Source organism: Enhydra lutris, unplaced genomic scaffold, assembly GCF_002288905.1.
Source record: "Enhydra lutris kenyoni isolate GAN:26980312 unplaced genomic scaffold, ASM228890v2 scaffoldscaffold9, whole genome shotgun sequence".
Lineage (NCBI taxonomy): Eukaryota > Metazoa > Chordata > Mammalia > Carnivora > Mustelidae > Enhydra > Enhydra lutris.
The window spans coordinates 75,151,909-75,217,292 of record NW_019154093.1 but is presented as its reverse complement, the minus strand read 5'-3'; the positions used below and the strand labels follow the sequence as shown (position 1 = coordinate 75,217,292).

The 65,384-nt window shown below is 41.4% G+C and overlaps 3 protein-coding genes across 4 annotated transcripts in view; 1 reads left to right on the top strand and 2 right to left on the bottom strand.

Moving 5' to 3' along the window:
- LOC111142948 (pepsin B-like) overlaps positions 1-887 on the top strand; it is an 8,193-nt gene extending 7,306 nt beyond the window's left edge. The window contains 2 exon segments of the mRNA XM_022496304.1: positions 421-519; positions 735-887. Of these exon segments, the coding sequence (XP_022352012.1) occupies positions 421-519; positions 735-887 (252 nt within the window).
- A 5,751-nt stretch (positions 888-6,638) lies between these two features.
- LOC111143639 (primary cilia formation) lies at positions 6,639-11,838 on the bottom strand. Of its 2 annotated transcripts, XM_022497459.1 has the most exons (6): positions 11,820-11,838; positions 11,456-11,598; positions 10,719-10,817; positions 9,864-9,994; positions 7,907-8,024; positions 6,639-6,707 (listed from the first exon to the last, which is right to left on the bottom strand). In XM_022497459.1, exons 1-6 carry the CDS (start codon positions 11,836-11,838, stop codon positions 6,639-6,641), a joined length of 579 nt encoding a protein of 192 aa, XP_022353167.1. The 2 variants fall into 2 exon arrangements, with proteins under 2 accessions (XP_022353167.1, XP_022353168.1); XM_022497460.1 differs by lacking the exon at positions 10,719-10,817 and having other exon boundaries at positions 9,864-9,975; positions 11,434-11,598.
- An 11,916-nt stretch (positions 11,839-23,754) lies between these two features.
- On the bottom strand, positions 23,755-34,821 carry LOC111142947 (chitinase, acidic). Its single transcript, XM_022496303.1, is given in 12 exon segments — positions 23,755-24,008; positions 24,781-24,837; positions 24,840-24,906; positions 24,994-25,113; positions 25,590-25,775; positions 26,064-26,187; positions 26,359-26,483; positions 29,976-30,141; positions 30,795-30,875; positions 32,601-32,802; positions 33,339-33,368; positions 34,788-34,821. Coding segments are annotated over 12 exon segments (1,446 nt in total).
- Between the last annotated feature and the right edge of the window lie 30,563 nt (positions 34,822-65,384).

The window sequence follows — 65,384 nt, the reverse complement described above, 5'->3', positions numbered from 1 at the left end:
TGTGTGTGTGTGTGTGTGTGTGTGTGTGTGTGTGTGTGTGTGATTTGAGCACATGGATAGGTGCACACTACTGTGGATATGAATTGTGTGAGAGCGTGTTTCACACTGAATGTGCCCAGGCTTCTTCTCTGTAAGTGGGACTTTCTGGCAATAGAAATCTGTGTTCTGGAATGAGCCTGACTCCTTATGGCCATATCAGTACAACCAAAATCTCAGAGCTGAGATGTGTCCAAGGAGGCCCAGGAAAGCAAAAGCTTCTGGTCAGTGTTGTGCCTGGGAATCAGGCTTTGCCTTCCACACTCTCAACCAATCTCGCTGGAAGGTCAGGAAGAGAGTCTCACAGGAAATGGGAGACTTGGGCCCTTTGTCTGGGCCCCCAGCCCCCTGGCACTCTACAGCTCTGCTTCTCCTCTCTCTCAGTTTGTGGTCAACTGCAACTCCATACAGAGCTTGCCCACCATCACCTTCGTCATCAGCAGGACCCCATTACCTCTGCCTCCCTCTGCCTATGTCCTCAACGTACGTATGCACCCCAGGCTCCAGGGAAATGGGATTGGATGGGTCCAAACAGCTGCTCCATAGGTGAGCACCTATGGGGAGTCACCAGTGGCAGGGCTGAGGGTGAACAAGAAGCCAGAGACCCCACAGGTGTCATGGAATATAGAGTGGGACGTACCTGTGGGGAAAGGCCCCTCATGCACCTGATTATATCCTCATGTCCTTTGTCTCTGCAGAACAATGGCTACTGCACCCTTGGGATTGAAGTCACTTACCTGCCCTCCTCCAATGGACAGCCCCTGTGGATTCTGGGAAATGTCTTCCTCAGGGAATATTATACTGTCTTCGACTTGGCTGTCAACAGGGTGGGTTTTGCCCTTTCTAAGTAGACTAGCAAGAGGCAGCTGTTTCCTCCCTCCCAGCAAGACTCTGGGATTGCCCTATTGTCTCTCTGGGCTGACAGCAGCATTTTATTAGACTAGTTCGATCCCTCTGTGCACTAGAATCATACTCCCTCAAGTAATAAACTGAGAATCTCTAAACATCCTTACTGATCCTTCTAGATGTCTTCTTTGTATTCTGCTTGTATTAAATAATCCAGTCAAAAAATGGGCAGAAGACATGAGCTGACACTTCTCCAAAGAAGACATACAAAGGGCTAACAGACATCTGAAAAAACTGTTCAACATCACTGACCACCAGGGAAATACAAATCAAAACCACAGTGAGATACCACCTTACACCAGTTAGATAGAATGGCAAAAATTAACAAGACACAACAAATGTTGGTGAGGATGTGGAGAAAGGGTTCCCCTTGTACATTGTTGGTGGGAAAGCAAGCTGGTGCAGCCACTCTGGAAAACAGTGTGGAGATTCCTCAAGACGTTAAAAAATAGAGCTACCCTATGACCCAGCAATTGAACTACTGGGTATTTGCCCCAAAGATACAGATGTAGTGAAAAGAAGGGGCATATGCACCCCAACATTCATAGCAGCAAATGTCCACAATAGCCAAACTGTGGAAGGAGCCGAGATGCCCTTCAACAGATGAATGGATAAAGACGATATGGTTCATATATACAATGGAATATTCCTCAGCCATCAGAAAGGATGAATGCCCACCACTTGCATCAGTGTGGATGGAACTGGAGGGGGTTATACTTAGGGAAATGCATCAACCAGAAAAAGACAATTATCATATGGTTTCACTTATATGTGGAATATATGAAATATCATGGAGGATCATAGGGGAAGGGAGGGAAAATTGAAGGGGGAGAAATCAGAGAGGGAGACAAACTATGAGACTATGCACTGGGGGAAATAAACTGATGGTTTCAGACGTGGGGGTGAAAGGATGGGGTGGCTGGGTGATGGGCATTAAGGAGGGCACGTATTGTGATGAGCACTGGGTGTTCTATGCAACTAATTAATCATTGAACACTACATAAAAACTAATGATGTGGCTAAATGAACATTAAAAAAAGGTTTATTCTAAACTGAAAGTTAGCAACAATTCTTTGGGGGATCTGTGAATTGATCAATGGGTGAGAACACAGGGCAGAGCTCCCTGAGTGAGGACCCACAGCGCAGAGATTAAGGACACAGTAGCTCCTACATTCTGGTGGAGGTGACCAGCCCTCCCAGCACTATTCCTTCTAACACATTCTTCTCTCCATTCTTGAAAGTTAGAGAAGAAAGAGAAACCTTAGAGAACATTTCAAACTGGTGGTCTGAGGACAGCTCAGATGACAAAATGGTGGTTCTTTTTGAGACAGCATCACAGTTTTAATGAATTTTTTTCATTAAATGGGGTATTTTCACAGACCCCTTTCTTCCCTACTCACTATGGGAGCTCTCAGCCTGCTCACATATGAGTTTATCTACCTGGGGCTTAAAGCTTTTGAGTTTTGAAACCCAATCTCATTTTACAGTGGAAGAAAGTGAGGTGTGGGGAGCCTGGGTGGCTCAGTGGGTTAGGCCTCTGCCTTCGGCTCAGGTCATGATCTCAGGGTCCTGGGATCGAATCCCGCATCGGGCTCTCTACTTGGCAGGGAGTCCGCTTCCTCCCCTCTCTCTCTGCCTGCCTCTCTGCCTACTTGTGCTCTCTCTGTCAAATAAATAAATAAAATCTTAAAAAAAAAAAAGAAAGTGAGGTGTGGATGGGTAATCATACAATTACTGTTAAAAGATGGGATTGGGAGGGAGACAAACCATAAGTGACTCTCAATCTCACAAAACAAACTGAGGGTTGATGGGGGAAGGGGGGTTGGGAGAGTGGGGGTGGGATTATGGACATTGGGGAGGGTATGTGCTATGGTGAGTGATGTGAAGTGTGTAAACCTGGTGATCCACAGACCTGTACCCCTGGGGATAAAAATATATTATATGTATATAAAAAATAAAGTTAAAAAAATCGGATCCAGATCAATGTATTAAGTTTTTTTGTCGTGTTGCTATATGATAAAGTCTGCTCTGTGAATGGCACAGAGGCACATGATGACAAATAAGACATGGTGTTGGCTCACTAGGAATTTTCTATCAGCCTATTGCTCATGAGCATGTTTCCTGTCTGAAGCAAGCCCAGTGCCTGAACTTGCAATCCACAGTAGGTTATGAACAATCATCCGCAGTGGGTTCTTCTAATGCAGTAATGCCACCTTTAGGGAGGTAAAAACTGGAACTGCTCTGGGACCCAAAATTCTTGCAAGAAATGTAATTAGAAGGATGTACCTGGGAAGAAAGATGCAAAGAATTCACCATCTAGATGTGTGGGAGTGATAGTGGTGAATGGAGGAGTACATTTTCCTTCATCATTGCATCATTCCCCTCCACCAACACACAATGGAATTGATCTTATGGAGTTGGGTAATGTCTGAACTCTGGCCATTCCTTTCTCTTTCTGTTGTGTTTCTCTCGTGGGAAACACAGCCTTTTCTGTCAAAGGGAAGGGAACTCAGCTCAGCCCCAATTCACCTGCATCCTCATTCCTACCCCTTCAGCCATGGTTCCTGCCTCTGCCTCATTGTAGGACAGGGACAAGATTTATTGATATGGGAGTGTTCCCCACCTTGCAATATGTTACTCTGTCCCCACCACACTAGTAAAGATCTTGCCTGTCTGATTCTTGTGTCTTATGTGGTAGAAACTGAAGGTCTGTGGACAGAAACACACACACACACACACACACACACACACACACACACACACACACCACATGCGCGCACGCACAGAGGAAGAAGATGCTAGTGGGTCAAAAAATGTAAAAGGAATGAGGAGCAAACGAAATTTTAAAAAAGTCGGAAGGTAACAGGGAAGAGAGAAGGGGAAGAAACTGTGGATGGGAGAGGTGAAAATAGAGATTTGGAATTTGGAGTTTCTTGGGGGAAATGTTCCACAGCAACATCTTGGAGGGGAATGTAGGATGAAGATTTTGAGAAATGTTGCCTATGCTCACAAATCAGAGACTTTTTAATGTTCTGTAAGAGATATAAACATTGGAATTTCTCTTTGTTTTGGGCAGCTGTAACATGGTTTTTAAACATGAATTCATGCAGAAAGTGGTCACATGGAACCCAGTCTATATTTGGGTTCTACTTGTAAAACACGTTCTGAGTTTTCTTTCCATTTACTACTTGTGCCATCATCACTGATGAAATATCATTAATTTATTCATAAAGTATTTATTGAAATCTCTTTGTGTAAGTCAAATCTTCCCTGATCCCTGAATCTTTCTGCGTGTCCTCTGCCTACCCTCCCACCCACTATGAGAGGTCATTACTCCTCCTTCCCTCCCCCCACAGCACCTTCTACGTCTGACATTTCACTACACATCACACTGTACCCATGGCATGTCTCTCTCCCCAACTCATTATGATCAAAGGGAAGAGATTGTTCATTTTTCTCTTTAAGTCCCCAGATCTGACATGTCTTGTGATAACAAGTCCTTAGCAATGCCTGCTATACAACCAAATTCACGGTAATACAAGTGACATAGAGACTGTTACAGGGAAAAAGGTGCCTGAGAGCAGCAGGCGAGAGGAAGGTATCACAAAGGAAACCCTGTTAGATTTCACCCTGAAGCATGTGTAGGAACTCACTGGGTAGAGAAAGTTAGAAAAGGGATCTCATGCAGAAACTGGCCTAAGGACAAGCACAGAGGCTGGAGAGAGTTTGTGCAATTGTAGAGCAGCAGGAAATGCCAGCAGGTGGACACAAGGTACCTGGAGGGGATAGCAGGAGAGGAGGCAGCCAAGGTGGGCTGCGGTCAGATGGGCAGGACCTTGCGAAATGTCCAGATTTGATTCTTCTGTCAAGGGGACCCATATGGGTTTTTGTGGAGGAGAGACCAATGATCAGATATTTGAGGAAGAGGGCTCTGCTGGCAGGCTCCTCTGCTGTTCTCTAGCCTTCAACTGGGGTCCCCCACGTTCTAGCTTCCATGGAGACTCAATTTCAGATAGAGGCATATCCTTTGTTCCTGGTAGAGCTTCTGCTCTAGAACTCTGTCCATTTTCCTGGGCTCATAGTCATGGCTAAAAGACCTAAACAGAATGAAAGACCCCTTTGTATCTCACCCCTAAATCCAGAATTTAGAGCCAACCAGTAGTGGTGAGGTCTTGGCTTCCCCCTTTCTTAGTTCCACTTTGACCCAGCTCTTACTATGCAAACGTCACCAGAAATCTCAAAATCTGCTTTTTGGCCATGACGGTAGGAGTTTAAGGCCTGCCTGCTTCCGTGTGTCATTCGCCATCAAAGCCATGTGCAGAAGAATACTATCTTGTTGAGAAGATTTGATGTGTCATGAGTTCTCTGAACTTGGCCACAGCAAGTGGGGGCTCTGCCAAGAAAATAGGCTGGGCGGTTGGTGGGGAGATGGGGCTCAGGAATGGACAAATGTAGACCCGGAAGCAGGCTTTAGGCTGGATTTCTGGTACTCTGCCTTCTGCAGCTGTTCCCCTTTCACAGAGACACTAAGGTCCCTCTAGGCTCAGATCTTATGTAGAGGGCCTGGGGCCCCAAGCTTTGTGCTGGATGGCAGCCGAGATGGGATGGTGCTGCTTTGAGCTGCTAAGTCACACAGACCCTAGCTGTTTTGTCTCTCCAGCAAGGAGCAGGGAGCAGAGATCCAGCCCCCAGCTTCAATGGACCATGCCTCAGTTTGGATTTTTCCATACCATTTCTCTCTTGTCCTGGCTTGTCCCCTGACACCTCCCCTCCACACACAGGCCTTTAGACCTCTGGTTTTTCACACTGTTGCTTTCTCTCCCTTTTCCATGTGCTCAAGGTCCAGAATATAAAAGTGACGCTCCCTGTGGGTTTCTAGAAAGTGCTAAAGGAACCACATAGAGCATTTCCAGGGCCTAGAGGGTGTGTTCCAGCAAGTCAGACAGTCCCAGAATATGTCTACAGCAGGACATTGCTTCTGTGGCTTCCAGACCAGGAGATGAGGTTATTTTGATTCCTGCTACATTCCCAGTCCTTGCCACACTTCCTGACAGATGGTAGGAACTCAATTAATATGATGACTGACAAATGACATAGATGAGGTAATGGGAAGTGAGGAATTTCTGATCCAGTGAGTTTAATATCAGTCTGGGAAAGGGAACAAATTCTTGACCTGCCCATGCATGTCAGAAACTCAGAAACTCAGAAATCTGGACAGTTTTCTTAAAAATAAAGTTTTCTTAAAAATAAATGTTTACCCTGCCTGTCAGTACCCTCTGAGTATAGCAAGCCCATGAATAAGTCCAAGGTGGCCATCCAATCCAATCCAAACTGACCATCCAGTCAATGGTGAGGCCAACAGCCCCTGTCCCCAGGGCTCGTGGTAGAACACATAAGACTGGGAATTAGAGCGTGAGGACAGAGACCCATGAGTATTTCAGTAAAATGGAGCCACCACACTGAACATTGGGCAGGACCCCCCCAGGCCCATCTACATATGTACATGACAAACCAGCACATGGACACAGAATGCTCTGATGTAGTCTTTCTGTTCTCACATAGGAGTTGGGAGCCCCTTCCCTCCCTGGGTCCCATGCTGGCAGACAGCGAGCACAGCAGTGCAGGGGGGAAGAGCAGCCCTGTCCTCAGTCCTGGATCCGTGGTCAGAAGGGGCGCGTGAAGGTAGTCACAGCACCTCAATTGTAAAACAGGCTTAGGTAGGCCACACGGTTCCGGTGCTTTCTGAAGTCCTTGTCGGTGGACAACTGCAATGAAGGAATATTGTCTGGGTCAATATTCTGATGCGATACCTCTGCCTCTGGTCTTCCTGACTTGCAAAATAGAAGTGCACATCAGAGCTGAAGCCCACCCCATAGGAACCAAGTCTTAGGATTCTGTCAATGTACAGCTGCTCTCTGTCATCTCCCTGTGCGGTCATGCTAGGACTTGGTAAGTCTCCAAGTATTCCTGGTAAGCTTCTCAAAAACAAAGATATGCATTTGATTCCTGAATGTTACTCAGAGGTCTAGCGTGATGATGTTGATACATTAGGCGTTTAACAAATAGTTGTGGAATTAACCCAAATTTCCTCTTAAAAAATAGCACCTCTGAGGGGCACCTGGGTGGCTCAGTGGGTTAAGCCGCTGCCTTCGGCTCAGGTCATGATCTCAGGGTCCTGGGATCGAGTCACGCATCAGGCTCTCTGCTCAGCAGGGAGCCTGCTTCCCTCTCTCTCTCTCTCTGCCTGCCTCTCCGTCTACTTGTGATCTCTCTCTCTGTCAAATAAATAAATAAAATCTTTAAAAAAAATAGCACCTCTGAAATTATGATAGCTCACATGGGTTGAATATTTATTACGTTATATGTACTATGTTAAATGCTTTTCTACATTAGCTTGATCTTTAAAACCGTATCAAATTGATTCTATTATAATATCCATTTTTAAAGAAGGAAAACTGCGGCTTAGAAAACTTGCCTGAGATCACCCAGTCAGCAATATGGGAGCTAGTATTTGAACCCAGGCAGTCTGTCCCCTGAATCCATCTTCTTACCAGAATGCTCTACAGCCCCCTCATGATCTGATACTCTAGTGGTATATGGAAAGAGCACTGGCCTAGGAGTCACAAGATCTAGATTCAAGTTGTCAGCTTGCACAGATCACTTAATCCATCAGAGTCTGATTTCTCTCCTCCATCACCAAGATATAATTGTCCTGTTCCTGTACCAGAACATTATTTGAGGATTAAGTATGAAAATGCGACTTTCGTCGTTCATAGCCACCTATAAAAATCTAATGAAACTGGGTGACTCTCCAAAAGGATTCTCATATGCATATCTGCACAAAACCGCACAAACATATACTGTCAGGGGAGCAAGGACTTCCTGCAGCTCTTTCTGGATAAGAAGCCCTGATACATATGAAAGTACCAGAGAGAGGGCTCTACATAAATTCAAGTCTTCTTACCTCAGCTTTTAGGGTTCTTTTCTGTAGACATGGTACCTGAGCCCAGTCTGGAGATCCAAATTTCATTGGCCAAGTGATTTTGGGGGGTGGCTTCATCTCCGGGTTGTATGTGCCAGGACTAGAAATAAAAATTTAAGCATCATGTGTAATAACTTAGTGACCATATACGAACTCCATCAGTACCACAGCTATCCTTGAACTTGGCCTAATTCTTTGAGAAAAGTCAACAGGCCAATTATCTTTCTAATGTGGGGCAACTGTGGGGTTTTCTTGCCTCTTAATGTATTTCCGATTAGCTGTGAGTGTTACAGATATTTAGTCTTGGGACGCCTGGGTGGCTCAGTCAGTTAAGCTCTGCCTTTGGCTCACGTCATGATCCCAGGGTCCTGGGACTAAGCTCCACACTGGGTTCCTTGCTCAGAGAGGAACCTGCTTCTCTTTCTCCTTCTCCCCCTCTCCCTCTCCCACTCCCCTCCCTTTATCTATTTCTCTCAAATAAATAACATTTAAAAAATAAATATATCTAGTCTTGACATCCCAGTTAAGATTAAAATCGATTCTAGTTCGAAAAATATTTCTGCAACCCAGTATCCTTGGCTGAGATCCCAGGAGGGGTGGGTGAGGAAAGAGTCTACCACCATCGTGAGTAAGTACTGCCCGTGATTTGAAACTGGGAGTAAGAGAGTGATGATTATTCAATCTCAGGATAAGGAGGCAGAACCAGTTAAAGTTTGACTGAGGTGGCATTATATTATAGTTGCCTTTGTTCATAACACTTGGTCTTTGGTGTAGACTTTTTGCTGCGTTAGAAATAGTACTTAGGGGCACCTAGGTGGCTCAGTTGGTTAAGCGACTGCCTTCGGCTCAGGTCATGATCCCAGGGTCCTGGGATTGAGCCCCGCATTGGGCTCCGTGCTCAGTGGGGAGCTTGCTTCTCCCTCTCCCTCTTCTGCTCTGCCTGCTTGTGTCTCTTGCTCTCTCTGTCAAATAAATAAATAAATAAATCTTAAAAAAAAAGAAAGAAATAGTACTTAGAATCAGCACGGGGCCAATATTCAACACTTCCACTTCCTTAATGCAGCCTGGAGAAAGTTACACTCATTCACTGATCCCTGCATTTCTCATGAACCAAAAAAGACCTTGACTCTTTGCCCTGCAGTTCCACCCATGCTGAGTGGCTTCCTGAAACACTGGGTCTACAAGGGCCACGTGCTCAGCCTCCGCCCCCCTGCTCTGTCTTCAGTTCCTCTCTGCTCACACTCTAGCCACACCAGCCTCCCCCTTATTCCTCCCACCCATTCCTCCCCAGCTTACAGCCTTTGCACTTGTAGCTCCTCCTTCCTAGGAAGCCCTGGCCCAGATCTTCACAGGCTGGCTCAGTCTCGTCATTCAGACTTCAGGTCAAGTGTCATTTCCCCTAAAGACCTTCCTGGACATCCTTGCCAAAGTGGCGCCATCCATCCCATCACCACCACCTTGTTCACTGTCTTCACAGTGCATCACTGGGTCACCACACTGCCCAGTATGCCTGTGACAGTCCTAGCTCATGGCTACTGTCTTGCCATAATTAGTAAGCACACTTTCAGAAGGGTCACTGTCTGACTGCTAAATTATATGGTAACTGTCCTTATTACCACTGATTTTTTTTAAGTGTATTTGCTTCTCATCTGTCCAGATTTGGCAGTGTAATTTGCAAGGAATGAGGATCCTTGTGCGATGGGTTTAATACAAAACCTCTGGATCCCTTGGAAGTGCCTAGCACATTGATAACTATTGATTGACTGAACCACTAGGATTTAGAATTCTATAATGCCAGAGATCTGGAAGGTCAGAGGTTGGCTCTTTAAAGATGGGTGGGTGGTTTCTTATTCAGAGGCATGGTTTGGATGGAACCCCTCCTTTGTGCATCCTTTCCTATTGCTGTTTGATGAAATGCTCCAGAAGAGAGAAGACATACCCAGGATAAGAATTGTCCTTTGAGTATGTCTTAAATCGAGGCAACGAGGCATTGAATGGAGCAAAATTTTGTTTGTGTATTTGCTCCTGAGGATTTGCAGCCTGGTACATGCCTGGGTAAAGCATCGTGTCCTGTTTGTCAGAAAAAGAAAACATGTTAGAGGGTGAGATATACACTTATAAAGGCTCTAATTAAAGAAAACCGACTCATCCTCTTTCTGTTCATGTATCAGCTATAGTTTTACCACCCCAGCTATAGATATAAGGCTACAGTAGGGAGAAAACCAAGATAAACATGGGATTCAGCTATTGAAACACACATACGCTGAGGCTGTAGAAAGAGATCAGCAGGAGGTAAAGGACCAAAGTGACTTGTTGCAACTGCTGCCCCCTCCATCCTACTTGGAGACTCTTTAGAGCCAGTACCCCTCTCTCGGAGCTCCAGTGTCAGAAAAATATCCAACAACTGATTAGGATCCTGTACTGAAGACTTTTAGACTTGAAAACCAAAGGGTTCAAAAGTAGCAATTTGTTTTTTCAGTGGCAAGATAAAAGGATATATAGAAACTAAGCTTTGGTACTTGAACATAAACTGTGTCAGCCCCAAAGAAATGGTCTTGATACCATTTCTTTCAAGGACTGTTTTCTGTGCTCCCAGGACTCTCATACACGTTTGAGATGCTAACCCCTAAACGTTCCAGATAGATTTCTTCATAGTGTTCGTCTAAATATTTTTCTTGAATTTCAGGGCACATTTTTTGGTAACTTCCCACTCTCCCCGCTTTGCTTCCCAATGCAAATACATGTAGCAACATGGATCACACGAAAATCTAAGCACATTCAAGCCATTTCTAACCTTGTTGATCGCCTTAAACCTCTCAGCTGTTCTGGCACCAAAAGTATATCCTTTTCTACTGGTCGGGATCTTAGAGAGGTTGTATGCCAATCCATATACCTTCAGGTAGTATATTTAAAAAAAGAGAGAAAGAAAGGAAACACACAGAGAATATTAAAACATCAAAACAGAATGAACTCAAAATGTTCTTATCTGACTCTTTTGCAGAAGTTGCTCTTTCTTTTTTGACTCCTCTGAGTGAAGACCATAGCAACAATTCTATAAGGAAGTCTGGTATACCAGTCTGCAAAGAAATGTGGCTGCCTAGGCAGAGTAAATGACATTCCTGTGCATTCCAGTGAATCCCGTCCTGTAAGCCCCACAGAGCTGAATTTGCCATAATCCCATCCTCAGTCTGATGGCCTTCACAAACCGATCTAGCAGCACAGCAACATTCCCAGTTTGGACTAATGGGAGGCATTGGTTCGGAGGCTTCGGAAGGTGAGGATGGAGTGGGGACTATATAGAGGACTATATGAAGAAAGGCTAGAAAGGCTTGCGTTTGGAGGGTGTTGGAAGTGGGGAGCAAGGGTCTTTTAATTTCCGACATTTGCTCTGACAGCTGGGTGCTGAGGACCAGGACACCTTCTCATGTTGCCAGCCCAAAGATCACAAATCCCATCGAATTTTTCTTCCACGGAGCCTGGGTATTCGCAGACAGGACGCTGAGACCCACCCAAGGGGAGGTGTATACTCACATCTTCTGCTATGTAACATCCAGGCCCTCTGTGGGGCGCTCCTCGAAGAGGGAGAAACTTGTTCCCCAACAAGTTTTGGGGGTGGTAATGAGGAAAGAGCTTCCTTTGTTGACGTGTACCAAAGGGGTAGCTAACCAGCGACTCTGAGGATCAGAAAGAGCAGAAACTCCACGTGAGGAAGGCCCCTTCGTCTAAGTGAGCGCCCTTGGGGGCACGTAGGTTGTGGGGAGGCCGAGACAGGACTGGGCCCCAAGAACAAAAACCCGACCGAACCCCGTGGAAGGTACGACTCCCCCCGCCCTCCAGCCTCCCCACTCTTCCTCCTGCCCTCTACCCTTGATTCCTCCACCTCAGCCCCGCGCACCCGCTTTGCCGAAACACATCGCGCGCAAGGCCGGGCTAGCAATTGTGTACCGCGTTGCTAAGGGAACGCAGGGGAACACAAGGGGAGTGGCTCCGCGCGCGCCTGCAGTGGGAGGGGTCTCCGGCCCAGCTGAGTCCGCGGCGGAGAGCAGTGTGGCCTGTGGCTAGGAGCAGGTGGAGGGTTTGCTGGACCCGTGGCTACGGCGGCTTCGCGGGTGAGGGATTGAGCAGAAGGGCTTTGGAAGCTGGGCCACCGGGAATGCGCTGCTGAAGCGGGACACTGGGTTCAGAATGCCCCGAAATCTGGACTGCCAGGATCATGACCTAGGAAAACAGAGCGCCTGCAGTGGTGGCGGGTGGGGTGGGCTCCCAGGACAACGCCTGCAGCAGGGGAAATGGGGACTAAGTGGAGCTTAGCCCAGACAATTCCCTTATAAGGCACCTCTTAGACCAATTTTTCTGCAGGTTGCCCCCTTCTATCTCTAAACGTGGCACGCACGAGGCTTTTATTTATTTTTAATATTATACTGACGCGGAGGGCAAAAGCGGGGGGAGTAGCAGGGAGAGGGAGAAGCAGGCTCATCGAGGAGCCCGATGGGGGGCTCAATCCCAGGACTCTGGGATCATGACCTGAGCCAACACCTAAGGACTTAGCCACCCAGGCACCCCAGGCACAAGGCTTATTTATTTATTTTTATTTTATTTTATTTTTTTAATCATTTTTTAAAATTTATTTTCAGCATAACAGTATTAATTGTTTTTGTACCACACCAAGTGCTCCATGCAGTCCGTACCCTCTCTAATACCCACCACCTGGTTCCCCCAACCTTCCACCCCCCCACCTCTTCAAACCCTTCAGATTCTTTTTCAGAGTCCATAGTCTCTCAATTGTTCACCTCCCCTTCCAATTTCCCCCAACTGCCTTCTTCTAACTCCCCATGTCCTCCATGCTATTTGTTATGCTCCACAAATAAGTGAAACCATATGATAATTGACTCTCTCTGCTTGACTTATTTCACTCAGCATAATCTCTTCCAGTCCCGTCCATGTTGCTACAAAAGTTGGGTATTCATCCTTTCTGATGGAGGCATAATACTCCATAGTGTATATGGACCACATCTTCCTTATCCATTCATCCGTTGAAGGGCATCTTGGTTCTTTCCACAGTTTGGCAACCGTGGCCATTGCTGCTATAAACATTGGGGTACAGATGGCCCTTCTTTTCACTACATCTATATCTTTGGGGTAAACACCCAGTAGTGCAATTGCAGGGCTTATTTAAAAGAGTTGGAAGCCTTGAGTAGAGCAGGGACTGCAGAGGAATCACAGAAGTGCTTAATAGTTGTAAAAATCTTGGGCAGTCACTTAAATATTTAAGTCCCAGTTTCCTCATCTCCAAATTGGGAATAATAATTCCTCTTTATTGGGTAAGGGCAGGATTGAGAGAACATGAGAGCAATCAGGAAGGTGACAATTCCAAGTACTTTTTTTTTTTTAAGTGTGTGTCTACATGGGTTTTTATTCGTCTATTTTTAAAAAAATTTTATTAACATATAATGTATTATTAGCCCCAGGAGGCAAGTAGTTATTCTTAAGATGGTACTCAGCCTCCTCAGGAGCACTCCCATCCTAACCCAAGAAGAAAGGTCACGGTGTATGTTGACTTCTTTACCTTCTTTACATTTACCTGTCCTGGATATTAACACCAATCTGTTTTCTCTTGAGTTTTGGATGGCTTTAGGAGTTATCAGAGGTGGGAGGCAGCAGACCTACAGTGTGACTGGTCCATGTTACCCTTTGGGCTCTAAAGATGACCTTGGGATCCACACACACCTGGCTTAGAACTGTCCACAAGGATGATTTCATGCATTTAATGTAGGGTTTCCAAAAAAGGTGATACTGAGTCCTACAGGATATTTTGGAAACTTGAGGAAGCCTTTTGCTTGTTGAAAATTACTAAGTGGGGGACGCCTGGGTAGTTCAGTGGGTTAAGCCTCTGCCTTTGGCTTAGGTCATGATCTCGGGGTCCTGAGATCGAGCCCCACATCCGGCTCTCTGCTCAACAGGAAGCCTGCTCCCCCCCCCCCCCCCCGCCTAATTGTGATCTCTCTCTGTCAAATAAATAAATAAAATCTTTTAAAAAAATTACCAAGGGAATGCTCCTGGTGACTGCGCCAGGGAGGCCGGACACCTGCAGCTCATTGTCCCATCACACAGTGCATTGTCATGTGTCCTACATAACATTCAGATGTCCTGCTGGACTTTAAAAAAATAATTCGTTGTACCTGACTTATAGGTAATGACACCGAGAAAATTTTTTTACAAGAAATAACGCATAAAGCCTAGTAACATAGGAGAAGATTGTGTGAGAAACAAAGTTTATAAATGGAATAAGGATACGGTCTCAAAAGTATTGTATAATTTGCTCTAAGCATTCTGTCTACTCAAAATACTCAAAATATAATTGCAGTAAAACTGATGATAAAGAAAATATTAAAATACTGGTATTGATTTGACAATTTTCTCTTTCATTAATATTTCAGGTAATAGTAATATTTCTAGACACCCACTGTGTGTTTTGAAATTACTGTTTACATTATCAGTGACATGAAACACGTCTTGCAAAATACTTTGATATGATGGCACCTAATTTCCTCCATTGATGGGCTAGATTGCTTCAGACTAATCCTCCATCTGAGAAGAGCTAGAAAAGCTGGAAAAAATAAAATACGTATGTTTGGAGACATCAGAGATTTACCACGGAAGAAAGAATAGACAGGGCCAAGAATGCAGAGAGAGGGGAAGCCCAAAATTGTGAGCCACAGTGGGTGCTCCTGTTCTCTTTGAACATCTGCTAATCAAAGAGTGGCTGAGAAGCAGAGAATTTGTGTGGAACTTTGGACATGTGTGTCTCTGAAAACTGGAGATCAAAAATTAGGTTGGCCATGGAGGATGGGAGATTGGAAAACACCCTGGGTTTTTAATTGGGGCCCTAAAGGGATAAACTCTAGGAATAAGGGTAAATAAGAAATAAACTGACTCTCAAAAAAGAAAAAAAAATCCTGAAATCCACCTTTGTATCTACATAGTCTCCAACTGTATTAAATTGATCTGCTTCTACCCTTACTATACACCAGAAAAAAAAAAGTAAATAGTCTCTGAAGATAACATCATTCAAAGCTTCAACTAATTTTTACAGTTTTTCATGAAAAATATTTGGCATTTAATATAAAATAGCACTCACACCAAAAAAAAAAAAAAAAAAAGAATGGAAATAAACCCAAAGGAAATCTAGAGATTAGAGTTATTAAACATGGACTTTAAAGTAACTGTCCTTGGCTCCGATTTTGGAGGAAGCTTCCAGACTGCAGGGTAAACATGGGAAGCAAGAGAAAGCAAGGAATTTGTGGCCATCAAGCAAATCCTTGGCTTCTGAGGTAAGAGGCTAAAAGAAAAGATGATCAGACCCTAAAGACAAAGTCAGTAAAGGTCCCAGTGTATTAAAGAAAGAGAAATTTCCTCCATCAGTCTTCCTGTATATGTTACTAATATAACACACCACTGGGTCCACCAACATCCCAATTGATGCAAATTATCAACTTGTCATTAAAGCCAATCCAAACATACTACAAAGATGGACTGTCCGTATGCTACATGTATCTCTTGTATAAGCATTGTGTAATGGTGAAATTGAGGAGTTAAGGCAGAACCTTAGGCAGCTCTAAGGATTAGCAAGGTTTCGATGTCTGAATGATGCTCACACATAAAGGAAACTATGCAGATGATGGTCTAGTACCAGAGAATGTTTAGACAAAGTTTTATATTGGGGCCACTATTGATGAAGACCTGAAGAATTTTGCAGTTCCCATCATGTACATTTCTAACCATAGTTGTAACATCAGAAGGATGCCTGATATTTATGGAGATTGTTTTAGTTTTATGAGACAGTTTATCAGCTCTCCTCATTTGACTATGTATGGGGCCATTATAAGAATTATTTTTCTGGGGTCCCCTGGGTGGATCAGTTGGTTAGGTGTCTGTCTTTAGCTCAGGTCAAGATCCCAGGGTCTGGCTCCCTGTTCAGTGGAGAGTCTGCTTCTCCCTCTCCCTCTGCACACCCGCCCCCCACCTGTCTTGTGCTCTCTTCCTCATGCTCCCTCTCCAATAAATAAATAAAATCTTATGAAAAATAAAAAGAATTATCCTGGGAAACCACCCACTCTGTTGTAGTGGTCTAATGGAATGGGATAAATAGATTTTGTTTTTGACATCATGTTTTATATAGATTTTTGTCTCATTTAAAAATTTATTGAATTAAGTAATCACTTCAGCAAAGGGGAGAATGCTGGTAATTCAAGAAATTAAATGATAAGTTGGAAAACTTTAGAAACAATAAAAAGGAACCAAATAAAAATTGTGCAAATAAAAAGTGCCATCTCTGAAAGTAAGAACGCAAGGCATGAGTTTACCAGTAGGTTGTAAAAGCTGAAAAAGAGATTATGCTGAGTGAAATAAGTCAAGCAGAGAGAGTCAATTATCATATGGTTTCACTTATTTATGGGACATAACAAATAGCATGGAGGTCAAGGGGAGTTAGAGAGGAGAAAGGAGTTGGGGGAAATTGGAAGGGGAGGTGAACCATGAGAGACTATGGACTCTGAAAAACAATCTGAGGGGGTTGAAGGGGCGGGGGTGGGAGGTTGGGGGAACCAGGTGGTGGGTATTGGAGAGGACACGGATTGCATAGAGCACTGGGTGTGGTGCAAAAACAATGAATACTGTTACACTGAAAAGAAATTTAAAAAAATAAAAAAATAAAAATAAAAAAAAAGAGAAGGAATTGGGAACTGAATCAGAAGAAAATATTCAGACTTGAATCTTGGAGATGCAAAAGGACAGAGAATACAGGGTAAAAAGCACGAGAGACAGATGAGAAACAATGAAAATTTCCAATTACGTGCAGATTTTTTATAGTACAGCATTGTAAATCTATTTTCTCTTATGATTTTTTTTTTAAAGATTTTATTTATTTATTTGTCAGAGAGAGAGAGGGAGAGAGAGCAAGCACAGGCAGACAGAATGGCAGGCACAGGCAGAGGAAGAAGCAGGCTCCCTGATGAGCAAGGAGCCCGATGTGGGACTCGATCCCAGGACGCTGGGATCATGACCTGAGCCGAAGGCAGCTGCTTAACCAACTGAGCCACCCAGGCGTCCCTCTTATGATTTTCTTAATAACATTTTATTTTCTCTAGCTTGCCTTATGGTAAGAATACACTGTATAAGGCATATAACATACAAAATACATGTTAATCAGCACTTTGGGTTATTTGTAGGGTTTCTTATCAATAGTAGACTATTAGCTTTGGGGGAATCAAAAGTTATAGGTAGATTTTTAACCACGCAGGGAGTAATCACTCTTAACTTCATGTGTTCAAAGGTCAACTGGATGTGTGTGTGTGTGTGTGTGTGTGTGTGTGTGTGTGTGTGTGTAGAGAGAGAGAGAGAGAGGACAGAGAGAGAAGTAACATCTAACAAAGAATTAGGGTAAATAGGTAAGAGAATTCTTTGTACTGTTTTTACAACTTTTCTTTAGGCTTGAAAATATTTCAAAGTAATAATTATAAAAATAGATGCCATTAGAAAAGTGAGAAAGTAAGCCAAGTTGTTGTGGAAAACATAAGCACAAAAGCATCAAGACTTGCAGTGTCCATCCAATGCAAAAGCCACTGCCCATATTAACTCTTGGGCACTTGAAATGTGGTTAATCTATTTATTATTTATTTATTTATTTATTTGACAGAGAGGGAGAGAGCACAAGCAAGGGCAGCAGTAGTCAGAGGGAAAAGCAGGCTCCCCAGTGAGCAGGGAGCCTGATGTTAGACTCCATCCCAGGGGCCTGGGATCATTCCCTGAACTGAAGGCAGACGCTTAATCAACTGAGCCACCCAGGCATCCAGAAATGTGGTTAATTTAAATTGAGATTTGTATGAATGTAAAGTACACATCAGAATTTAAAGACTTAGAATGAAAAAAAAGAGTACAAAATATTGCATTAATAAATTTTATATTGGTTACATGTTGAAATGATAATATTTTGGATATATCAGATTAGATAAAACTAGTAAAATTAACTTCACATGTTTCTTTTTACCTTTTTAATGTGGTTGTTAGAAATTTAAAACTAAACACGTTGCTCACATATTGCTATTGGATAGTGTTGATCTAGGATATATAAAACAATTACAGATAAATAAGAAAAAACAATTTAATAAAAAACTGGTAAAATACTTGAATGGGAAACTCAAAAAGAAGAATATACAAATAACCAGTAAGCGTATAACAAGTGCTGAACTTCAGTAGTCATAAAAGAGTTAGAAATTTAAACCACAATGCGCTACCCACAAGATGGTTAAAATAATGACAGTTAACACTTGGTGCTGCTAGGATGTGAAACAGCTGGAAATCTTGAATGCGCTCCTAGTGTAAATGGAAACTGATGGATTCGCCTTGGAAAACTGTTTGGCAGTATTTACTAAAGCTGAAGTAGACATCCCTAGGATCTAATAATTCCAGCTCCTTGGTATTTAGTCAGCAGGAACTCATACAACTGTGCACAAAAAGGCATATATAAGAACATTAAATACAACGTGATCCATAACTGTCCCAAACTGAAACAACTAGATGCCCATTAATGGTAGAATGGAAAAACAAGTTGTGGAATACTCATACGAAGGAATATTATATAGCAATGAATAGGAAAAAATACTGCACATGCAACAATTTAGCTCAATCTCACAGTGTTGAATGAAATAATTTAGACATTTACATACTGCATGAGTACATTTACATATATCCAAAAATGGGCAAAACTAATTTATGTATTAGAAGTTGAGTGGGGATACTTTTTAAGGAGGGTGGAAACAGTAAAAGGGAAGGGACAGGAGAAGGGCTTTAGGAGAGATAGTGGTGTTCCATTTCTTGGACTGGGTATACTGCTTACCCTGAGGAGTTCACTTTGCATATTTCCTTAATCTGTTCAATTATGATTTGGGCCTTTTTTGGTGTGCATGGTAGACCAATAAAATATTTTTAAAACTCTGAGAATCCTAGAGGAAGCACATTAACATTTGAAAAATAACATAGGCATACTCCTTTTCCTTTTTTTTTTTTTTTTTTACTTTACTGGTTTATAATTAGTTGTGTATTATCCCTACTTTACCTAAAGCTATTCACCTCTTTTTGTTATCAGAAAACAGTAAGTCTGGAGTGTTATTAATTTTCTGAAACTGGTCTTTGTTCTGATGTCCACTTATAAGTCTGCTTTTTTTATTTTCCTAAACCACTTGTATGAGATGACATTTAGCCTTCTTAATGCTAGGCTTATTTATTGTTTATTATATGGTGCAAAAGCCTGACTATTTCCTTGTCTTATAAAGTAGTCCCATCTGGGCATTTATATGTTGAAATGCATATTATTTTATTAGAAATTACTTTTCTCCTTTACAAATGGCATTATTTATGAAATTATGCATGACAGGTTATGTTATCCATGAATTTAATTAGGATAATAAAAGGGACATTACCAAATAATGTGTTACTCAAAGTAGGACTTGGTTTTGGATTATTTTAGGATTCAGAACCTCTGATCTAGAGAATAGGGGTTCTGCTGGAGAATAGATGTGTCTTCAGAAGGTGGAAGAAGGAGAGGAACATAGACTTTCTAAATCCCACATTCCAGACTTAAGTACCAGCCTCTCTCGTCTGGTCGTAGAGGAATGAACACAGGCTTTGAAGGCCCTCAGAACTGGTTTCCAACAGGTACTGGTGTGTCATTTACTAGCTACATGACTTCGTGGAAGCTACTTAACCTTGATTCATCTATAGAAAGGCACTAATTATTTCCTGCCTCCTTAAGGCTGCCTTGGGAATTGAAAGAGGTAACACCAGACAAATCTTACACAGCAAATGACGAGCCTATATTGGCATTTAACAAAAGTTAATGCACTTCTGGTCTACCACCTCCATGCCCAGAGCCACAGGTAAATCCCAGAGCACCTCTGTGCAAAAAAAAAAAAAAAAAAATTGCCCTTTCATCTGTATGGGTGCTGTGCCACATCTTATCAAGGCTCAGGATTTGGTAAGAAGAGCAATTCCCCCTGCCCTGCCTGGATCAGGGCTTTTATGAAATCCTGAGCATACCCCCTCTCTTTCCAGTTAGACTCCCATGTGGAAGGAATGCGTTTTCATAGATGTACAGGAGTTTAAGAACATGATTACCTTCAACAAGCTTCCAAAGATCTGGATGGGTGATCCATGGCAGGATTTTGTCATTCATGTACTCAAATGGATCAGATGGCTTGGACTTTGAAGATCTCCAAGAAGCTTTGTACCCAATGTCCCCATTGGAGGGCCTTTGAACCGAGCTGTTTCCCTCATTTAACAATGGCTCCATGAGTCACCACTCTCATAAACAGACTTTAACCAAGAAGAAGAAGGGTGTAACTCAGACTGGCTGCTAAGCAGTAGCCCCACCCTTGAAGTCCTCCAGGTCATTGTGACATTGCTCTCTGAAGGGCAGCATTAGGGTGAGAAGGAAGCCAGAAAGCTCCCTCTTTGAAAATCAGTTCTAATTATCTACTGCATAATTTAGGGCAATGTTTTCTCACAAGATCTCAATTCCCTCACCTATAATGTGGGGATAATAGTCACCACACAGGAGATAGCCTATATAAAATAGTCTCATGCTTGGAATACTCTCCTTGTTAGTTCCTGTCTCCCTTCCTGCCCTAACCGATTTATTTATTTAACAAGTACGTATGAAACTCTTGTAATATGCTGGCACCACTCTAGGCAATGGGAACATAGCAGTAAACGGAAATCCTTATCCTCACAGAGGTTAATTCTACTGAAGGAGGCAGACAATAAAAATGGTAAATATGTAAATTGTATGATATGGCAGGTACCAAGAGAAAAGAAGCACAGGAAGGGCAGAAAGAATAAGGTTTCAATTTTAGGCTGTGCAGCCAGGAATGGCTTCACTGAGAAGTTGGCTTTGAGGAAGGGCCTGAAGAAAGTGAGGTCAAAAGTCAAATGGAAATCTGAGGAGAGTGTTGTAGCTTGTACAAAGGCCCTGAGGCAGTAACATGCCTGGACTATTTGATAAACAGAAAAGAGGCTAACATAGTTGAAGTGGAGGGAATGAGAAAAGTCAAAGGAGGTGACAAGAAAGCCTTCACGGATCTAGAGCTGGGTGGTGCCTGTCCACTTCTTGCATGTAGTAGATATGTAGTAAACATTCATTTGATTGGCTCATTAATATGGAAAAGTAGCTGGAAAAATGAGGGACACCATTTTTTTAAGCTACAGTAATTTCTGTATTCTAGAAATGGTGACAGAATCAATTTTTACGGGAAAATAATGATAACAGAAGAAGGTGTTAGTCTGGGAAACCACTTTGATTCAGCAGCTGGCCACTGTGTTGTTCAAAGATGCTTTTCCTCAGAGTCAATGGCCTCTTTCATGGCCTTCACCAAGTCCAGTTCCCCGCATCCTCATGCCCCCTCCTCAGTGTTATTTGCCATAGTAGTGACCTAAACAGAAACTTCTTCCAAAAAGTAAGCCCAAATTTCTATGCTCTTCTTACTCTAGGCTTTCTTGTTCTTTGGTTAGAAATGTAATTATATTAATAATAATACCGAATTTTAATGACCTTTGCTTTTACCTGCTTATTGAGGACACTCCCATATCTGTTTTTGATCTCTAAGATATGTCATGTGAGCTCTCAAAAATCAGTACATCAGCTACAATCATGAGTGCAATTTTCCCATGTTCTGTAACCCTATTCCAGCCCTGTCTTCTCCATGGTGAATTTAGATGTCACCACCTCTCCATCCCTGCTATAAACTTCTAATGGCTCCACAGCTCAATTGCAATAAAATACAAACTTGTAACCATGTTTCAAGACCTTGTGTCATCTGACCCCTCCTATTTCTTTCCTGTGTCCACTACCTCAGTGCAGCCCTGCTCTTTTTTGTTCTAATCTGCCATATTCATTTCCAGCTCAAGGACTCTGTTGTTGCTGCACCTGTGCCCAAAATGCCCTCTTCCCAAATCTCAAAATGACTGGTTCTTCTCGAATGTCAAGGCTCATCTCATTTGGGACCTCCCCACAGAGGATTTCCTTTTTTTTAAAAAAATTATTTATTTGCAGGGGGGGCGGCGAGGAGGGGCAGGGGGAGAGGTTGAGAGGATCTCAAGCAGACTCCAAGCCTGAAACAGGGCTTGATCTCATGACCTGAGCCAGAACCAAGAGTCGGACACTTGCCCGACTGCACAGAGGCCTTCCTGGCTGCCCAAACTAAAGTACATTCATCTCCTTGTCACTTGCTATCACTGTTACACTTTTTTTCATTTCTTTGTTTGCCTAACACTCTCACCATCAAAATATAACTACCAGAAGGGTGGAGTCTTTATCTTATCTACCACTATGCCTTTAGTACCAAGAATATTATCTGGCACATAATAATCCACTAAGTGCGGTGAATTCATGAATATGTTACCATTACCCAGAAAGCGGCCTGTGTCTTATCATTATCCCCAAAGTGGCCATCTGCTGTGTAAACATGGACGTCTGTATCAAGGGAGGTGACGAAGCATCGTAGTTAGGACTGTGAGCTCTGAAGCCAGCCTGCCTGGCTTGGGATCTGGCTCTGCCACTTATTAGCTGGGTGATCTTGGGCAGGTGACCTAATTCCTCTGTGCCTCAGTTTCCTGGAATCAATGTTATCTTCCTTACAAGGTTGCCAGGAGAATTAAATAATAAAATACATGTAAAACACCTAGAACAGAGTTTGACATACGCTAAGCCTGCCAGTTTTTAGGAGCCATTATATTAGTTAGGATTCTGCTAGTTGCAATAAAAGCAAACTTAAGCCAGCTGAAGCAGCAAAGAGGAATGTATTGTATAGGTATAGGTGTGTTTCACAGAGCCCAAATGCAGAAATGCATCTGGGTCTCAGGAAGGAGCTGGAATCTAATGGTGGACAGCTGTCAGTAAGTGTCCTCCGTCTCTTGTGGTGGCTTTTCTCTGTAGCTCCCCTTTGCTCTTCTTGCTCTGGATCCAGAGCAACTGCCCTTCTCCACAGTCTCACTACAGCTCTTGAGTTTAAATATCCCAGGGCAAGCCACTGTGGGGTATGACAGCCACTCCGTGTTGTCTGTTGCAGATTTCACGGCTTGATGATCTGATTAGCGCTCTTGAGTCTGACGTTCATCCTAGTCAATCAGCCAAGCCAGGGGAGGAGAAGATGCAGTAAGGCACGGCAGCCAGGGAACACAGCCATGGCTTCAAAGAAGAGGACAATCTCCTGATAGAGGAACACTGCTGGTCCACAGGCTGGGCGGACATCCCCAAAGGGGTCCACGGCACAGATCTTCACAGCACCTGCTCTAGGAGGCGCCGGACCAGCTTTGGGATCTCAGCAGATAGGGACAGAATGCCCTGGGCTGCTTCTTTTTGAGGAAGCCACACAGGCCTGTACCCATTCCGTGTACCACGGAATCACTCTGGCTCTTTCCTGAGGACAGTCACCAGGCTACAGACCTATCTTCTTCATGTCTTCATCCCATCCCAGCACCAAACATTCAAGCATCTCCTCCTGACAGCCTCTAACCCTCATGCAGAAGGCAAATGGATGCAACCTAGGCAAACAGAAGATGGCAGGCTTGCTGGCTCCCCCACTTCCTCACACACTCCCCCTTTGGCCACCCTCTGCCCCTGAGCAACTTGTATGTTCACATCTAGAAAGCTCCCCTCCTCCACCCCCCAGCAATCACTTACAACCAAAAAGACTCATGTTTAGACTGACGGCTTTTATTGTAGAACTGTAGGTAGGAGCAAGATGTACTAAATGAGGAGACTTGGGAATGCAGACAGGTCAGATTCGCCCCCAGTTGCAGCAATCACAGCTGGTGTCAAAGATGAGCCCAGCCTCAAAGTTCTGCTGGTACGTGACTCCATTCAGGCAGTGCTGGAAGGCATTTTTGTTATTCGCCACAGGGTAGAGGCCATTGGCCTTTCTGGCACAGAATCCACTGCCCCCAGAACTGCCCCCAGAGCTGCTGCTCCTGCTCCCACTTTCACTCCTGGGAGGAGTTATGGGCTCCATGGGCTGAGCAGGGGCAGTGCAACCTAAACCAGCACAGAACAGTAGAACAGACTTGTGGACCTGGAAGAGGTTCCCACCGTCGCCTGGAGGCGAGGAGACTAGTGGCCCTGAGGAGAACGTCTGGAGGTGGGGTGCTGTTAGCACTGGGTCCCTACAAGTGAGGAGATACAAGATTACTCCATACTCAGGAAAAGCTACAATTTCAAGCCATTCTAGTTTTAAATCTGAAAAGTTCTCTCTTCCCTTAAGATGTTAACATCATTAAAAAAAAATTACTGAGCACTACTATGTGCAAAATACTTGCCTAGGATCTGGGTATAAGTGGCAAGCCAATAAGCTTAGAGATTATTCCAGAGAAAAATCTGGAAAAAATTTAGGGATGTGGTATTTCCCCTGAACTACAGATTAGAAACATGTGAGCAGTCCTGAGGGTTTCTTGTTCAGTCTCCAGGTGGGCCGAAAAAGACTTTTAATGAGGGAGGAGTTCATAGAAAAGTAAATGCTTATATATTGAAGGTCAACTGAATTTCTTGGGGCTTTTCCACAGACTTTGAGACTTAGCTGACATGGAAAACTCACCCAGATAGGCCTGGTTTCTCATAAGCTCATAACATGCCTGACCTGGAAGTTCAAGGGTAGAGGAAGAATGGAGCCCGTGTGTCTCAGCTGGGCAAGAGCAGGGAGGTGAAATGGGAAGTGACTCCCAGGCCAGTGGGGGTGGACAGATGTTAGATTTGCCTTTTAAGCTGGAGAAGCAACAATTGTATACCCCTGGCATCCTTCTCTTTCACTTACCTGCACTCTGCAGCCCAAGTGTTTTCTTCAGGGTGTTGACCAGGGGGAGCTTGCCCTAGTGAAGTCATCCAGGTCAATGGCCCAGACCATGGCACCTCCAAAATTGTTCTCCTTAAGCGACTGAGCCTGTTCAAGGATAGAGGACACCAGAGGTCATTTTACTTCCCCAGACTCACGGCTGGGCCTGCAGCAGGTCAGAGGGGCTGACCTTACCTTGATACTGAAGCTCTTGACGTCATCATAGCCAACCCACTCATTGCCCTGATAGGCATAGGGCACAGCCTGAGGAGCATCCCATACCTCAGTAGTTTCATTTTTCAGGAAGCTACAGGTCTTTAAAAAGTCAAGAGATTCAAATCTTTTAAACAAGATTCCCATGAAAGGAGAAACAAACACTTGCCTATTTTATTTTTTTTTTCTTTTATGTCTCCAATTGGGATTTTCCTGTTTTCTAATTATGGGTTGTTATTTGAAGTAAACAGTACGAAGTTGCTTTTGAAATAGTCCTGTTAATCTTATCCTTAATGCTTGATTTTGGGAGACTACATTAATTTGAAAGATATCGTTCTTTTATTTCCTTACACGCTCATATAAATGACCTTAAATATGTAGTCTGTTGCTTGAAGGGATATGACACATTATAGGTGGCCTTCCTACTGGATTAGGTAAATGAATAGGTTACTTAAACTCTTGAAACATTTTAGAACGATAGCTGTATTTTAAATAGATAATTAGTGGACAGGATGAGCATTCATTCTGTTCAGCACAAGACATGGAATTCACAGATTTGTCCAGCCTCCTCTCCCTACCTCATAGTAGGCCCAGAACCCAGCCTGCCTGGTGTAGGGCCCCGCAGGACCAGCGCCAGAGGTGGGGACACCGATGCCAGTGTTGGAGGAGTCACTCAGGATGAAGGTGCGGCCATAGGTGGGGAAGCCAACGATGAGCTTCTCAGCTGGGGCCCCATTGTCCTGCCAGTAGTTCATGACGTAATCCTGCAATGGCTGCCCGTTAGCTAGGGGCTCCACCTCGCTGATGACCCCGTGCTTAGTTGTGTTAGTCCACTGTTCTAACAGACACAATTGTATGATGTTAATGACAGATAGATAGTAGTTTTTCAAAGCATTTTGGCGAAATTATAGTTAATGAGATAGGCCCAGCCGCTAGAAAGGATAGTTATCCAAATGAGACATTTGCAGAATTTTCATTTGTTTTGTCCGTGAATTTCCATGTGATGTATAGCCTTATCTCTGCTCTGCATCTGCATGTGTCCAAGGAACCACCACATTGAGGTCGGCATTGCTGCCCATGTCAGTTGGGTATTTGTATAGGGGGCTGTTCTCTCCAGTGTAGCCTTCCCAGGAGCCGTGAGTGTCATAGGTCATGACATGGATGTAGTCCAGGTACCTGAGCTGGTTAAAAAGATTTGTGATAGTCATTTCCCACACCTATGTAGGTGAAAGGTACCACTTCCAAAGCCTCCTAAAGGTGGTCCCTGAATAGCAAGACAGACTGAGGACAAGTCTACCTTGCAAAAGTGATAACTACAGGAGTTTGAGGATAGGGTGAATCACTCACTGGGCCAGCTGAGGGATCTCATAGCTGGACTGGATGTTGGAGATGCCAGCCGCTACCGCAGCAGTGATCATCAGCCTGGGCTTGTTGATCTGCTTGGCCTCCTGCTCAAAAGCTTCACGCATTTCCTATAGAATAATCAAGTACTGTAGGCCATCTGTGCCTCTGATTTCAGCTCCTTAAATAAGTAGGTTTGTATCATCCTTTTCTTTTTCAAAATGCTTTCATATATTTCATCTTACTTCAGTCTCTCAATATCACTATAAAGTAGATAGGACTGATGGTATCAGTCAATGTTATAGCTATCTAGTATGAACAGAAGCTAGACAATTTCACCAAAGTCCCACAGCAAGTTAGTAGCCAGGTCATGCCCAGAATGCAGGTCCCAGATGACCCGTCAGAGCTCCAATTATATCCCTATACTCTGAACTTAGAGTTGCTGTAGTAATCTATACCCAGGTTTTGACAATATACATGTTGCTTCCCTTCATCCAGTAAGTGAATTACTTTACAGGACTGACATCTCATCAAATGAAATGCTGAATTGGCCAATAAAGGAAGTGGTTACAGCCGGCGGATGGGTTCCCATTCAGCACTGGCAGCTTTATTCTGGGTGACTATAATCCCATTTGGAGGACTGGGTTCAGGGTTCAGGGTGTGCCGGGGTGTGTTCCAGTGAAGGGTCTGAAAATTGTCACGTGACACTGGCCAAAGGAACTAGGGTGTTTAAACTGGAAGAAGAGGAATTATAGACAGGATGTTATAACAGTCTGCAAATATTGAATGATAGATTACAAAAGGTGTTTTGTCCTTTGTTACTTTGGTGAGCAGAGCTAGCCCCCATGACCGGAAGTTATAAATTATGACTGGAGGTATGTTTTGGCTAAGGACAGAGATGTTCTTTCTTTTTTTTTTTTAATTTTTATTTATTTATTTTTAATTTCTTTTCAGTGTTCCAGAATTCATTGTTTATGCACCACACCCAGTGCTCCATGCAATACAAGATGTTCTTTCTGATCTCTAGAGCTGTTCAATAAGTAGATTGACTTTCAACTGATTAGTTACTTAATATTGAAACCATTCGGAGGCTGGCTGATGATCTGGTATATGGGATGGTGGAGAAAGAGTCTCTGTCTTGGGAGAGGGTAAATCTAAAAACTATTCTTGGCTTTTCTTTATTCACTTTTCCTTGGTAATCTCTTAATTATCAACCTTTGCTGATGACTTCAATATGTCTTGAACTCTAGATTGGTACTCATTCAGGGACTACTGGCCATTCCTATAGGAGGTCCTACAGATTCCTCTCACTCTTGATGTTCAAAGGCACATTAATGAGCCCTTCTTATTTCAAATCTACTTTTTAAAAATTTTCAGCATAACAGTATTCCTTGTTTTTGCACCACACCCAATGCTCCATGCAATCCGTGCCCTCTCTAATACCCACCACCTTGTTCCCCCAACTTCCCACCCCCCACCGCTTCAAACCCCTCAGATTGTTTTTCAGAGTCCATAGTCTCTCATTGTTCACCTCCCCTTCCAATTTCCCCCAACTGCCTTCTCCTCTCTAACTCCCCTTGTCCTCCATGTTATTTGTTATGCTCTACAAATAAGTGAAACCATATGATAATTGACTCTCTCTGCTTGACTTATTTCACTCAGCATAATCTCTTCCAGTCCCGTCCATGTTGATACAAAAGTTGGGTGTTCATCCTTTCTGATGGAGGCATAATACTCCATAGTGTATATGGACCACATCTTCCTTATCCATTCGTCCGTTGAAGGGCATCTTGGTTCTTTCCAGTTTGGCGACCGTGGCCATTGCTGCTATAAACATTGGGGTACAGATGGCCCTTCTTTTCACTACATCTGTATCTTTGGGGTAAAAACCCAGTAGTGCAATGGCAGGGTCATAGGGAAGTTCTATTTTTAATTTCTTGAGGAATCTCCACACTGTTTTCCAAAGTGGCCGCACCAACTTGCATTCCCACCAACAGTGTAAGAGGGTTCCCCTTTCTCCGCATCCCCTCCAACACATGTTGTTTCCTGTCTTGTAATTTTGGCCATTCTAACTGGTGTAAGGTGATATCTCAATGTGGTTTTAATTTGAATCTCCCTGATGGCTAGTGATGATGAACATTTTTTCATGTGTCTGATAGCCATTTGTATGTCTTCATTGGAGAAGTGTCTGTTCATATCTTCTGCCCATTTTTTGATATGATTATCTGTTTTGTGTGTGTTGAGTTTGAGGAGTTCTTTATAGATCCTGGATATCAACCTTTTGTCTGTACTGTCATTTGCGAATATCTTCTTCCATTCCATGGGTTGCCTCTTTGTTTTCTTGACTGTTTCCTTTGCTGTGCAGAAGCTTTTGATTTTGATGAAGTCCCAAAATTTTATTTTTGCTTTTGTTTCCTTTGCCTTTGGAGACATATCTTGAAAGAAGTTGCTGTGTGATATCGAAGAAGTTACTGCCTATGTTCTCCTCTAGAATTCTGATGGATTCCTGTCTCACGTTGAGGTCTTTTATCAAATCTACTTTTCTTCTTGTATATATACTTTAGTTATAGGACCACTACCAAACCAGTCCTCAAAGTCAGAAAACTGGAAGTCCTGTAGTTTCCACTTCCATTTGGTGTCCAAATCCTATTGATTGTATCCCCCTAATGTCCCTTGCTTACTTGCCCTTTCTGTCCTCACTGTTAGGATGTTTGTTTGGGCCATCAGCCCTTTATCCCTGCCTTCCTTGTAATTCATCCTTTACGGTTAAGCCAGAGTTACCTTTCTAAAGCGCAATTTTGTCATATCTCTCCATTACTTTCAAAGCTACCCATAACCCTGAGAGGAAAAATCCAAATTCCTTAACATCATCTACAAGTCCCACATGATCTGATTTTTGTCATGTATGCAAACTCACAGTCATCCACATGGCTTCATTCGTGTGGTTCCTATCTTCATTGCTAACACCAATTGCTTTCAAGACTGAGCTCAAGTGTCACTTTCTCTAGAAAACTCTTCTAGATCCTTCCCCAGAGTAGAATTAGGTACCCTCTGTACCCACTATAGCATGCTCAAAGCATATTTTAAATGTTGGTTATTTTTCAACCTGTCACCTCATGTTGTATTCCCTAGAGCCAAGGATTATCTTATTCTTATCTTCAACCTGACACCTAATCCAGTGACTGGGACAGAGTAAGTGTTCAGTAATAATAGGCCTAGTGTAATGGTTAGAAGCAGTGGGCTCTTTAGCCAGACTGCATGGGTAGTTCTGACATCTACTAGTTGTGTAACATTAAGCAAGTTACTTAAACCTTACTTTCTTCTGTAAACTAAAGATTATGATTTGTATAGTACCTAGATCATAGAATAGGTGTACAAGTGAAATGAGTTACAGTTTTAAAATACAATAGTAGAATAAGGTAGAATAGTGCCTGGCACATAGAGCACATGTGTTCTTGTTGTTCTGTTATGAAATGCTGTTGAATGAAGGCATGAATCTTTGTGGTGGGAAGATTCCATAATTTTAAATTCCATTTTAGTTGCACTTGGGAAACACCAGATTCTCCTTGGAAAGAATAGGCTTTGGATTTTCTTGGGTTAGAGATTGCCACATCCTCCCTCACCTGCAGTAGGACAGTGAAGAGATGCTTGTCCTGAGGAGGGCTCCCACAAGAGCCAGTATACTCCCACTCAAAGTCCAGTCCATCAAACTCATACTGGTGCAGAAATTTGATGACCGAGGCAATGAAAGTCTGGTGGTTCTCAGAAGTGGAAACCATGGCAGTGAAGCTGAGGGAGACCCAAAGAAGGCAATGTGAGGGAACACCTTGGTGGTCCCAACACCCTGTGGTAAAATGAAACTTTTATATTTCTGCCTCAGAGCTCTTCATGGGGACCCACAACCCAGAAATAAGTATGGTTCCGGTTTTCTCTAGTCCTTACTTTGTAATCAGTAAGTACTCAGCCAGCCATGGGATTTCAGTGTTCCCTTTATTCTGTTATTAACCCAGCTCTGATTTTTCCCCCGCTAGGTTGCACTTGTTGCTTTGAACACTACCCCACCTCACAGTTCTCTCTCCAAATAGCCCCCAAAGTTCATATGCCCTTAAAGAAGTCTTCTTGTTTATTTGCATGACTTTCTCTTCTCTTCCCCCAGAAGATATATAGAAGTGCTATGTAGCACTCTCCACAGGGACTGTGCTTGTGAAATACTTTAAGAAGAGGTTGTTTTGCAATCTCAGTAACTAAACCTCTGTGAATGGAATCCCAGAATATCCATCTAAATGCAAACATGTAAAATAAATTGTGTTCTGCTTTAATATTGAGGTCTTGGTCAAGTAGTTTATTCCAGTACCCTATTTGTTTAATGTGTATCCTTCACAACCTGTCTTAGATTGTGAAGTGTAAAGGAACATAACTTGTTTTCAGTTGCAAAAGAACACCAGGCTCTCCCACAGAGGACTTATGGGGCAGTTCCAAAGTTCCAGCCTCCAATGGCCAGGAGAATTTTAAGCTGGCTGTTCCTATAAAGCAAAGAACAGAAAAGAGAAACTTCAAAATCCATGAGTCCTTTTATTTAAAATAACATTGCTTTGGCATTGAGCCTGGTCATATACTTTGATGTTGCCTTGATAAGACATTCTGTAGGATAATTTTCCTTCACTACTGAAAACTTTCTTTTTTTTAAAAGATTTTATTTATTTGACGGAGAGAGACACAGTGAGAGAAGGAACACAAGCAGGGGGAGTGGGAGATGGAGAAGCAAGCTTCCAGCCAAGCAGGGAGCAGAGTGCAGGGCTTGATCCCAGGACACTGGGATCATGACCGAGTCGAAGGCAGACACCTAACGACTGAGCCACCCAGGCACCCCTGAAGACTTTCTTTATAAAAATTGTGTTGTTAGCCAATACTTAGTATAATACTAAGTAAAATAAGTCAGTCCGAGAAAGACAAATGCCATATGACTTCAATCAGATGTGGAATTTAATAAACAAACAAAGAAAAAAGACAAACAAAAAACAAGACTCTTAAATATAGAGAACAAACTGGTAGTTGTCAGAGAGGAGGTAGGTGGGGGGATGAGGTGATTTATTGAGATGAAGGAGATTAACAGTACACTTATCATGATGAACACTGAGTAATGTATAGAATTGTTGAATCATTATATTGTACACCTGAAACTAATATAATGTTTTATGTTAATTATACTTCAACAACAACAAAAAATTGTGTTGTTATCATAAAGGCACTCAAAGTTCTTTGAGGAAATCCAAATTATGGGACCAGATTTTGTAAAAATAGCTATATGTTGGCAATAAGATATATAAAACTTAAAAACATAATTAAATCATATTCTGCTATAATCAGATGAAATGATAAATGTTGCTTGAGCATAATTACTTTCTCAGGCTCCAAGATAATGAATAGAAATCAATTGCTTAAAATTATGCACATTTTTCTTAAATAGTGTTTCTCAAGATTGGAGTGCAACAGAGTGGGAAAACATTAAAATTCTGGGTTTATAGCCCCTTTCTCAGAAATTCTGATTTGGCTGGGCTGTGGGAAGGATTGACATTTTTATCAGGTGCCTCCATGTGGTTTTGATGTATAGTCAATGGATCACACTTCAAGAAATACCACTCTGCAGGCATTTACTTCCTGTATTTATCATAACTTAAATTCTAATAGCTACATTCACGATAGTATCCCTACTGATGGTAGCAATGGTCTGTAGCCTTATTTCTCCTAGAAATAGCTTGACTGAGTAAATCAGAAATTAAAAGACACCAAGGTTGTTGTTTCTTTGTTATGCTTCATTGTTACACAACTAGAACTCTTAAAATACAGCAGACATTTCTGATTTGGGGGGCTCAGTGCTGTCTAATCTTCATTATCTTCCACCTCCTGCTCTCTGATGTGAGCAGCTAAGATGGCTTGCAGTTTCTTGGGTCATAAAAAAAAGAAATTGACAGGGAAAAGGAGAAATAGAACTGATATATTTTGAATGCTTGCTAGAGCAGACAATGTGCTATGTAGTCCATATCTTTGCTACTTAAAGTATAGCTTCCTGGACCAGAAGCATCAACATCAGTGGGGAGCTTGTTGGAAATGTAGAATCTTCGTCCTCACCTCAGACTCACTGAACCTGAACTCATTTTAAGAAGATCCCAGGTGATCTGTTTGCACATTAACGTTTGGAGAGCACCACCCTAGGAGATACCAAATGAGATATCTCCTCCATCTCTTACTTGTTTTTCAGGCCATTGAAAGCTTGGTAGAAAGCCACATCATCCCATTCAATGGTGGCGATCTCATTGTTCCTCATCCCAGCAAAGTCATAGATCAGGTGAGTACATAGGCAGGAGTCAATGTCATCAGGCTTGAAGTGCCCCAGGCCTGGCCAATACTGGGCCCAGTTAGTGAAGTAGCATGTCAGCTGGTAAGCGGAACCTGAGAGCAGTAAGAAGTAAGAATAATGACCTGATTAAGGTGCCACTGAAATGTGCTGTGGGTTTTGGCTCTGCCTCTGTTTCCCTCCCTTTGCCTCAATGCCTGATCTCTGTGTGGGGGTGTTTAATATAAATATTCTTGCAGATGAGTTCAAAGATCTAACTTGGGAACTAGTCACTGACTTGGAGTTAGTTATTTTTGGCTCCAGCAGACTCATTTGTGATGTTAAGCCTAAGAACCACTTAAGAAAAGATGTCCAGTAGTCCTGTGAAGCCCAGTGAATACCAATTTATAAATCCCAGTGGTCATGCTAAAGAGGTTAGTAGTAACAGCCAAACCAAAATAATAGGTTCTCTCAATATCAAACCTGTCTATGAAGTAGACAGTAGCTCTCTTTCCCTCAGATGGCTTATCTCTTGATATATTTTTAAAAAATACACTAATCAGACAATTGCATGATGAATAATTTATAGAGATTAGTGGTTTATGGTAGGAAAAGATTGTATCAAAGATAAAAGACAGAGTTCATGACTTACCTAGATGAGCATTCAGCAGAAGGGCCAGACCTAGAGGGAAAGAAAACACATGTATCCTGAATCAATTGTCTATACCCTGTGCAATTTGATTCTGAGGCCTTGAGCGCCATCCTATTTGTCATATGTTGTTCCAGCCCAGTGGCATGTAGGGATTATGCCCAAGAGTGGCTTGCTAGTGAAGGCACCAAGAGATCCAAACTTTCCTCCTCTTAGTAAAAAATGGCCATGGCACTCTCTTCTTCCACCTTTCATGTCAGTAATAAGTGTTACTGAATGCAGAGTTCACAGGCTACTATTTTGGAAGATCTACTGAATTTCTACTGAAATTACCCAGAATGTACTCTACTTAATGAGTACACATCCATCAGTGCTTCACCTCCCTGAACTGGGATGAGTAGAGCCTTCCACAGACAAGACATCCTCCAAAAACAGTGAATTCAATATCTCCTGGAGCCTGAGAATTTTCTTGGAGGCACTGTTTTGGAGCTCTTACAGTAGAAGAGAAGTACCAGGAACTGTGAGGCAAGACTTCAGATGCCTCTCCCTTGTTCTACCAGAGCACATCTGACTTGAGTGTTTTATAAATTGAGCTAGAGGTTTCATTTAGAAAATGTTCTGAAACTATAAAAACTTTGTAAATAATAGCTCTAGAACAACTAATAAACTGAGGATATAGCTTGGTTATAAATAATTTACTGACTTAACCCCTTTAAATTATTGAATTTCTAGCTGAGATTTTTATGATACATCAGCAACTCTGTAGGATAGAAGGAGATAAAAAAGGAGTAATGCTGAAAACGGTAGAACCAAGATAACTCACATCATTCCCTCTCAGTTCCTACTGATTTTCATCCCTGGAAAAGCTAGACCAAGGATTCAAGCATGTAAATAAAAATGATACCGATTAAAATAAGGTGGTGCAGGGGCACCTGGGTGGCTCAGTCGTTAAGCGTCTGCCTTCGGCTCAGGTCATGATCCCAGGATTCTGGGATCGAGCCCCGCATCAGGCTCCCGGCTTGGTGGGAAGCCTGCTTCTCCCTCTCTCACTCCCCCCTGCTTGTGTTCCCTCTCTCACTGTGTCTCTCTGTCAAATAAATAAATACAATATTTAAAAAAAAATAAGGTGGTGCAGGAAGATGAATGCAGAGCAAGAAACAATTGTTAAGGGATTAGAGAATAAGACAAGCATTGGAAGAAAATAAGACCTTTCTTTTAGCACCATGCCCATGGAATCAATGAAGGTAGAAATGTTATTAGAGTAAGGCTGAGAGTAGAGGAATAAGAGACAGACTGATCTGTATATGTCAAGATTCTCTTGGAAATTTGATATGATGGAAAAAAAGTGGAAGAGCCAGGAGGTATAATGTGAAGACTGCTTCATGGCTCTCAGATCCAGAGAGAAAAAGGAGTCAGGTGAGAGTAAGGCTCTGTCTCTGACTGCAGACTCACCTGCAAGGAGAGTAAGCTCTTCCATGGCTGTCATTGGTACTGGTCTAGCAGAGCCTGGATTTGCTTTTTTTTTTAAAAAAAGATTTTATTTATTTATTTGACAGACAGAGATCACAAGTAGGCAGAGAGGCAGGCAGGGGGTTGGGGGGGGGGAGCAGGCTCCCTGCTGAGCGGAGATCCCAATGCGGGGCTCCATCCTAGGACCCTGAGATCATGACCTGAGCCAAAGGCAGAGGCTTAACCCACTGAGCCACCCAGGAGCCCTTGGATTTGCTTTTTATACCATCTGAATCCCAGGTTATTGTAAGGGCTTCCAAGTGGAGAACAATGAATTCAGATGTGTATGTAGCTAATCAATAAATCAACAGATCCGCTCCCCTACAAACACCTCACCTTAGACCTGCAACCTATAGTCTCCCACCACCACCACTTTCTCTGCTCAATAAGAACAAAGCAATGCTATGACCCCTAACAAGGTGGTAGAGACCATCACAATGGAAATCACCAGCTTAATAGCTTTTATGGCAGTTCCCAGGGTTGATAAGCATCTGTTTAAACATTCTGGTTAGGTTTTTATGTTGTGGACATTTTGTCCCCGACATCAAAGCATATCTTTATTGGAAAGCAAATAATAAAAACCCTTAGAAGTTATTAGCTGTTTTTAAACCCTTTTTCTTTATGGAATTCTTCCTGTATAATTTGTACAATCAGTACAAACTTTCCGTCTTTACGTGCTACTTTCTGAACATTTTACCCACACCTGCTCTTTGGAATGACCTTAAGTCATGATTATATGATAATTTTTTCTAAGAATGTATGGTTTCAAAAATGTCCCCTCTGAAGGTCAGCAAAAACTCTCTAGTGTCCCATAGTTCCAAATTACATTCAGTTGATACTTTTGTGTTGCTGCTGGGTAGAGATGATGGTGATAATATTGAAAGGAGTCTCTTTTAATAGAAATATTTGCAGCTTGACTATGTCTAGATTTTTATATTTAAAATTAATTCCAATCTACCTTTCTTTTTTTTTAATTTTATTTTTTATAAACATATATTTTTATCCCCAGGGGTACAGGTCTGTGAATCGCCAGGTTTACACACTTCACAGCACTCACCATAGCACATACCCTCCCCAATGTCCATAACCCCACCCCCCCCCCCCCCCCCATCAACCCTCAGTTTGTTTTGTGAGATTAAGAGTCACTTATGGTTTGTCTCCCTCCCAATCCCATCTTGTTTCATTTACTCTTCTCCTACCCCCTTAACCCCCCATGTTGCATCTCCTCTCCCTCATATCAGGGAGATCATATGACAGTTGTCTTTCTCCGATTGACTTATTTCGCTAAGCATGATACCCTCTAGTTCCATCCACGTCGTCGCAAATGGCAAGATTTCATTTCTTTTGATGGCTGCATAGTATTCCATTGTGTATATATACCACATCTTCTTTATCCATTCGTCTGTTGATGGACATCTAGGTTCTTTCCATAGTTTGGCTATTGTAGACATTGCTGCTATAAACATTCGGGAGCACGTGCCCCTTCGGATCGCTACGTTTGTATCTTTAGGGTAAATACCTAGCAGTGCAATTGCTGGGTCATAGGGTAGTTCTATTTTCAACATTTTGAGGAACCTCCATGCTGTTTTCCAGAGTGGTTGCACCAGCTTGCATTCCCACCAACAGTATAGGAGGGTTCCCCTTTCTCCGCATCCTCGCCAGCATCTGTCATTTCCTGACTTGTTAATTTTAGCCATTCTGACTAGTGTGAGGTGATATCTCATTGTGGTTTTGATTTGTATTTCCCTGATGCCGAGTGATATGGAGCACTTTTTCATGTGTCTGTTGGCCATCTGGATGTCTTCTTTGCAGAAATGTCTGTTCATGTCTTCTGCCCATTTCTTGATTAATTCCAATCTACCTTTCTAAACATTATCCACTACCATTACCCTATAATAAATTTCTGCTTTGGCCAAATGGTCCATTTGTTGTCCCCAAACATGTATTTCATGCCTTTGCTTACACTATCTTTCCACCCTTTGCCTGTAACATCTTCTCCTTCTCCTCAGTCCTTATTTGCTTTCTCCTCACTGCCAATGTTACAGTTCTTCAAAGCACAGCTTAGACCCTCTCTATGAAGCTCGCTGATCTCTTCTTCCTCTGAAATACCTTATATACTTATTTTTGCAAGTGACTAATACCAACTATAACAAGCACAGATTGGCATTTTGGAAAATATGAGGACGTTCACAGAATCAAAGATAAGATAGTACTGTCTGTGAAAAGACAGAAATCAAGCATTTTAGGAGGTAGTGCAGTCAGATGAGGTCTTAGAATAAACCTTAATTTTATTTTTTTAACCATGCTTCATTCAACATAAGAATCAAAACCCCAGGAGAAATAGTCTGAGCTTTCATCAGACACTTGATTAGGGACAAAAACAGGACACTTGGATTCAAATTTCCATCAGGACTGATCACAAAATGAAATTCCAGGAGAGTGGAGGGCAAATACTGAGTGACTGAAAAACAATGAATGTTCATCTGAGGGTCTATTAATTATTTCATTTAACCTATGAAAACCATTATTACTCTTACCCCAATTTTGCAGATGAGAAACTTGATCAAACAAATCTTAAGCACCAGATCCAGGATTCAGTGCCAGGATAGCTGCCTCCAGAATGGAATTCTCTTAATCTTTACACACCACTGCCTCCTTATGTTTAGTTGGTGGTCCAGGTTGAACTGGGAAAGGCATTTTCCTGAGGCACTCAGGAGAATATGGTTGGGACAAAGAGCCAGAATTGTGTCGAATCAAGGTTAAGTCAAGGATTTGCAAAAATAGCAAAGTCTCAGGGTTATCCTCTTTGACACTATTAGGTCTAGCTGCTGTTTAGATTTAGTAAGATATTTTCTCTTGAATTTGGTGCCTCTTACCCTATATGAATGACCTGCGGGTAAATTATCCTTTCTTAATGGTTCCTTAAGGGCTCCGGGTGTGTCCCTATCAAGCCTGCCTCCCATGTGAGCACCTAAGTATTGAAAAGAATTATCAGCATAAGCTTTATAGAATAATAAAGATTTAAAAATGTGGCATTGTGTATCCTTTGATATTGTTAGATTTTTTTCAATAAGTCCTCATTATTTTTAGATTCTCAAATTTATGGTACAATGTACCACACACATGAGTTTAGATATGCATTTAAAGAAAAATTTTAAAATGAAAACCCCTGTTCTACCACCCAGCTTAAACATGATAATACTATCTTTGAGTATTATTCTGTGTGTCTCTACCCAGCTTGATGTTTCCCACTCCCCTGGAATAAGCAGCTATATGAATTTTGTGGTAATCATTTCTTTGCTTTATTTATAATTTTATCACATATGCCTATATCCCTAAATAATATATTCATTGGTTTTATAATTGTTTATTATAATAAGAATATCTTTATCAGTTTTATTATGTTCCTTAATTTTAACTTTAAGTGAAATAATGTCAAATGTATTCTTCTTTCTTCATTTTTTAGCTCAGCATTAAGTCTTTGGATTCATTCTGGATTCATCCAAGTTGTTACAGGTAGCAACTGTTCACCCATTTTCTTTTTTTAAAGAAGATTTTATTTATTTATTTATTTATTTATTTATTTATTTGAGAGAGAGAGAACAAGAGTTAGGTGGGACGGGCAGAGGGAGAGGGAGAAGCAGACTCCCCACTGAGCAGGTAGCTCAGGACCCTGGGATCATTACCTGAGCTGAAGGCAGACACCTAAATGACTAAGCCACCCATATGCCCCTGTTCACTCATTTTCATATCTGTATGGTATTCTATTATGTGAGTATGCTACAATTTACTTATCTTTCTACATAGAGCAACAAGTGGGTTGTTTCCAGCTTTTTCCCCTATATGCTGTTATAAGCATTTCTTAACATGTCTCCAAAGGCAAGGGAAATAAAAGCAAAAATGAACATTTGGGACTTCATCAAGATAAAATGCTTCTGCACAGCAAAGGAAACAGTCAACAAACCAAAAGACAACTCACAGAATGGGAGAAGATATTTGACACTACAGATAAAGGGCTGTTAATCTAAGATCTATAAAGAATTTCTCAAATTCAACACTTGAAAAACAAATAATCAAGTCAAAAAATGGTCAGAAGACATGAACAGACACTTCTCCAAAGAAGATATACAAATAGCTAACAGACACATGAAAAAATGTTCAACATTATGAGCCATCAGTGAAATTCAAATCAAAACCACAATGAGATACCACCTTATACCAGTTAGAATGGCAAAAATTGACAAGGCAAGAAACAAGAATTGGAGAGGTTGTGGAAAAGGGGGAACCCTCTTTCACTGTTGGTGAGAATGCAAGTTGGTACAGTCACTTCAGAAAACAGTGTGGGGGTTTCTCAAAAAGTTAAAAATAGAGCTACCCTATGATCCAGCAATTGCAACTACTGGGTATTTATCCCAAAGATTCAGATGTAGTAAAAAGAAGGGGTACACGCACCCCAATGTTCATAGCAGCAATATCCACAAAAGCCAAACTGTGGAAGGAGCCAAGATGCCCTTCAACAGATGATGGATAAAGAAGATGTGGTCCATATACACAATGGAATATTACTCAGCCATCAGAAAGGATGAAAACCCAACATTTGCATCAACATGGATGTAACTGGAGGAGACTATGCTAAGTGAAATAAGTCAAACAGAGAAGGATAACTATTATATGGTTTATTTGTGGAACATAAGGAATAGCTTTAATTAATTAACTAATAACATTAGGAGAAGGAAGGGCAAAATGAAGGGGGGCAATCAGAGGGGGAGATGAACCATGAGAGAGTTAATTAATTAACTAATAACATTAGGAGAAAGAAGGGCAAAATGAAGGGGGGCAATCAGAGGAGAAGATGAACCATGAGAGAATGTGAACTCCAGGAATCAAAATGAGGGTTTTAGAGGGTAGGGGGATGGGTGAGCCCAGTGATGGGTATTAAGGAGGGCACATATTGCATGGAGCACTGGGTGTTATATGCAATCATGGAACACTACATCAAAAACTGATGATGTACTGTATGGTGACTAACATAATAAAAAATTATATATAAAAAAAGACTCTTCTAACCCATTTGATTCTTACTTGTCCCCCAAGAGGGAGGCAAGCTAGACTTTATTGTTCATATATACAGATGAGGAAATGGAGAACAAGAATTTCATGAAATTACACAGTCAGATGTATAGCCTGAACTGAAACGCAGAGCTGCTGACTCCTAGTCTAGTGTTTATCTTTCTTTTTGCTGAATTCTATATTTCTACTACTGCAGCATAAGATTGTATTATCTCTTACAACAACTTTATCATGTTGTTGCTTCATATGGAGTTTCTTACATGAAATAGACTCAACTATCACTCATCACATGTGCTTGAGAAATTGATTTTTTATAACCTTATGCATATTTTCATTATATACACCATTGTGTTTTGTGTCACTTGTTTACAGTCCATGTCTCCTACTAATAAATAAGCTCTTTGGAGGCAAGTAGTATTTTTTATGCATCTTCAAATCTGTAGTGAATTGGATAGTTCTTGGCATTTCAAAGATGAGACTACAATGAAGTTGAGGAGTGCTATGACTCCTACTCCACAGCCAGATGATTTCTTTGTATCCAGAATAAATGATGGGCACAGAGTCCTGGAAGGGAATACTGGAAAGCTAAAAATGGTTGGATGAACCTGCAGGGTGCAGATCTCATTTGCTTGAGGCTGACCAAGGGAGATGCTCATTCATAAGGGAGAAGACCCCCTCTTGGGCATAGTATACAGACCAGAAAGTATCATGTATAACCAGGGTCAACCAGTCACTGATTGTTCTCCTTACTGATGAACATAAGCATTCTGTGGGGTTGAACAAGGCCATTATTGGGAGATGCAATACAAAGGTCAAGATGTAACTGAGTAATGACTGCAACATTGGTCCCAAGTCAGTTTAAATGGCTATGAAGCCAGTAACATCCTAGAGGGAAGGAAATCTCTCCTGCATGGACTACTAGGCCTAGGACCTACAATGTTTCATTGACAGTGAGTTATACTGGCAGATACTGGGTGGTATAACTCAATAGAATATTCTAAAAGGGCAATGACATTACAAGACACCAAAATGACCTCTTGTCTCTCCCTAGCTGCACCTAGTTCTGGATATAGATTTAATCAGAAAGACCATATGATTTCACTCATATGTGGATTTAAAAAAAAAACAAATGAACATGGGGTGGGAAGGAAGAGGCAAATCAAGAAACAAACTCTTGACCATAGAGAACAAATTGATGGTTACCAGAGGGGAGGTGGGTGAGGGGATGGGTGAAATAGGTGATGGGTATTAAGGAGGGCACTTGTTGCGATGAGCACAAGGTGTTGTATGTAAGGGTTGAGCCACTAAATTCTACACTTGAAACTAATATTATACTGTATGCTAACTGGGATTTAAATAAAAACTTGGGGGAAGAAATGGCATCAGTAGCATGAAGATTAACAGAAGAGTCCACTACCTGTGAGAGTCACATCAAAGAACTTGGGACAACCTGATTGAGAGTTCTCCTAGGAGGATCAAATGCAGGGCAGTCAGAATGCATCACTATCCCATATCCTGTGATTTCAGAGGTTTCCTTCCTACCTAGCAAGGGACTTCTTCTACTTCCATAAATATCCATGGCATTTTGCCCATACCTGGGACCATCACCTTGGTAGGAATCCTGCACCAATGTTTTCCCTTTCTTGTAGTCATGCAATAGTTGGACCACTTCATTTGCAACAGCACCAGAATAAGAATGACTTCCCAGTGCCCACATGGCAGAGTATTGGGACCATAGCAGGTGTTCAGTCAAAGGTAACAGGCAAAGCTGCAATTGGGGAAACCATCAACAACCAGGTAGAGACGGCAGTGACCCAGAGTGTTCTCCACCTGTCCCTTAGTGCAGCAGTCCTGATTTCACAGTTGCTCAGACAAGGTGGGGGAATAAAAAGAAAAAGGTGTGGGAAGGGATATCTGGATTGGGTTCCCAAATCACAGTTGTTCAGCACCAGAAAACTTCCTGTCCTCAGAATCCTGGGTTTGTAACAGATGGCTAAGAACAGATGGACTGTTGCTGGGAATGGCTCTGTTTGGGATATTTATAGCATTGGGCAAGCAATCCAGTTAGCATACCAGTTTGGGTGCATTGTCTTTGTGCGTTCTCCTGCTTTCATCCTCTGTGGGTAATAAGAAACATGAAATAGCCATCAGATTAGGTTTGGACATTGTCTTAGCTTGCTCTGGCTGCCATAACAAAATACCATAGATTGGGTGACTTAAACAACAGATATTTATTTTCTTATAGTTCTGGAGGTTGGAAAGTCCAAGATCAAGGTTCCGACAAGATTCAGCCTCTGGTGAGAGCTCTCTTCCTGGCTTGCAGACAGTCACCTTCTGTCTATATTCTCACATGGGAGAGAGATAGAGACAGAGACAGAGAAAGATCTAGTGTCTCTTTTTTATAAGGGCACAGTTCCATTGGATCAGGGCTCCATCCTTGCAACCTCATTTAACTTTAATTACCTCCTTAAAGGCATAATATCTCTAGTACATGTGAATGATCCTTTCATGACCATCTTATTCTCAGGAAGTCTACAACAATCTAGCAGACAGTGAATCTAGGTCTGAGAGAGAGATCCTGGACCTAGATGTTGGGGTCTTTAAACTTCTTAATTATTAAAGAACCAAACCTTTCCTAGTGAAATTAGGACATAGGCTCTAACAGCAGAACCTTGGCTTTCAGTTCTACCCACTATCTCAGCATTCATCAACTGGGAGAACTCTTGGCTTTCCCCAGGTGTGGCCTTAACCCTTGTGATTACAGCACTACTACTAGATGGGAACTTGGCTGAGGTCTTGATCCACATGTCAGCTCTCTGCCAGGATGGATTGCATTAAACCCTAGGTGGCTATCACTGGTGTCCAGAGGCAGCGAGCTGGCTTCCTCTCTAGGAGGCCAGCCTACAAGGCATCAGTTAAGTTAATCATCACCTCTCAGCTATCTTCCATGAAAAATTGATAAAGAACCATCAAAGCCAAGACATAGCTTAGTTAAGTTATTGAGTACTTCAGGCACCAGGAAAAAAAATTATGAAATAACTTGAGATGTATGGGTTGATGAAGGGATAGTGGGTACCCACTGGCCTCAAATATCCCCACAACAATATTCAGTGCCAGAGCAAAATGAAGCAATGTCTACTATCTAAGGTTAAGTTCTCCTGGAAGTAGTTCATGTGAAAGTATTTCATTTGGGAGTAGAATCTGGGAAGCAGGAATAAAAGATAAAAAAATGAAATGGGAAAAAGGGAAGACCAATACAAAAATATATTATTAAGTTGGTCATTGTTAGAGGCAACTGGATGCCCAGTCCCTTGGGACTATCTTAGAAGTCTTATGAAAAGTGTTTCTAGACCATCCAGAGAAGAAAAGTGGAAAGAACATGGTCTCTTGACCTCCCAGGGATGACATTAACTCCTCTACATGAGTAGGTTGTCCATGCTTTAGTGGAAGCCTCTATCTAAGAAGCCTCACATGAGAAGCCAGAAGTGTAGGACACATGCCTGAACAAAGGACAACAACTCCATGAAGGTGATTGAAACTTATGCAGAGCTGGTTGCTGCAGTTGTGGCTGAAGTTAAAAGTTAAGGCCAACATGACCTTCAACGGACAAATGGATAAAGAAGATGTGGTCCATATACACTATGGAGTATTATGCCTCCATCAGAAAGGATGAATGCCCAACTTTTGTATCAACACGGATGGGACTGAAAGAGATTATGCTGAGTGAAATAAGTCAAGCAGAGAGAGACAATTATCATATGGTTTCACTTATTTGTGGAGCATAACAAATAACACAGAAGACATGGGGAGATGGAGAGGAGAAGGGAGTTGGGGGAAATTGGAAGGGGAGACAAACCATGAGAGACAATGGACTCTGAAAAACAATCTGAGGGGCGGAGGGTGGGAGGTTGGGCAAGGCTGGTGGTGGGTATTATGGAGGGTACATATTGCATGGAGCACTGAGTGTGGTGCATAAACAATGAATTCTGGTACACTGAAAAGAAATTCAAAAAATTAGAAATTAGAAATTTGAAGAGGTTGGGGGGGTGGAGGTTGGGGGAACCAGGTGGTGGGTATTAGAGAGGGCACAGATTGCATGGAGCACTGGGTGTTGTACAAAAACAATGAATACTGTTATGCTGAAAATAAATTTAAAAAAATGTTTAAAAAATTAAAAAAATTAGAAATTAAAAAAGTTAAGGCAGTGAGAATTTGAAATGGTGCTAAGAGGTTTTGTCTACACCTATAAAGTTCTGATGAAAACAATATATTAGCCTGTTATATACTCCACCAAGGAATTTTGCAAGTATCAAAGGAACAGGCAGACATTCTCACTTGTGAAGGGACTCAAGGTCTACAGAAGCCACAGCACTACTTTAAAAAACTGTTCAGCTGCAAAATCAGCCAACGACAGCAAAAACAAAAAGTAAATGAAAAGCCACAGCAACAGAAGTAGCTCAATACACAATGCCAGAAAAAAAGGACTAATATGAAATTTTGAGAAAAAGAAAGAGCCAAGAATTTTATGTTTAACAAGCTATTAATCAAGTATAAAGGCAACAGTCAGGCATTTTCATGACTGTGAGAAAATGGAAGAGCACAGCTTCAGGCCCTTCCTTTCAAACAAAAACAAAACAAAGGAGGAAATGACCTGGAGAATCCAGTATTAGAGAAGCTGTAGTAAGAGCACTGGTCATGAACATTGCATTAATTTAAATATAAGAGTTTAGTTCTATTATAAAATGAAGTGATATTAAAATTTTTGAGTAAATGAAAATTTTAATAACATAAAATCTGGAGGTGACAAGTACTGGAAGAGTGTTAAAGTGACAAGTACTGGAAGAGTGTTAAATGTTTTTCATACCTCTAGCATTGAAGCACGAGTTTAAACATACAAGTCCAGCTCCTAGTTTCCATCGTTTTTTCTTCTTAACCTATTTCTTTGCTTTCCTTTGAGGCACATCAGATAGGTTTGTGTATTCTGTCCTCAATTCTTTTCCTTCCATTCTTTCTTAAACCCTGTCCACTCAGGCTTTTGTCACGAAGTGGAGTTCCACCTCTGCCCTTGGTGATGGCCCACATGTTGTTGAACCTAATGGTCAGCTCATAGACCACACCTTACTTGACCCATTGGACACAGTATTGGACACAGTTGATCACTTTCTCCTCTTTTCATACTCTTGACTCTCTTGGTGTTCTCCCTTGATGCATCCCTCCTTCTTTGGTCTTCATTTCCCATTGCTAGTCCTCTGGACTACTCATTGCAGCTTCTGGATATTGGAATGGCCAGGGTTTAGTCCTTGGACTCCTTTCTCTTTCCATACTCATTCCCTTAGAGATTTCACCAAATCTATTGACTTTAAGTACCAACTACATTCCAACCTCCAAAACTTTCATGTCCAACTGCCTTCTCAACATTTCCCACTAGAAATCCAATAGGAATCTTAATTCAGCAAGTCCAAAACTGAATTCATGATCTTTCTCCAGAGCTCTCTCTAACTTCAGCCTTTCTCATTCCAGTCAATGGCAGCTCCATATTTGCAGTTTCTCAGGTCAAAATGCTGGGATCATCCTTGAAACCTTTCCTCCCCAAGCCATACTCTACATATAATCCATAAAGAAATCTGTTTAGGGGCGCCTGGGTGGCTAAGTGGGTTAAAGTCTCTGGCTTTGGCTCAGGTCAAGATCCCAGGGTCCTGGGATTGAGCCCTGATTGGGCTCCCTGCTCAACAGGGAGCCTGTTTCCTCCTCTCTCTCTGCTTGCCTCTCTGCCTACTTGTGACCTCTGTCTGTCAAATAAAAAAGAAAAATCTTTAAAAAGAATCTGTTTAGTTTAAAAAAAGCTTTAAAACACAGCCTAAATTCAGTCACTTCTGACCACCCTCTACTGCTGCTACCCTGTTCTGAGCCATCATCTTTCTCATGGATCACTGCAGTAGCCTCCAAACTACATTCTCAGCAAAGCAGCCAAATTATTTAAAAATAGAAGTCAAATGATTCGTCCACTTAAAAGCCTTCAAAGATCCTCATTGCTTCAGAGTAAAGGCAGAAGTCTTTATAATGCTCTATAAAGCCTTAAATGGGTCTGAAAGCTATTGTCTAAGGGCCAAATATGACCTATTGCTTATTTCTGTACAGTAGCCTGGGCACTAAGAATGATTTTTACATTTTTAAATGGGTGAAAAAAAACCCCAAAGGACATTTGGTGACACATGAAAATTATACAAAATTCAAATTTCAGCATCCATAAATAACATTTTATTGGAATACAGCCATGCATATTCATTTACGCATTATCTCTGGCTGCTTTCACCACTACTACAACAGCAGGGTTGAGTGGTTGCAGTGAGACCATATGGCCCACAAAGCCTAAAATATTTACTAACTGGCCCTTTACAGAAAAAGTTTGCCAACTGCTGCTTCAAACAATCTGCTCTCTCCTGACCACATCTCTTACAACTTCCCCCACAACTCTCTGTCTTTGCTCCCTTTGCTCCAACCAAACCGGTCTCCTTCATTTAATATGTCAGGAGTTTTTCTTTAGGGACTTTGTACCGATCTTTCCCTCCACAACACTGCCCCCAAGTTAGCCATAAGACTAACATCTTCATTCCTTTACATACTTGTTCAGGTGATTTGTGAGCCCCATATAATTAGAAACAGAGGACACCATGTTAAAAAATGATTAAGAATCCAACATGTTAACAACAGAGCGTTAAAGCAACTTCATAGTTCATATGCCTAAGAAACTGGCTAAACACCCCATTTCAAACAGCGACCCCTCCCCTGGAAGCCTCCAGCTCCTCTCCTCTCCATTTTTTATAACATGCTTTAGCATCCAACATACTATACAGTTTATGTATTTATTATATTTATTATTTAATATCTATCTTCCTGGCTACAACATAAGCTGTATACAGACAGGGATCTTTCTCCCTTTCCTTCATTTATGTATTCAATGCATAGAATTGTGACTGGACTATAGTAGGTACTCAGTAAGTAAGCATAATAAATTTTATTGAAAAAATTGTATGAAATTCAGCAATTATCATGTTCTTTATTCTTATTTTAAACTCAAATAAAACAAAATATACTATTTTATTAAAAAGAACATTTCTACCTATGATTTACAAAATTATTCCTGTCTGGCCATCTCTTCTCTCCCATGTGCAAATAATGACTACTGGGTACATAATATAAATAGGTACTAAGAAGTATAGTGGATAGAATTAACCTTCTAGGGAACTGCTATTTTTATTATGTAATAGTGTGGTATTTTTGACTGATTTATGTACATGTATTATTTTGACAAAAACAAAAAGTTAGATTTAAAAAAAGATAAAATCTGAGAACTGAAAAAAGTAGTGTGAGTCCTCAGATTGAAAGTTAGCATTCAGGGAGGAGCAAGATGGTGGAGGAGTAGGAAACCTAAATTTCATCAGGTCTCAGGCATTCATCTAGATATTTATCAAGTCATTCTGAACACCTACAAACCCAACAGGAGATCCAAGAGAAGAAGAGCAACAATTCTAGGAACAGAAAAGCAACCAGTTTCTGGAAGGTAGGATGTGTGGAGAAGTGAATCCAAGGCGGGAGGATAGACTGCGGTGAGGGAGGGGCTGGCTCCCAGCAAGCAGTGGAGCAGCAGAGCACAAAATCCGAGCTTATGGAAGTCTGCTCCACTGAGGGAGGTCACTCCAGAGGCTAAGTAGGGGATGGAGCCCTTGTGGGGACAGTGTAGTCTCAGGACCCACAGAGTCACAAAAAGACCAGAGGTGTCTGAGGGTGGGAAAGCTCCCAGGTACTGGAGCAGGGAAGCAGGCTCCAGAGATGGGGCCGAGGAGTCGGTTCTCAGCTCGCGCTTACCTTAAACCATGATCCCCGACACAGTCAGGCCACTGTTCTTCAAGCAGGGTCCCCACAAGTGGCAGATCCAGGGAGACACCCTCCTTCCTCTTCCAGGAGGAGTGGCACAGGAGAGCGTGGCAGGAATCTGCTGGGTTTGGAGACTCCAGGCAGAGCTGTGTGCCAGAGATAGAGAAGCTTGGTCAAAGACTGGGTGAGCACAGAGTGTGGCCAGAGACCAGGGAGATGGGAGGGATTGACTGCTTTTCTCTGAGGGCACACTGAGGAGTGGAGCCCCAAGCTCTTGGCTCCTATGGGGCCAGAGATTGGGAGGCCGCCATTTTCATTCCCATCCTCCAAAGCTGTATGGAAAGACTTCAGGGAACAAAAGCTCCTGACACCAAAAACCACGCAGATTACTTAGCCTGGATCCCAGCAAAGGTGGTGCAATTCTGCCTCGGGCAAAGATGTTTGAGAATCACGGCAAAATGTCCATCCCCCAGAAGATCAGCAAGAACATCTGGCCAAGACCAAGTTCACCAATCAATGAGAACTGTGGAACTCCAGAACTAGGGGAATGCAACACATGGAATTCCTGGCTTTTTCTCCATGATTCCTTAGTTGTTCAAAGTTAAATTTTTTTAATGTTATTTTTTTCTTATTCTACTTTTTAAATTTTTTCTCTTTCTTATTTTAACCCTTTTAAACAATTTTATCTTATCAATACCTTTAAAAAAATCTTTTAAAATTTTCATTGTTATAGTCATGTTGTATCCCTTCATTGTATTTAATTTTATTTTTTGTATACATATAGATTTTACTTTCTTTAAAATTTTGGGATACAGATTCCTCTAACAGATCAAAATATGCCCTAAATCTAATGTGTGGCTTTGTTCTAAAGCCTGATCACATTCTTTACTCTTTTTTTTTCTTTTTTCAACCAACTTCTTTTTTTTTTTTTAAAGATTTTTATTTATTTATTTGACAGAGATCACAAGTAGGCAGAGATGCAGGCAGAGAGAGAAGAGGAAGCAGGCTGCCTCTGAGCAGAGAGCCTGATGCAGGGCTTGATCCCAGGACCCTGGGACCATGACCTGAGCCAAAGGCAGAGGCTTTAACCAACTGAGCCACCCAGGTGCCCCCCAACCAACTTCTTACCTTACAAATTCTTTTTTAAGAATCTTTTTAAAATTTTCATCTTTATAGCCATAGTCCATCCCTTCATCGTTTACTCTTATTTTTGTATATATATAATTTTTCTTTCTTTTAAAATTTTGAGAAGCAGTTTCTTCTAACAGAACAAAATACACCCAGAATCAGGTCTGTGGTTCTGTTCTACTCACCAGTGTGTGTGTGTGTGTGTGTGTGTGTGTGTGTGTGTATAAAGAGAGAGAGAGAGAGGGAAAAAAACTATATATATAGTTTTTTTCCCTCTCCATACACACACACACACACACACACACACACACACTGTGAGTAGAACAGAACCACACGCCTGATTCTGGGTTCTGTTTTATATATATATAAATATAGTTTTTTCCCCTCTCCATATATATGTATATATATATACACATATACATACACACACACACAGAAAGGAGAAGGGAAAAGAAAACTATATATATATATATATATATATATATATATTTTTATATTTTTTTTTATCTTTACATCCATATTCCATCTCTTCATTGTGTTTACCCATTTTTAAAAGATTTATTTGTCAGGGAGAGGGAGAGAGAGAGCACACAAATGGGCAAGGTGGCAAGCAGAAGCAGAGAGAGAAGAAGTCTACCCACCGAGCAAGGACCCCAATGTGGGACTTGATTCCAGGACCCTGGGGTCATGACCTGAGCCAAAGGCAGTGGCTTAACTGACTGAGCCACCGAGGCATCCCTATCCTTATTTTTATATATAAATAACTTATTCTTTCTTTTTTTAAATTAAATTTAATTTAATTTATTTGTGTGTGTGTGTGTGTTCCAAAGTTATTCTTTCTTTAAAATTTTGGGAGGTAGTTTCTTCTAACAGACCAAATATACCCAAAATCAAGTGTCTGGCTCTGTTCTATTCACCAGTCTAATAAATATTTTCTTTCCTCCTTTCTTCTCCCCCCAGTTTCAGGTCTCTTCCAATTTGGTTAGTGTTTATTTTTCTGTGATTGTTGCTACACTTTTAGTATTTTGTTCTCTCATTCATCATTTCTTATCTGGATAAAATGATAAGGTGGAAAAACTCAAGATTTTAAGAAAAAGAGAGAATAAGAGGTAGTACTGACAGCTGGGGACCTAATCAATGCAGACATTCATAAAATGTCAAAACTAGAATTCAGAATGATGATTATCAAGGTGCTAGCTGGGCTCAAAAAGGCATGGAAGATACTAGAAAATCCCTTTCTGGAGAAATAAAATCCCTTTCTGGAGAAATAAAAGAACTAAAATATAACCAAGTTGAAATCATAAGAGCTATTAATGAGGCGCAATTTAAAAAAAATGGATGTTCTTACTGCTAGGATAAATGAAGCAGAAGAGAGATTTAGTGATATAGAAGACCAAATGATGGAGAATAAAGAAGCTGAGAAAAAGAGAGATAAACAGCTAACTACTGGACCATGAGGGGAGAATTTGAGAGCTAATTGATACCATAAGACAAAACAATATTAGAATAATTGGGATTCCAGAAGAAGAAGAAAGAGAGATAGGGGCAGAAGGTATATTGGAGTAAATTATAGTAGAGAATTTCCCTAATATCACAAAGAGAACAAACATCAAAATCCAGGAGGCACAGAGAAGCCCCCCCACCAAAATTAATAAAAAATAGGTCCACACCCCATCATCTAATACTAAAACTTACAAGTCTTAGTGACAAAGAGAAAATCTTGAAAGCAGCTCGGGACAAGAGGTCTATAACATACAATGGTAGAAATATTAGATTGGCAGCAAACCTATCCACAGAGACCTGGCAGGCCAGAAAAGACTGGCATGATATATTCAGAGCACTGAATGAGAAAAATATGCATCCAAGAATACTATATCCTGGTAGGCTGTCACTGAAAATAGAAGGAGAGAAAAAAAAAAAACCTTCCAGGGCAAAAAAAAATCTAAAAGAATTTGCAAACACCAAACCAGCCCTCCAGGAAATATTGAAAGGGGTCTTCTAAGCAAAGAGAGAGCCTAAAAGTAACAGACCAGAAAGGAACGGAGACAATATACAGTAGCAGTCACCTTATAGGCAATCCAATGGCGCTAAATTCATATACTTCAATGTTGACCTGAATATAAATGGGCTAAATGCCCCAATCAAAAGACACAGGGAATCAGAATGGATAAAAAAAATAAAAAACCAAGACCCATCAATATGTTGTCTACAAGAAATTCATTTTAGACCCAAAGAAACCTCCAGTTTGAAAGTGAGGAGGTGGAACACAATTTACCATGCTAATGGACATCAAAAGAAAGCTGGGGTGGCAATCCTTATATCAGACAAATTAGACTTTAAGCGAAAGACTATAATGAGAGATGAGGAAGGACACTATATCATACGTAAGGGGTCTGTCCAACAAGAAGATCTAACAGTTTTAAATATCTATGCCCCTAACATGGGAGCAGCCTACTACATAAAAATTAATAACAAAATCATAGAAACACATCAACAATAATACAATAATAGTAGGAGACTTTAACAACCCCCTCACTGAAATGGACAGATCATCTAAGCAAAAGGTCAACAAGGAAATAAAGGCTTTAAATGACACACTGGACCATCACAGATATATTCAGAACATTCCACCCCAAAGCAACAGAATACAAATTATTCTTGAGGGCACATAGAACATTCTCCAGAATAGATCACATCCTGGGTCACAAATCATGTCTCAACTGTTACCAAAAGACAGGGATTATTCCCTGCATATTTTCAGACCACAATGCTCTGAAGATAGAACTCAATCACAAGAGGAAAGTTGGAAAGAACTCAAATACATGGAGGCTAAAGAGCATCCTACAAAAGAATGAACAGGTCAACCAGGAAATTAAAGGAGAATTTTAAAAATTCTTGGAAACAAATGAAAATGAAAACACAACTGTTCAAAACCTTTGGGACACAGCAAAGGTGGTCCTGAGAGGAAAGTATATAGCAATACAAGCCTTTCTCAAGAAAGGTCTCAAGTACACAGCCTACCCCTACACCTAAAGGAGCTGGAGAAAGAACAGAAAAGAAAGCCTAAACCCAGCAGGAGAAGAGAAATAATAAAGATTAGAGTAGAAATCAATGAAATAGAAACCAAAAGAACAGTAGAACAGATCAACAAAACTAGGAGCTGGTTCTTTGAAAGAATTAATAAGATTGATAAACCCCTGGCCAGGCTTATCAAAAAGAAAAGAGAAAGGACCCAAATTAATGAAATCATGAATGAAAGAGAAGAGATCACAACCAACACCAAATACAAATGATTATAAGAACACATTATGAGCAACTATACACCAGCAAATTTGACAATCTGGAAGAAGTGGATACATTCCTAGAGACATATAAACTACCACAACTGAACCAGGAAGAAATAGAAAACCTGAACAGCCCCATAACCAGTAAGGAGATTGAAGCAGTCATCAAAAATCTCTCAGGAAACAAGAGCCTAGGGCCAGATGGCTACCCATGGGAATTCTACCAAACATTTAAAGAAGAATTAATACCTATTCTCCTGAAACTGTTCCAAAAAATAGAAATGGAAGGAAAACTTCCAAACTCATTTTATGAGGCCAAAATTACTTTGATCCCAAAACCAGACAAAGACCCCATCAAGGGGTGCCTGGGTGGCTCAGTGGGTTAAAGCCTCTGCTTTCGGCTCGGGTCATGATCCCAGGGTCTTGGGATCGAGCCCCACATTGGGCTTTCTGCTCAGCAGGGAGCCTGCTTCCCCCCCTCTCTCTGCCTGCCTCTCTGCCTATTTGTGATCTCTCTCTGTCAAATAAATAAATAAATTTTTTAAAAAGACCCCATCAAAAAGGAGAATTACAGACCAGTATCCTTGATGAACACAGATGCAAAAATTCTCACCTAAATACTAGCCAATAGAATCCAACAGTACATTAAAGGATTATTCACCAGAACCAAGTGGGATTTATTCCTGGGCTGCAAGTTTGGTTCAACATCTGCAAATCAATCAATGTGATACAATACATTAATAAAAGAAAGAATAAGAACCATATGGTAATCTCAATAGAGCATTTGACAAAGTACAGCATCCTTTCTTAATCAAAACTCTTCACACTGTATGGATAGAAGGCACATATCTCAATATCATCAAAGCCATCCAAGAAAAACCCACAGTGAATATCATTCTCAATGGGGAAAAACTGAGAGCTTTTCCCCTAAGGTCAGAAACATGGCAGGGTGGTCCACTATCACCACTGCTATTCAACATAGTACTAGAACCCCTGGCCTCAGCAATCAGACAACAAAAAGAAATTAAAGGCATCCAAATTGGCAAAGAAGAAGTCAAACTCTCACTCTTTGTAGATGATATGATACTTTATGTGGAAAACCCAAAAGACTCCACTTCAAAACTGCTAGAACTCATACAGGAATTCAAGTGTCAGGATATAAAATCAATACATAGAAATCAGTTGCATTTCTATATAACAACAATGTAACAGAAGAAAGAGTAATTAAGGAGTCGATCCCATTTACAACTGCACCAAAAACCATAAAATACCTAGGAATAAACCTAACCAAAGAAGTAAAGAATCTGTACTCAGAAAACTGTAAAGTACTCATGAAAGAAATTGAGGAAGACACAAAGAAATGGAAAAGCATCCCATGCTCATGGGTTGGAAGAAAAAATATTGTGGAAATGTCTATGATACCTAAAGCAATCTACACATTTAACGCAATCCCTATCAAAATACCATCAATTTTTTTCAAGGAAATGGAACAAATAATCCTAAAATTTATATGGAACCAGAAAAGACCCCGAATAGCCAGAGGAATGTTGAAAAAGAAAGCCAAAGTTTGTGGCATCACAATTCCAGACTTCAAACTTTATTGCAAAGCTGTCATCATCAAGACAGTATGGTACACAAACAGACACATAGATCAGTGGAACAGAACACAGAGCCCAGAAATGGACCCTCAACTCTATGGTCAACTAATCTTTGACAAAGCAGGAAAGAATGTCTAATGGAAAAAAGACAGTCTTTTCAACAAATGGTGTTGGGAAAATTTTACAGCCACATGCAGAAAAATGAAAATGGACCATTTCCTTACACCACACGGAAAAATAGACTCAAACAGACAAACCATAAGAGACTCTTAATCACATAAAACAAACTGAGGTTTGCTGTAGGGGGTGGAGTGGTAGGGATAGGGTGGCTGGGTGATGGACATTGGGGAGGGTATGTGCTGTGGTGAGTGCTGTGAAATGTGTAAGCCTGATGATTCACAGACCTGCACCCCTGGGGCAAATAATACATTATATGTTAATAAAAAAAAGAAAGAAAGGGAAAATGGTAATTATGATTAAATTGACATAGACGTCAGTGAATTCTCTTCTTATCTTCAAAACCCCTAATGTAAAGCTCTTTGGAGCAAGCAGAACATTCTTCATTGTTAGAGATGTGGTTTGGGTGGTAAGCATGGGCAAAATTAGAAAAGCAGCCTTCATCTATGATTCTGTCCTATTGATTTGTATTCCAGTCTGGGATGCTTATTTATGTGAAACTTTGTAAGTGCCGAGGGATCTCTGTCTAGCCAGGTCTGCATCTTCCCAGTTGCTCTCCCTATTGAGTTATACTATCAAGACAGAATTTTCTTGAATAAAAAAATGTGATGTTTATCTGTAATATGCCTGCTAACTAACTTCAATCTTTTGATTTCTGGAGTTGGTATTTCTCATTTGTTGTCATCCAATATCTTTGTACACTATATCTACTATTTGATAATTTCTTCCTTACAAATCCCACTTTTCCAAGTAGAAGTCAGAAACTCACATTTCCTGTCTCACTCACTGCTAGTGAACAGGCCTGTGACCTAGAATCTACCAATCAGTGTGAGTGTTGGACTTCAACATGAAAGGTGGCCATATGTGAGAGAATCTACCTCCTAAGAAGTGCAGTGGTGGATGTGACTTCTTCTTCCTGGGGAGCAATGGTAAGCTGCTGGCATAGTCCTGAGTGTTATTGGTTGTAGACAATTGGACACTGTGCTATCTCAACTGTCTCACTTCCACAGGAGACAGGCACTGTCTCCATCTTTTTCAGTCTTCCAGAGATTCTGTGCACCAAAACATATTTTAATAAGTTCAATTATTGCTTAGATTAATCAGAGTACAATTTGTTACTAAAAACTAAGAACTCTGGCCACATATAAAAAAATCTATGGCTAGGGAGCCTGCGTGGCTCAGTTGGTTAAGCATCTACCTTGGTTTTAGGTCATGATCCCAGGGTTCTGGGATCAAGTCCTGCATCGGACTCCCTGTTCATTGGGTATTCTGTTTCTCCCTCTGCCCCTCACCTTGCTCATGCTCACTCTTTCTTGCACATGCTCTCTCTCTCTCAAATAAATTAATAAAATCTTAAAAAAAAACCCTGTGGCTAACATCATACTCAATGGTGAAAAGCTGAAAGCTTTCCCTGTAAGATCAGGAATAAGGCAAGGATTCTCCCTTTTGCCACTTCTATTCAGCATAGAACTGGAAGTCCTAGCTAGAGATTTTAGGCAAGACAAAAAGTGAAATTCTTCACAGAAGAAAAACAAAAGTCACCAGAATGAAAAGGCAGCCTATGGAATGAGAAAAAAAATTGCAAACCATAAATTTGGGTTAATATCCAACATATATAAAGAAGAACTACTATAACTCAATAACAAAAAAATCCAAACAATCTTTTTTTTAAAGATTTTATTTATTTATTTGACAGAGAGAGATCACAAGTAGACAGAGAGGCAGGCAGAGAGAGGGAGGGAAGCAGGCTCCCTGCTGAGCAGAGAGCCCGATGTGGGACTCGATCCCAGGACCCTGAGATCATGACCTGAGCTGAAGGCAGCGGATTAAACCACTGAGCCACCCAGGCGCCCAAATCCAAACAATCTTAACTAAAAATAGGCAAAACTGTTCAAAGATGACATCTAAAGGGCCAAAAGGAACATCAAAAGATGCTCAACATCACTAATCATCAGGGGAATGCAAATCAAAACTGTAATGAGAAATCACCTCAAACCTGTTAGAATGGCTATCATCAAGAAGATAAAAGATAGCAAGTGTTGGCGAGGATGAGAGGAAAAGGAAACCCTTGTGCACTGTTGGTGGGAATGTAAATTGGCTCAGCCACAATGGAAAACAATAAGGAGATTCCTCAAAGAATTAAAATTAGAACCACTAGCAATGCCACTTCTGGGTCTGTATCCAAAGGAAATGAAAATGAGATATTGAAAAGATATCTGCACTCCTATGTTATTGCAGCATTGTTCACAATAGCCAAGATAAGGGAAACAACCTAAGTGTCTATTAACAGATGAATGGATGAAGATTTTTATATGTATATACACAAATACACACACACACATACCCACACAAAGTGGAAAATTATTAAGCCACGAGAAAGAAGGAAATTCTGCCATTTGTGACAACATGGATGGAACTTGAGGACATTATGCTAAGTGAAATAAGTCACAAAAAAACCAAAACAAATACAGCATGATTTCACTTAAACAAGGTACCTAAAGTAGTCAAACTCTTTGAATCAGAAATTAGAATGGTGGTTGCCAGGGGTTGGGGGTGAGGGAAAATGGGTAGTGGATGTTCAATGAGTATAGACTTTCAGTCATTCAAGATGAAAGTTCTAGAGATCTGTTGCACAATAATGTGATTATAGTGCTGAACTGAACTATATACTGAACTATACACTTAAAAATGGTTAAGATGGTAAATTTTATGTCATATGCTTTTTGAAAATTAAGAACCCTATTGATACAACTTCCAGTTTTTAGAAGTTATTTAAGTTCGTATTTCAACTTTATTTTGGATATTAAACTTTATTTGTTTGGGTTCAGTTCAAGAAAGCCTTCTAAACAAGGCCTCTGAAAAGTAGGAAGACTAAAGATGAGTGTCTCTTGAACAAGTGACACATAGAGGAGATGGGGACAAGTCTTCATTCACCGGGACAGCTGGGAGATCTCATAGCCAGACTAGATGTTGGAGATGCCAACAATTACTGTGACCAAAGCAATCAGCCTGGGCTTGTTGATCTACTTGGCCTCCTGTTCATAAGCTTTACATGTTTCCTATACACAAGTAAAAGAAAGTCTATGAATATCAACTTGGAGTTGACTTCCATGACAACTCTTTGAATTAAATTAATCTTTCCCATTTTTCATTCTCCAGCATTCTCACTGGAATAGGGTCCTTCATCTCCAACTGAGATCATAAGGAGCTAGGTTTTCTGCATACCTCAGTGATTTTTCACAGGAGACTTGTAGGCTTTCCGGTCAAAATGATATGGAACATGGCTCAGGTGCACCAGGACCCTGGAGAAATGCTTATCCCGAGGAAGAGTCCCACAAGGACAAGAGTAATCCCAGTCAAAGTTGTCCAGCCCATTAAACTCAGACCGAAGCAGGAATTTGATGACTAAGGCAGTGAAGGTCTGGTGACTCTCAGTAGTGGAAACCATGGCAGTGAAGCTGAGGGAGACCCAAAGAAGGCGGGGTGAGGGGAATCCTTGGTTCGTCGAACACCTTATCGTAAAAATCAGTGAGGGAAGTCATCTCAAAAAAGAGTTCTAAAATTCTAGCCACCAAAAGCCAGAAGAGTTTGCAGTTGACTGTTCTGAGGGGAAAAAAAGCAAAGATTTGTTAGTACAAATGGAAAAGATCATTCATTTCAACTTTAGCTGTTATTAGGATTGAGAAGCCAGGAGAAGTCTGATGCAGCCTCTCATACTAGTTTTCTTCATTCTCAACCTTATTCCTAAATTGTGAGAGTGGTTGGAGTAGGTGGCCTGAGGTTGGTATGTTTCAATGTCTCTACAGTTCTAAATACACCCCTTGGAGTGGAGCCCCTGACTGAGGACACTGAGTGCTTCATCAGTGCCAGCTTTAGTTGAATTCCAAGTGGAAGATTGTTTTCATCTGAGTCCACAAGTACTTGGACTTTGCTAAATTTCCTTGGCAATGGAGCTGGACTTTAATCGACAACCACGTCTTGTGAGCCAGCCGTTCCTCTTAATGTTAGAGTCACCACTGCGCTGGAAATAATAAGAAAGCTTGGAACTTAACTGTGTGCTGCTTGATGGCTTATTTAGGATGGCTGCCTAGAGCCTGCTCTGGAAGGTTTTGCTCAAACTGTGCTTGAAGGTTAAAAGATTTTGATCCTTGGTCCTTTTACTATTTACTCGTTTTCAGGTCATTGAAAGCTCGGTAGGGTCACACACTGCATTTACAGCTAGTGATCTCATCCTACATCTCAGCAAAGGCTTAGATCAGGGGAGTACAGGGACAGGGGTTGATACCCTCAGGTGACGGGGTATGCTTGAAGTGAGCCAACTTGAAGTGGCCCACGCCTGGCTGGTACTGGGCCCAGTTGGTGAAGTAGTGTCAGCTGGTAGGCAGAATCTATTATCTGAAGAGTGAGAAACTATCGAATAAAAAGCTCCCTAGAGAGTCATAGGTATCTTCAGAAACCACAGATTCCCAGATAACTTTCCTGTTAACTCTCAAATGGAGGCAGAAATTCTGCATGAGAACCTTGTGTATTGCGGCAAACCCATAATTAGTAGGCAGTTCAGGAAGATATCTCTTAGAGGTAGTGCTGTCCCTCCAAGAGAGAATTAAAGAACCTTAGAAATCAGTGCCTTAAGCCTGGAATGAAACCTTACAGCTAGTAAGCTTTGATTTAGATGTATTCTAACCTCTTCTACATCTTAATAATAGCAATTATTAATGCTGACTTGGCACTTGTTATATACCAAGAATTGTTCTGAGTAATTTACTTAAATTCATTCATTAATCCTCACCAAAACGCTATGAGGTGGGTCCTATTATTACTTCCATCTTATTCATTTGGAAACTAAAACACAGAAAGAATAAAGGTAGAAGTCTATTTAGCACTTAAAGCTGTCTCCTGAGGGCATTTGGGTGGCTCAGTTGGTTAAGGGATGGCCTTCAGCTCAGGTCATGATCTGGGAGTCCCAGGATCGAGTCCCACATTGGGCTCCCTGCTCCTCAGGGAGTCTGCTTCTCCCTCTGACCTTCTTCCCTCTCATGCGCGCTCTCTCTCTCTCTCTCTCTCAAATAAATAAAGGAAATCTTAAAAAAAAAAAAAAAAGCTGTCTCCCTGAGTAATAATTTCACCCAGAGGGAAATGAACCATCTGCTAGTAGTCAAGAATCCTGGCTCCTGGTTTGGATTCTGCCATGAACTCTTTATGTTTCTTAGGACAAGTCATACAACTCACCTCTGTCTTAGTTAACTGGTCCGTGAGATAGGGTATGAATGCTTTTCCTGTTCACCTCTCAGAGAAGAGCTGTTTCAAAGATCCAGTAAGATGAAGATTTGAAAATGCTTTAACAGAGCCAAGGACACCATGTGCATGATTTCTCCATTTTATTTTTTATTGTTAACATTGATTTTCAAGACCAGTGTCAGTCAGTTCATTTAAGCTTTGGGATTTTTAGTTCCATGATCCCAATCCTACAAATTTGGTTAGAGAATTTCAAACTCCCTAAAAAAATTTTTCTTCTGGGGGCACCTGGGTGGCTCAGTTGGTTGGGCAACTGCCTTTGGCTCAGGTCATGATTCCAGAGTGTCGGGATTGAGTCCGACATCGGGCTCCCAGCTTCCATGACTTCTCCCTTCTCATGCTCTCTCGCTCTCTCTCTCTTAAATAAATAAATAAAATATTTTTAAAAACTTAATGTTTGAAGTAGAAAGAAAAAGGGCCATGCTGAATTTCCAAATTATGAAGACAGAAACAAACAATGTGGTAACCCACCCCAAGAATGCATACCTATGCCAGCGGTAAGCACAAGAAGCAGAACTTGAAACACCAGAGAGAATAATGAGCTAGAGGAAGAGCAGCATTTGTAAACTCGTGCTTCACTTGTAAGAAACTTTTCCTATTTTACTCTTTGAGTCTCTTTATTTTAATATTTTATTTTATTTTTATTAACATACAATGTATTATTTGTTTCGGGGTAGAGGTCTGTGAATCATCAGTCTTACACAATTCACAGCACTCACAATAGCACATACCTTCCCCAGTATCCATCACCCAGCCACCCTATCCCTCCAACCCCCTCTCCCCTCCTCCAACCCTCAGTTTGTTTCCTAAGATTAAGAGTTCTTTGACTATTTTTAAAAAGATTTTATTTATTTATTTATTCATGAGACACAGACAGAGAGAGAGAGAGAGGAAGAGGCAGAGGGAGAAGCAGGCTCCCCACTGAGCAGGGAGACTGACATGGGGCTCGATCTCAAGACTTGGGATCATGACCTGAGCTGAAGGCAGATGCTTAACCAACTGAGCCACCCAGGAGCTCCTCTTGGAGTCTTTTTAATACTCTCTGTAGACTCCCAACCTACTGAGGCTGATAAACTTCAGGGTTTTTCCTGAAAGCCCACTCCCCTCTGCTCCTACCCACAAGACCATTAAGATGCCATAGCCTTGAGGCTTGTGAAGGGAGGGAGACTGCAGGGTTGACCCTATCACTGGGGATGGGACTATGTCCCTGTACTTTTGCCAAAGGTGACCATCTCAGGAAATTTGTTTGAAAGTTTTAAAGGGGCAAAAACACAAGAGGGAGAGAGTGGCTCACAGGCACAGAGAGTTGTGGTAGTTCTTCCCAGTGAGGATGGTGAGGTTGGCCATCTTGCCTCAGTGGTATAGACTACCTCATCCAACTTGCCTTTTAGAGCCTCCTTCTCCTCTCTTATGACTTACCAGATTCTTCTTTATTGTGATTGCCTCTAAAGTAAATGTTGATCTTGATAGTGCTTACAAAGCTCAAACCCATTTAAGAACCTATTATTGGCCGGGAAACCATGCTATCAAGATTGAGCTTGAGCCCAGGAACCACACCTATAAGCTCCATTATGGAGTAGCTTACATAATTCAAAATTATTTGTGTAGTGGGCTATAATCTGTTTGGACAGTGAAGCAACTAATGGATGATTTCATGCTTTCTTTGACAGACAGAAGAATTGACTAAATTTATATTCATTTATTATAAGAAGAAAGGACCCTCCTTAAGCAAAGGCATAGAGGGGTGTAGCCTACTCTGTCTTTTTGCCCCCAAATCCACTACCTACTTTCCTCCTATTTATTTGCCTGTTCCTATTCCTCCCACTTTGTCTAAGACTTCTATCACTGAAGTGGCCCTAGTTTGGCTCCTCTCTGCTCAGGCTCCATCCTACAGTCTTGGTTGCCCCCAGCAGAGCATACCTGGCCACCAGACCCTGAGCCTAACAGGTAACACTTCCCAGGTGGTTATCTCCTTGAGGCCAGCACTCTTCCCATCATTCACATTTCTGTAAGTGGTTCCAAATTTCTCCTGGTCACTGAGGCTTTCACCACAATCATCTTTTTGACTCATTGCTTTCCTCTATTCTCTACAACCCATTGTTCATTGAGCTATAGTGCTCTTCCCCTCTGGTGCCAGAATGCCTCCTCTTCTCAGGACCCTCCATTCCACTTTCCACCACCACTGCTCTCAGAGCTTATCATCTGTGACAGTGTACTGGGACCTCACGTTACCTCATTTCCTTTTTTTTTTTTTTAAGATTTTATTTATTTATTTGACAGAGAGAGAGAGAGATCACAAGTAGGCAGAGAGGCAGGCAGAGAGGGGGGAGGAAACAGGATCCCCATTGATCAGAGAGCTCGATGTGGGGCTCAATCCCAGGACCCCAAGATCATGACCTGAGCTGAAGGCAGAAGCTTAACACACTGAGCCACCCATGTGCCCCATCCTCATTTCCTTTTAAATCTAGGCAATACATAACCCCAAGTCCCTGGCTCCCCATTGCCACATAGAGACAGTCCTTTCTCCTTCATCAGTCATCAAGACTCTTCACACTCTAACCTCAGCTTACCTTTCTAGCCTTGCCTCCTCCTATATCCATAGTATAAATCTTGCAGATTAAATTATACCATTCTAGACCACCCAAACCAGTCTCATCTTCATGTTTTTGCTGAAGCCATGTCCTCTGTCTAGAAATTAGAATATATTTGCCCTGTATGCAACTCCTACTACCATCTCCCAAATGCTTTCTACCATGACGCTTTCCCCAGTTATCACCCCTGGAAGCAATTACCTTCTCCATCTCCGCATTTCTGTCATTTTGTTTTACCACTCAGATAACTCATTGCTTGTTTTTATGGACCATTTGTAGGGAAGAAGTGTGTAATTAGTGGAAGGGCCATACAGATTAGGGTTCAAATCCTTTCTGCTATTTCACAGGTGTGGGAAATTGAAAAAGTTTCTTAATAACCTCTCCAATACCCACTACCTGGATCCCCCAACCTCCCACCCCCCGCCACTTCAAAAGAATCAACATTGGTTTGATTGGTGTTCTTAAGAAGAGGGGGATAAGAATATATACAGTATAATATATATACAGTATAATACTGTATATGTTCTTATCCCCCTCTTCTTAAGAACACTAATCAAACCAATGTTGATTCTCATATCACACTGAAATTCTATTTCTTGTGCAAAATAACCCCCCAAATAAACATTGGACAGCAAATGAATTAATTTTAATAGAAGTAACTATTGTGAATATTTTATATAGAAGAATAGGCTAGTACAAGAGCATTTTTGGGGGCAGGGATATTCTGATCTCTTTCAAGTCACAACTTGTAGAAAACTGTCTAGATATACTGTCTGCCTTAGTGCAAGCACTAGGAATTGCAAGACGAATTTCACTTGAGTCTTGCAGTCTGAGAAGGAGTTGCCATGAAACTTGAAGCCATAAAAGTGAGGCATGGAGGTAGTGCATATATCAGGTATACCTGGAAGAAAGTAAGTGTGTTTTCTCCCATATTGTACTCCAGCTCTCCTAGTTCAGCATTATTCTGTCCTGTGTTTCTCTAGCTGTGTTTCAGAACATTCCCAAAGTGCTCCTCTCCCTTAAAAGTAAAATGGGTGAGTTAGGGACCACTAACAGTATAGCATATGGAGAGCTTTGCTGGTGCCTGGGGGTCTGGACTCAGTCCTACCTCTGACTTATTTTGGGTTCCCAATCTGTTGAATGGCATTGCGATCCTGGCCCTTCCAGATCTTATGGCTCTCAGGTGAGTTCAAGAAAGTGCACAATCATTTGTGTTAGTTCAGTAGTGGAGCTGCTTCCTTTGAAAGTCTTCCCATCCTGTTGTGGGCTCCTGGAAAACCCTAGAGGGCTATGCCATTCCCTTGTCTGACCTCTCTATCAATGGTAAGAGCAGAACCCAGCCTATAATTCCAGGGCAGTGCTGTTCAAACCCTTCAAAGAACTCTAAGAACCAGGATCACAGCAGTAATAGGGGTAGGGTGACAGAGGAGAGAAAGAGTCAGATACATCCTTTAACCCAAGTCCAACGTGTAATTGTTGAGATAGTGTCCTAGACTTGGCAATCAGGAAATGTCTAGTGTGATCACTGCCATTAACATGTTGAAGGCCTTGAGGGGGATGTCACATAATCTCTCTGGCTTCCAATCTCATGTAGGTGGAGCGAATGATTTCATTGCTGCCTTCCAGAAACAGATTAACATAGTCTCATTCTGTATCTCTCTCCCTTTGCCTTTACCTGATGCTAGAATATCTAACCCTTTTGAATAGGATAAATGCCCAGATTCTCAAATTCCGGATGTACTATTTGCTAGAAATTATTTGCCTGAAAACTAGTCTGCAGTCTGAAGATTTTCCTTCCTTGCTTTCCTTTTCCAAATTGTTATCCCCTCCAAAGAGGAGAGAAAACAGAATGTAAAACATGTGGGTCAAAAACATTGTAGGTTTTAGCTCTTTCTCTCCAGTGAGGCAGTCAGTCAGCAGATCTTTGTGAGACCTTGATGCACAAGACCACACCCTTGAGGCTGAGCCCAGTGACATCATCAAGAATTTCAAAGCCAAAATTCAAGACAGGGAGGGCATCCCACTTGGCCAGTGGCATCTGATTTTTGTGACTAAACAGCTGGAGAATAGCCATACTCGGGCTACACTATCCAGAAAAATCCACCTGAACTTGGTTTTTTGCCTCTCAGATGGCATTATTGAGCCTGTCCAGAAATACAACTTGGACAGGATGGTCTGTCCCAAGTGTTTTCCTTGCCTGTACCCCCACACTGTCAAATGTAATAAGCCACACCAAAAAACCGTCAATACAAAGGTGGCCTCCTGCTCAAGCTCCATGGCCCTGGGATCTTAAAAGAAAAAAAAGGATTATAGATTTAATTGCATTAAATGTAAATAGGTTAAATATCCTAGGTATAAATCAAAGATTCCCAATCTGTTTTCTTGTTTAAAAAATACTTAAGTGGTGCTTTTAAGACACATACCAAAAAGTTAGTCAAGTCAAAGTAGAAGGAGGGAAAAAGTGTACCATGCAAATGTTAACCAAAGAAAGTTGGTTATACTGCTATCAGACAAAGCAGAATTTAAGATAAGAAGCATCCCTAGAAATAAAGAAGGGCATTTGATAATAATAAGTTGATCCAATAAAAAGATATAGAAGATATAGAAATGGGTAATCTTTATAATATAAAATTGACAGAACTGAAAGTTCATTTTTAGTAGGAGAGTTTAAAGAACCTCTCACAGCAATAGAACAAAGAAAATGGGAAGTGTCTAGATCAAAGCACATGATTAATTTTAATTGACATCCATAAAACACTGTATCTATCCACAGCTGCAAAATCACATTCTTTTCAAGTGCACATGAAGAAGTTAAAGGGGTCAGGGACGTTGTTTCCAGAGAGCTCTCTCCCTGAAAGCACATACGAAGAAGAAATAATCTATTGAAGGGACACATTCTGGCAGGTGGCACCCTTAAGTGCGTGCACAGAAGGCTGAGAGCATTACCATAGAAATTCACATATGGGAAACCAGGTAGGAGGTATTAAAAGAAGGCATTCTTCCAATAAAAGGTGAGTCACAAACTGAAAGGAGGAAACAGAGAAGGAGCAGTTCCCATCTTCTATAACCTTCTGGTTACATACTGTACTTGCAGTAAATACCATGGGAATGTACCTGTATTACACTATTCATTCAATAATGTTCAATAATGTTCATTCATGTATTTGATAATTCAATAATGTTCATTCATGTATTTGATAATGATTTAATGTCTGCCTACCCTGTGACAGGTACTGCCGCTTCCCCACAGTGCAAGCGAGAAGAATGAGGCACAAAAGAGTCAGCTGCAAGAGAATGGGAGCAGGGGGCCACAGTAAAAAACACAAAAGACCATCGCCCCAAACAAGTCCTCACTCTCATATTTATTGGAAAGTAGGTAACAACCAACAAAGAAGCCGGAGTAGGTTACACATTGACCACGAGTCTTGTAGATAAGTAAGAAGAAAGGCAAAATATGTCTGGTCACGTAGTATGTGACCTACAGTGAGCAAGCCCAAACAAGGGGCTTCAAGCTAGGGCAAC

Excerpts from the sequence above, each read along its gene's own strand:
- LOC111143639 (XM_022497459.1), bottom strand. Across the intron at positions 8,025-9,863 it reads AAGGACAATTCTTATCCTGG|TCCTGGCACATACAACCCGG; the intron begins GTATGTCTTCTC and ends TTTTATTTCTAG. Across the intron at positions 6,708-7,906 it reads AAAGAACCCTAAAAGCTGAG|TTGTCCACCGACAAGGACTT; the intron begins GTAAGAAGACTT and ends CCTTCATTGCAG.